A 72,089-nucleotide genomic window follows, 5' to 3' on the forward strand; every position below is an offset into this window, starting at 1 on the left:
AAGTCTTTTTAACCCCTGAAATACCGTGCAAGCTGTTTTGGGAGGGGGAACCAGATCTGATAGCAAATGTCAACTCGCTATCAAAATCCGCTTCCCCTGGATAGAAAGAGTCTGGGGTAAGAAGGAAGAATGGGGATGATTGATACAAAGAGTAGAGCAGTCAGAGAAGCCATATACAAGTGTTTTTAACCCTTGAAATGCTGTGGAAGCTATATTGGGAGGGGGAACCAGATCCGATAGCAAGAGTCAACTCGCTATCAAAATCCGCTTCCCCTGGATAGAAAGAGTCTGGGGTAAGAAGGAAGGCTAAGGATGATTGATACAAAGAGTAGAGCAGTCACAGAAGCCATATACAAGTCTTTTTAACCCCTGAAATACCGTGCAAGCTGTTTTGGGAGGGGGAACCAGATCTGATAGCAAGAGTCAACTCGCTATCAAAATCCGCTTTCCCTGGATAGAAAGAGTCTGGGGTAAGAAAGAAGAGTGAGGATGATTTATACAAAGAGTAGAGCAGTCAGAGAAGCCATATACAAGTGTTTTTAACCCTTGAAATGCTGTGGAAGATATATTGGGAGGGGGAACCAGATCCGATAGCAATAGTCAGCTTGCTATCAAAATCCGCTTCCCCTGGACAGAAAGGGTCTGGGGTAAGAAAGAAGAGTGAGGATGATTTATACAAAGAGTAGAGCAGTCAGAGAAGCCATATACAAGTGTTTTTAACCCCTGAAATACCGTGCAAGCTGTTTTGGGAGGGGGAACCAGATCTGATAGCAAGAGTCAACTCGCTATCAAAATCCGCTTCCCCTGGATAGAAAGAGTCTGGGGTAAGAAGGAAGAGTGAGGATGATTGATACAAAGAGTAGAGCAGTCAGAGAAGCCATATACAAGTGTTTTTAACCCTTGAAATGCTGTGGAAGCTATATTGGGAGGGGGAACCAGATCCGATAGCAAGAGTCAACTCGCTATCAAAATCCGCTTCCCCTGGATAGAAAGAGTCTGAGGTAAGAAAGAAGAGTGAGGATGATTGATACAAAGAGTAGAACAGTCAGAGAAGCCATATACAAGTCTTTTTAACCCCTGAAATACCGTGCAAGCTGTTTTGGGAGGGGGAACCAGATCTGATAGCAAGAGTCAACTCGCTATCAAAATCCGCTTCCCCTGGATAGAAAGAGTCTGGGGTAAGAAAGAAGAGTGAGGATGATTGATACAAAGAGCAGAGCAGTCAGAGAAGCCATATACAAGTGTTTTTAACCCTTGAAATGCTGTGGAAGCTATTTTGGGAGGGGGAACCAGATTCGATAGCAATAGTCAGCTTGCTATCAAAATCCGCTTCCCCTGGACAGAAAGGGTCTGGGGTAAGAAAGAAGAGTGAGGATGATTTATACAAAGAGTAGAGCAGTCAGAGAAGCCATATACAAGTCTTTTTAACCCTTGAAATGCTGTGGAAGCTATATTGGGAGGGGGAACCAGATCCGATAGCAAGAGTCAACTCGCTATCAAAATCTGCTTCCCCTGGACAGAAAGGGTCTGGGGTAAGAAAGAAGAGTGAGGATGATTGATACAAAGAGTAGAGCAGTCAGAGAAGCCATATACAAGTCTTTTTAACCCCTGAAATACCGTGCAAGCTGTTTTGGGAGGGGGAACCAGATCTGATAGCATGAGTCAGCTTGCTATCAAAATCCGCTTCCCTTGGACAGAAAGGGTCTGAGGTAAGAAAGAAGAGTGAGGATGATTTATACAAAGAGTAGAGCAGTCAGAGAAGCCATATACAAGTGTTTTTAACCCTTGAAATGCTGTGGAAGCTATTTTGGGAGGGGGAACCAGATCTGATAGCATGAGTCAGCTTGCTATCAAAATCCGCTTCCCCTGGACAGAAAGGGTCTGGGGTAAAAAGGAAGAATGGGGATGATTGATGCAAAGAGTAGAGCAGTCAGAGAAGCCATATACAAGTGTTTTTAACCCCTGAAATACCGTGCAAGCTGTTTTGGGAGGGGGAACCAGATCTGATAGCAAGAGTCAACTCGCTATCAAAATCCGCTTTCCCTGGATAGAAAGGGTCTGGGGTAAGAAGGAAGAATGGGGATGATTGATACAAAGAGTAGAGCAGTCAGAGAAGCCATATACAAGTGTTTTTAACCCTTGAAATGCTGTGGAAGCTATATTGGGAGGGGGAACCAGATTCGATAGCAATAGTCAGCTTGCTATTAAAATCCGCTTCCCCTGGACAGAAAGGGTCTGGGGTAAGAAAGAAGAGTGAGGATGATTTATACAAAGAGTAGAGCAGTCAGAGAAGCCATATACAAGTGTTTTTAACCCTTGAAATGCTGTGGAAGCTATTTTGGGAGGGGGAACCAGATTCGATAGCAATAGTCAGCTTGCTATCAAAATCTGATTCCCCTGGACAGAAAGGGTCTGGGGTAAGAAGGAAGGCTAAGGATGATTGATACAAAGAGTAGAGCAGTCAGAGAAGCCATATACAAGTGTTTTTAACCCTTGAAATGCTGTGGAAGCTATTTTGGGAGGGGGAACCAGATTCGATAGCAATAGTCAGCTTGCTATCAAAATCCGCTTCCCCTGGACAGAAAGGGTCTGGGGTAAGAAAGAAGAGTGAGGATGATTGATACAAAGAGTAGAGCAGTCAGAGAAGCCATATACAAGTCTTTTTAACCCCTGAAATACCGTGCAAGCTGTTTTGGGAGGGGGAACCAGATCTGATAGCAAATGTCAACTCGCTATCAAAATCCGCTTCCCCTGGATAGAAAGAGTCTGGGGTAAGAAGGAAGAATGGGGATGATTGATACAAAGAGTAGAGCAGTCAGAGAAGCCATATACAAGTGTTTTTAACCCTTGAAATGCTGTGGAAGCTATATTGGGAGGGGGAACCAGATCCGATAGCAAGAGTCAACTCGCTATCAAAATCCGCTTCCCCTGGATAGAAAGAGTCTGGGGTAAGAAGGAAGGCTAAGGATGATTGATACAAAGAGTAGAGCAGTCACAGAAGCCATATACAAGTCTTTTTAACCCCTGAAATACCGTGCAAGCTGTTTTGGGAGGGGGAACCAGATCTGATAGCAAGAGTCAACTCGCTATCAAAATCCGCTTTCCCTGGATAGAAAGAGTCTGGGGTAAGAAAGAAGAGTGAGGATGATTTATACAAAGAGTAGAGCAGTCAGAGAAGCCATATACAAGTGTTTTTAACCCTTGAAATGCTGTGGAAGCTATATTGGGAGGGGGAACCAGATCCGATAGCAATAGTCAGCTTGCTATCAAAATCCGCTTCCCCTGGACAGAAAGGGTCTGGGGTAAGAAAGAAGAGTGAGGATGATTTATACAAAGAGTAGAGCAGTCAGAGAAGCCATATACAAGTGTTTTTAACCCCTGAAATACCGTGCAAGCTGTTTTGGGAGGGGGAACCAGATCTGATAGCAAGAGTCAACTCGCTATCAAAATCCGCTTCCCCTGGATAGAAAGAGTCTGGGGTAAGAAGGAAGAGTGAGGATGATTGATACAAAGAGTAGAGCAGTCAGAGAAGCCATATACAAGTGTTTTTAACCCTTGAAATGCTGTGGAAGCTATATTGGGAGGGGGAACCAGATCCGATAGCAAGAGTCAACTCGCTATCAAAATCCGCTTCCCCTGGATAGAAAGAGTCTGGGGTAAAAAGGAAGAATGGGGATGATTGATACAAAGAGTAGAGCAGTCAGAGAAGCCATATACAAGTCTTTTTAACCCCTGAAATACCGTGCAAGCTGTTTTGGGAGGGGTAACCAGATTCAATAGCAATAGTCAGCTTGCTATCAAAATCCGCTTCCCCTGGACAGAAAGGGTCTGGGGTAAGAAAGAAGAGTGAGGATGATTGATACAAAGAGTAGAGCAGTCAGAGAAGCCATATACAAGTGTTTTTAACCCTTGAAATGCTGTGGAAGCTATATTGGGAGGGGGAACCAGATCCGATAGCAAGAGTCAACTCGCTATCAAAATCCGCTTCCCCTGGACAGAAAGAGTCTGGGGTAAGAAGGAAGAGTGAGGATGATTTATACAAAGAGTAGAGCAGTCAGAGAAGCCATATACAAGTGTTTTTAACCCTTGAAATGCTGTGGAAGCTATATTGGGAGGGGGAACCAGATCCGATAGCAAGAGTCAACTCGCTATCAAAATCCGCTTCCCCTGGACAGAAAGGGTCTGGGGTAAGAAAGAAGAGTGAGGATGATTTATACAAAGAGTAGAGCAGTCAGAGAAGCCATATACAAGTGTTTTTAACCCTTGAAATGCTGTGGAAGCTATATTGGGAGGGGGAACCAGATCCGATAGCAAGAGTCAACTCGCTATCAAAATCCGCTTCCCCTGGACAGAAAGGGTCTGGGGTAAGAAAGAAGAGTGAGGATGATTTATACAAAGAGTAGAGCAGTCAGAGAAGCCATATACAAGTGTTTTTAACCCTTGAAATGATGTGGAAGCTATTTTGGGAGGGGGAACCAGATTCGATAGCAATAGTCAACTTGCTATCAAAATCTGCTTCCCCTGGACAGAAAGGGTCTGGGGTAAGAAAGAAGAGTGAGGATGATTTATACAAAGAGTAGAGCAGTCAGAGAAGCCATATACAAGTGTTTTTAACCCTTGAAATGATGTGGAAGCTATTTTGGGAGGGGGAACCAGATTCGATAGCAATAGTCAACTCGCTATCAAAATCCGCTTTCCCTGGATAGAAAGAGTCTGGGGTAAGAAGGAAGAATGGGGATGATTTATACAAAGAGTAGAGCAGTCAGAGAAGCCATATACAAGTCTTTTTAACCCCTGAAATACCGTGCAAGCTGTTTTGGGAGGGGGAACCAGATCTGATAGCAAATGTCAACTCGCTATCAAAATCCGCTTTCCCTGGATAGAAAGAGTCTGGGGTAAGAAGGAAGAGTGAGGATGATTTATACAAAGAGTAGAGCAGTCAGAGAAGCCATATACAAGTCTTTTTAACCCCTGAAATACCGTGCAAGCTGTTTTGGGAGGGGGAACCAGATCTGATAGCAAATGTCAACTCGTTATCAAAATCCGCTTTCCCTGGATAGAAAGGGTCTGGGGTAAGAAGGAAGAATGGGGATGATTGATACAAAGAGTAGAGCAGTCAGAGAAGCCATATACAAGTCTTTTTAACCCCTGAAATACCGTGCAAGCTGTTTTGGGAGGGGGAACCAGATTCAATAGCAATAGTCAGCTTGCTATCAAAATCCGCTTCCCCTGGACAGAAAGGGTCTGGGGTAAGAAAGAAGAGTGAGGATGATTGATACAAAGAGTAGAGCAGTCAGAGAAGCCATATACAAGTCTTTTTAACCCCTGAAATACCGTGCAAGCTGTTTTGGGAGGGGGAACCAGATCTGATAGCAAGAGTCAACTCGCTATCAAAATCCGCTTCCCCTGGACAGAAAGAGTCTGGGGTAAGAAGGAAGAGTGAGGATGATTTATACAAAGAGTAGAGCAGTCAGAGAAGCCATATACAAGTCTTTTTAACCCCTGAAATACCGTGCAAGCTGTTTTGGGAGGGGGAACCAGATCTGATAGCAAGAGTCAACTCGCTATCAAAATCCGCTTCCCCTGGACAGAAAGGGTCTGGGGTAAGAAAGAAGAGTGAGGATGATTGATACAAAGAGTAGAGCAGTCAGAGAAGCCATATACAAGTGTTTTTAACCCTTGAAATGCTGTGGAAGCTATTTTGGGAGGGGGAACCAGATTCGATAGCAATAGTCAGCTTGCTATCAAAATCCGATTCCCCTGGACAGAAAGGGTCTGGGGTAAGAAGGAAGGCTAAGGATGATTGATACAAAGAGTAGAGCAGTCAGAGAAGCCATATACAAGTGTTTTTAACCCTTGAAATGCTGTGGAAGCTATATTGGGAGGGGGAACCAGATCCGATAGCAAGAGTCAACTCGCTATCAAAATCCGCTTCCCCTGGATAGAAAGAGTCTGGGGTAAGAAGGAAGAATGGGGATGATTGATGCAAAGAGTAGAGCAGTCAGAGAAGCCATATACAAGTGTTTTTAACCCTTGAAATGCTGTGGAAGTTATATTGGGAGGGGGAACCAGATCCGATAGCAAGAGTCAACTCGCTATCAAAATCCGCTTCCCCTGGACAGAAAGGGTCTGGGGTAAGAAAGAAGAGTGAGGATGATTTATACAAAGAGTAGAGCAGTCAGAGAAGCCATATACAAGTGTTTTTAACCCTTGAAATGCTGTGGAAGCTATATTGGGAGGGGGAACCAGATCCGATAGCAAGAGTCAACTCGCTATCAAAATCCGCTTCCCCTGGACAGAAAGAGTCTGGGGTAAGAAGGAAGAGTGAGGATGATTTATACAAAGAGTAGAGCAGTCAGAGAAGCCATATACAAGTCTTTTTAACCCTTGAAATGCTGTGGAAGCTATTTTGGGAGGGGGAACCAGATTCGATAGCAATAGTCAGCTTGCTATTAAAATCCGCTTCCCCTGGACAGAAAGGGTCTGGGGTAAGAAAGAAGAGTGAGGATGATTTATACAAAGAGTAGAGCAGTCAGAGAAGCCATATACAAGTGTTTTTAACCCCTGAAATACCGTGCAAGCTGTTTTGGGAGGGGGAACCAGATCCGATAGCAATAGTCAGCTTGCTATCAAAATCCGCTTCCCCTGGATAGAAAGGGTCTGGGGTAAGAAGGAAGAGTGAGGATGATTGATACAAAGAGTAGAGCAGTCAGAGAAGCCATATACAAGTCTTTTTAACCCCTGAAATACCGTGCAAGCTGTTTTGGGAGGGGGAACCAGATCTGATAGCAAGAGTCAACTCGCTATCAAAATCCGCTTTCCCTGGATAGAAAGAGTCTGGGGTAAGAAGGAAGAATGGGGATGATTGATACAAAGAGTAGAGCAGTCAGAAAAGCCATATACAAGTGTTTTTAACCCTTGAAATGCTATGAAAGCTATATTGGGAGGGGGAACCAGATCCGATAGCAAGAGTCAACTCGCTATCAAAATCCGCTTCCCCTGGATAGAAAAAGTCTGGGGTAAGAAAGAAGAGTGAGGATGATTGATACAAAGAGTAGAGCAGTCACAGAAGCCATATACAAGTGTTTTTAACCCTTGAAATGCTGTGGAAGCTATATTGGGAGGGGGAACCAGATCCGATAGCAAGAGTCAACTCGCTATCAAAATCCGCTTCCCCTGGACAGAAAGGGTCTGGGGTAAGAAAGAAGAGTGAGGATGATTGATACAAAGAGTAGAGCAGTCAGAGAAGCCATATACAAGTCTTTTTAACCCCTGAAATACCGTGCAAGCTGTTTTGGGAGGGGGAACCAGATCTGATAGCAAGAGTCAACTCGCTATCAAAATCCGCTTCCCCTGGATAGAAAGAGTCTGAGGTAAGAAAGAAGAGTGAGGATGATTGATACAAAGAGTAGAGCAGTCAGAGAAGCCATATACAAGTGTTTTTAACCCTTGAAATGCTGTGGAAGCTATATTGGGAGGGGGAACCAGATCCGATAGCAAGAGTCAACTCGCTATCAAAATCCGCTTCCCCTGGATAGAAAGAGTCTGGGGTAAGAAGGAAGAGTGAGGATGATTGATACAAAGAGTAGAGCAGTCAGAGAAGCCATATACAAGTCTTTTTAACCCTTGAAATGCTGTGGAAGCTATTTTGGGAGGGGGAACCAGATTCGATAGCAATAGTCAGCTTGCTATCAAAATCCGATTCCCCTGGACAGAAAGGGTCTGGGGTAAGAAGGAAGGCTAAGGATGATTGATACAAAGAGTAGAGCAGTCAGAGAAGCCATATACAAGTGTTTTTAACCCTTGAAATGCTGTGGAAGCTATATTGGGAGGGGGAACCAGATCCGATAGCAAGAGTCAACTCGCTATCAAAATCCGCTTCCCCTGGACAGAAAGAGTCTGGGGTAAGAAGGAAGAGTGAGGATGATTTATACAAAGAGTAGAGCAGTCAGAGAAGCCATATACAAGTGTTTTTAACCCTTGAAATGCTGTGGAAGCTATATTGGGAGGGGGAACCAGATCCGATAGCAAGAGTCAACTCGCTATCAAAATCCGCTTCCCCTGGATAGAAAGAGTCTGGGGTAAGAAGGAAGAATGGGGATGATTGATACAAAGAGTAGAGCAGTCAGAGAAGCCATATACAAGTCTTTTTAACCCCTGAAATACCGTGCAAGCTGTTTTGGGAGGGGGAACCAGATCTGATAGCAAGAGTCAACTCGCTATCAAAATCCGCTTTCCCTGGATAGAAAGGGTCTGGGGTAAGAAGGAAGAATGGGGATGATTGATACAAAGAGTAGAGCAGTCAGAGAAGCCATATACAAGTGTTTTTAACCCTTGAAATGCTGTGGAAGCTATATTGGGAGGGGGAACCAGATTCGATAGCAATAGTCAGCTTGCTATTAAAATCCGCTTCCCCTGGACAGAAAGGGTCTGGGGTAAGAAAGAAGAGTGAGGATGATTTATACAAAGAGTAGAGCAGTCAGAGAAACCATATACAAGTGTTTTTAACCCTTGAAATGCTGTGGAAGCTATTTTGGGAGGGGGAACCAGATTCGATAGCAATAGTCAGCTTGCTATCAAAATCCACTTCCCCTGGATAGAAAGAGTCTGGGGTAAGAAGGAAGAATGGGGATGATTGATACAAAGAGTAGAGCAGTCAGAGAAGCCATATACAAGTGTTTTTAACCCTTGAAATGCTGTGGAAGCTATTTTGGGAGGGGGAACCAGATTCGATAGCAATAGTCAGCTTGCTATCAAAATCCGCTTCCCCTGGACAGAAAGGGTCTGGGGTAAGAAAGAAGAGTGAGGATGATTTATACAAAGAGTAGAGCAGTCAGAGAAGCCATATACAAGTCTTTTTAACCCCTGAAATACCGTGCAAGCTGTTTTGGGAAGGGGAACCAGATCTGATAGCAAGAGTCAACTCGCTATCAAAATCCGCTTTCCCTGGATAGAAAGGGTCTGGGGTAAGAAGGAAGAATGGGGATGATTGATACAAAGAGTAGAGCAGTCAGAGAAGCCATATACAAGTGTTTTTAACCCTTGAAATGCTGTGGAAGCTATTTTGGGAGGGGGAACCAGATTCGATAGCAATAGTCAGCTTGCTATCAAAATACGCTTCCCCTGGACAGAAAGGGTCTGGGGTAAGAAAGAAGAGTGAGGATGATTGATACAAAGAGTAGAGCAGTCAGAGAAGCCATATACAAGTGTTTTTAACCCTTGAAATGCTGTGGAAGCTATTTTGGGAGGGGGAACCAGATCCGATAGCAATAGTCAGCTTGCTATCAAAATCCGCTTCCCCTGGACAGAAAGGGTCTGGGGTAAGAAAGAAGAGTGAGGATGATTGATACAAAGAGTAGAGCAGTCAGAGAAGCCATATACAAGTGTTTTTAACCCTTGAAATGCTGTGGAAGCTATTTTGGGAGGGGGAACCAGATCCGATAGCAATAGTCAGCTTGCTATCAAAATCCGCTTCCCCTGGACAGAAAGGGTCTGGGGTAAGAAAGAAGAGTGAGGATGATTGATACAAAGAGTAGAACAGTCAGAGAAGCCATATACAAGTCTTTTTAACCCCTGAAATACCGTGCAAACTGTTTTGGGAGGGGGAACCAGATCTGATAGCAAGAGTCAACTCGCTATCAAAATCCGCTTTCCCTGGATAGAAAGAGTCTGGGGTAAGAAGGAAGAATGGGGATGATTGATACAAAGAGTAGAGCAGTCAGAGAAGCCATATACAAGTGTTTTTAACCCTTGAAATGCTGTGGAAGCTATATTGGGAGGGGGAACCAGATCCGATAGCAAGAGTCAACTCGCTATCAAAATCCGCTTTCCCTGGATAGAAAGAGTCTGGGGTAAGAAAGAAGAGTGAGGATGATTGATACAAAGAGTAGAACAGTCAGAGAAGCCATATACAAGTCTTTTTAACCCCTGAAATACCGTGCAAGCTGTTTTGGGAGGGGGAACCAGATCTGATAGCAAGAGTCAACTCGCTATCAAAATCCGCTTTCCCTGGATAGAAAGAGTCTGGGGTAAGAAGGAAGAATGGGGATGATTGATACAAAGAGTAGAGCAGTCAGGGAAGCCATATACAAGTGTTTTTAACCCCTGAAATGCTGTGGAAGCTATATTGGGAGGGGGAACCAGATTCGATAGCAATAGTCAGCTTGCTATCAAAATCCGCTTCCCCTGGACAGAAAGGGTCTGGGGTAAGAAAGAAGAGTGAGGATGATTTATACAAAGAGTAGAGCAGTCAGAGAAGCCATATACAAGTGTTTTTAACCCTTGAAATGATGTGGAAGCTATATTGGGAGGGGGAACCAGATTCGATAGCAATAGTCAACTCGCTATCAAAATCCGCTTCCCCTGGATAGAAAAAGTCTGGGGTAAGAAAGAAGAATGGGGATGATTGATACAAAGAGTAGAGCAGTCAGAGAAGCCATATACAAGTCTTTTTAACCCTTGAAATGCTGTGGAAGCTATATTGGGAGGGGGAACCAGATTCGATAGCAATAGTCAGCTTGCTATCAAAATCCGCTTCCCCTGGACAGAAAGGGTCTGGGGTAAGAAAGAAGAGTGAGGATGATTTATACAAAGAGTAGAGCAGTCAGAGAAGCCATATACAAGTGTTTTTAACCCTTGAAATGATGTGGAAGCTATTTTGGGAGGGGGAACCAGATTCGATAGCAATAGTCAACTTGCTATCAAAATCCGCTTCCCCTGGACAGAAAGGGTCTGGGGTAAAAAGGAAGAATGGGGATGATTTATACAAAGAGTAGAGCAGTCAGAGAAGCCATATACAAGTCTTTTTAACCCCTGAAATACCGTGCAAGCTGTTTTGGGAGGGGGAACCAGATCTGATAGCAAGAGTCAACTCGCTATCAAAATCCGCTTCCCCTGGATAGAAAGAGTCTGGGGTAAGAAGGAAGGCTAAGGATGATTGATACAAAGAGTAGAGCAGTCACAGAAGCCATATACAAGTCTTTTTAACCCCTGAAATACCGTGCAAGCTGTTTTGGGAGGGGGAACCAGATCTGATAGCAAGAGTCAACTCGCTATCAAAATCCGCTTTCCCTGGATAGAAAGAGTCTGGGGTAAGAAAGAAGAGTGAGGATGATTTATACAAAGAGTAGAGCAGTCAGAGAAGCCATATACAAGTGTTTTTAACCCTTGAAATGCTGTGGAAGCTATATTGGGAGGGGGAACCAGATCCGATAGCAATAGTCAGCTTGCTATCAAAATCCGCTTCCCCTGGACAGAAAGGGTCTGGGGTAAGAAAGAAGAGTGAGGATGATTTATACAAAGAGTAGAGCAGTCAGAGAAGCCATATACAAGTGTTTTTAACCCCTGAAATACCGTGCAAGCTGTTTTGGGAGGGGGAACCAGATCTGATAGCAAGAGTCAACTCGCTATCAAAATCCGCTTCCCCTGGATAGAAAGAGTCTGGGGTAAGAAGGAAGAGTGAGGATGATTGATACAAAGAGTAGAGCAGTCAGAGAAGCCATATACAAGTGTTTTAAACCCTTGAAATGCTGTGGAAGCTATATTGGGAGGGGGAACCAGATCCGATAGCAAGAGTCAACTCGCTATCAAAATCCGCTTCCCCTGGATAGAAAGAGTCTGGGGTAAAAAGGAAGAATGGGGATGATTGATACAAAGAGTAGAGCAGTCAGAGAAGCCATATACAAGTCTTTTTAACCCCTGAAATACCGTGCAAGCTGTTTTGGGAGGGGTAACCAGATTCAATAGCAATAGTCAGCTTGCTATCAAAATCCGCTTCCCCTGGACAGAAAGGGTCTGGGGTAAGAAAGAAGAGTGAGGATGATTGATACAAAGAGTAGAGCAGTCAGAGAAGCCATATACAAGTGTTTTTAACCCTTGAAATGCTGTGGAAGCTATATTGGGAGGGGGAACCAGATCCGATAGCAAGAGTCAACTCGCTATCAAAATCCGCTTCCCCTGGACAGAAAGAGTCTGGGGTAAGAAGGAAGAGTGAGGATGATTTATACAAAGAGTAGAGCAGTCAGAGAAGCCATATACAAGTGTTTTTAACCCTTGAAATGCTGTGGAAGCTATATTGGGAGGGGGAACCAGATCCGATAGCAAGAGTCAACTCGCTATCAAAATCCGCTTCCCCTGGACAGAAAGGGTCTGGGGTAAGAAAGAAGAGTGAGGATGATTTATACAAAGAGTAGAGCAGTCAGAGAAGCCATATACAAGTGTTTTTAACCCTTGAAATGCTGTGGAAGCTATATTGGGAGGGGGAACCAGATCCGATAGCAAGAGTCAACTCGCTATCAAAATCCGCTTCCCCTGGACAGAAAGGGTCTGGGGTAAGAAAGAAGAGTGAGGATGATTTATACAAAGAGTAGAGCAGTCAGAGAAGCCATATACAAGTGTTTTTAACCCTTGAAATGATGTGGAAGCTATTTTGGGAGGGGGAACCAGATTCGATAGCAATAGTCAACTTGCTATCAAAATCTGCTTCCCCTGGACAGAAAGGGTCTGGGGTAAGAAAGAAGAGTGAGGATGATTTATACAAAGAGTAGAGCAGTCAGAGAAGCCATATACAAGTGTTTTTAACCCTTGAAATGATGTGGAAGCTATTTTGGGAGGGGGAACCAGATTCGATAGCAATAGTCAACTCGCTATCAAAATCCGCTTTCCCTGGATAGAAAGAGTCTGGGGTAAGAAGGAAGAATGGGGATGATTTATACAAAGAGTAGAGCAGTCAGAGAAGCCATATACAAGTCTTTTTAACCCCTGAAATACCGTGCAAGCTGTTTTGGGAGGGGGAACCAGATCTGATAGCAAATGTCAACTCGCTATCAAAATCCGCTTTCCCTGGATAGAAAGAGTCTGGGGTAAGAAGGAAGAGTGAGGATGATTTATACAAAGAGTAGAGCAGTCAGAGAAGCCATATACAAGTCTTTTTAACCCCTGAAATACCGTGCAAGCTGTTTTGGGAGGGGGAACCAGATCTGATAGCAAATGTCAACTCGTTATCAAAATCCGCTTTCCCTGGATAGAAAGGGTCTGGGGTAAGAAGGAAGAATGGGGATGATTGATACAAAGAGTAGAGCAGTCAGAGAAGCCATATACAAGTCTTTTTAACCCCTGAAATACCGTGCAAGCTGTTTTGGGAGGGGGAACCAGATTCAATAGCAATAGTCAGCTTGCTATCAAAATCCGCTTCCCCTGGACAGAAAGGGTCTGGGGTAAGAAAGAAGAGTGAGGATGATTGATACAAAGAGTAGAGCAGTCAGAGAAGCCATATACAAGTCTTTTTAACCCCTGAAATACCGTGCAAGCTGTTTTGGGAGGGGGAACCAGATCTGATAGCAAGAGTCAACTCGCTATCAAAATCCGCTTCCCCTGGACAGAAAGAGTCTGGGGTAAGAAGGAAGAGTGAGGATGATTTATACAAAGAGTAGAGCAGTCAGAGAAGCCATATACAAGTCTTTTTAACCCCTGAAATACCGTGCAAGCTGTTTTGGGAGGGGGAACCAGATCTGATAGCAAGAGTCAACTCGCTATCAAAATCCGCTTCCCCTGGACAGAAAGGGTCTGGGGTAAGAAAGAAGAGTGAGGATGATTGATACAAAGAGTAGAGCAGTCAGAGAAGCCATATACAAGTGTTTTTAACCCTTGAAATGCTGTGGAAGCTATTTTGGGAGGGGGAACCAGATTCGATAGCAATAGTCAGCTTGCTATCAAAATCCGATTCCCCTGGACAGAAAGGGTCTGGGGTAAGAAGGAAGGCTAAGGATGATTGATACAAAGAGTAGAGCAGTCAGAGAAGCCATATACAAGTGTTTTTAACCCTTGAAATGCTGTGGAAGCTATATTGGGAGGGGGAACCAGATCCGATAGCAAGAGTCAACTCGCTATCAAAATCCGCTTCCCCTGGATAGAAAGAGTCTGGGGTAAGAAGGAAGAATGGGGATGATTGATGCAAAGAGTAGAGCAGTCAGAGAAGCCATATACAAGTGTTTTTAACCCTTGAAATGCTGTGGAAGTTATATTGGGAGGGGGAACCAGATCCGATAGCAAGAGTCAACTCGCTATCAAAATCCGCTTCCCCTGGACAGAAAGGGTCTGGGGTAAGAAAGAAGAGTGAGGATGATTTATACAAAGAGTAGAGCAGTCAGAGAAGCCATATACAAGTGTTTTTAACCCTTGAAATGCTGTGGAAGCTATATTGGGAGGGGGAACCAGATCCGATAGCAAGAGTCAACTCGCTATCAAAATCCGCTTCCCCTGGACAGAAAGAGTCTGGGGTAAGAAGGAAGAGTGAGGATGATTTATACAAAGAGTAGAGCAGTCAGAGAAGCCATATACAAGTGTTTTTAACCCCTGAAATACCGTGCAAGCTGTTTTGGGAGGGGGAACCAGATCCGATAGCAATAGTCAGCTTGCTATCAAAATCCGCTTCCCCTGGATAGAAAGGGTCTGGGGTAAGAAGGAAGAGTGAGGATGATTGATACAAAGAGTAGAGCAGTCAGAGAAGCCATATACAAGTCTTTTTAACCCCTGAAATACCGTGCAAGCTGTTTTGGGAGGGGGAACCAGATCTGATAGCAAGAGTCAACTCGCTATCAAAATCCGCTTTCCCTGGATAGAAAGAGTCTGGGGTAAGAAGGAAGAATGGGGATGATTGATACAAAGAGTAGAGCAGTCAGAAAAGCCATATACAAGTGTTTTTAACCCTTGAAATGCTATGAAAGCTATATTGGGAGGGGGAACCAGATCCGATAGCAAGAGTCAACTCGCTATCAAAATCCGCTTCCCCTGGATAGAAAAAGTCTGGGGTAAGAAAGAAGAGTGAGGATGATTGATACAAAGAGTAGAGCAGTCACAGAAGCCATATACAAGTGTTTTTAACCCTTGAAATGCTGTGGAAGCTATATTGGGAGGGGGAACCAGATCCGATAGCAAGAGTCAACTCGCTATCAAAATCCGCTTCCCCTGGACAGAAAGGGTCTGGGGTAAGAAAGAAGAGTGAGGATGATTGATACAAAGAGTAGAGCAGTCAGAGAAGCCATATACAAGTCTTTTTAACCCCTGAAATACCGTGCAAGCTGTTTTGGGAGGGGGAACCAGATCTGATAGCAAGAGTCAACTCGCTATCAAAATCCGCTTCCCCTGGATAGAAAGAGTCTGAGGTAAGAAAGAAGAGTGAGGATGATTGATACAAAGAGTAGAGCAGTCAGAGAAGCCATATACAAGTGTTTTTAACCCTTGAAATGCTGTGGAAGCTATATTGGGAGGGGGAACCAGATCCGATAGCAAGAGTCAACTCGCTATCAAAATCCGCTTCCCCTGGATAGAAAGAGTCTGGGGTAAGAAGGAAGAGTGAGGATGATTGATACAAAGAGTAGAGCAGTCAGAGAAGCCATATACAAGTCTTTTTAACCCTTGAAATGCTGTGGAAGCTATTTTGGGAGGGGGAACCAGATTCGATAGCAATAGTCAGCTTGCTATCAAAATCCGATTCCCCTGGACAGAAAGGGTCTGGGGTAAGAAGGAAGGCTAAGGATGATTGATACAAAGAGTAGAGCAGTCAGAGAAGCCATATACAAGTGTTTTTAACCCTTGAAATGCTGTGGAAGCTATATTGGGAGGGGGAACCAGATCCGATAGCAAGAGTCAACTCGCTATCAAAATCCGCTTCCCCTGGACAGAAAGAGTCTGGGGTAAGAAGGAAGAGTGAGGATGATTTATACAAAGAGTAGAGCAGTCAGAGAAGCCATATACAAGTGTTTTTAACCCTTGAAATGCTGTGGAAGCTATATTGGGAGGGGGAACCAGATCCGATAGCAAGAGTCAACTCGCTATCAAAATCCGCTTCCCCTGGATAGAAAGAGTCTGGGGTAAGAAGGAAGAATGGGGATGATTGATACAAAGAGTAGAGCAGTCAGAGAAGCCATATACAAGTCTTTTTAACCCCTGAAATACCGTGCAAGCTGTTTTGGGAGGGGGAACCAGATCTGATAGCAAGAGTCAACTCGCTATCAAAATCCGCTTTCCCTGGATAGAAAGGGTCTGGGGTAAGAAGGAAGAATGGGGATGATTGATACAAAGAGTAGAGCAGTCAGAGAAGCCATATACAAGTGTTTTTAACCCTTGAAATGCTGTGGAAGCTATATTGGGAGGGGGAACCAGATTCGATAGCAATAGTCAGCTTGCTATTAAAATCCGCTTCCCCTGGACAGAAAGGGTCTGGGGTAAGAAAGAAGAGTGAGGATGATTTATACAAAGAGTAGAGCAGTCAGAGAAACCATATACAAGTGTTTTTAACCCTTGAAATGCTGTGGAAGCTATTTTGGGAGGGGGAACCAGATTCGATAGCAATAGTCAGCTTGCTATCAAAATCCACTTCCCCTGGATAGAAAGAGTCTGGGGTAAGAAGGAAGAATGGGGATGATTGATACAAAGAGTAGAGCAGTCAGAGAAGCCATATACAAGTGTTTTTAACCCTTGAAATGCTGTGGAAGCTATTTTGGGAGGGGGAACCAGATTCGATAGCAATAGTCAGCTTGCTATCAAAATCCGCTTCCCCTGGACAGAAAGGGTCTGGGGTAAGAAAGAAGAGTGAGGATGATTTATACAAAGAGTAGAGCAGTCAGAGAAGCCATATACAAGTCTTTTTAACCCCTGAAATACCGTGCAAGCTGTTTTGGGAAGGGGAACCAGATCTGATAGCAAGAGTCAACTCGCTATCAAAATCCGCTTTCCCTGGATAGAAAGGGTCTGGGGTAAGAAGGAAGAATGGGGATGATTGATACAAAGAGTAGAGCAGTCAGAGAAGCCATATACAAGTGTTTTTAACCCTTGAAATGCTGTGGAAGCTATTTTGGGAGGGGGAACCAGATTCGATAGCAATAGTCAGCTTGCTATCAAAATACGCTTCCCCTGGACAGAAAGGGTCTGGGGTAAGAAAGAAGAGTGAGGATGATTGATACAAAGAGTAGAGCAGTCAGAGAAGCCATATACAAGTGTTTTTAACCCTTGAAATGCTGTGGAAGCTATTTTGGGAGGGGGAACCAGATCCGATAGCAATAGTCAGCTTGCTATCAAAATCCGCTTCCCCTGGACAGAAAGGGTCTGGGGTAAGAAAGAAGAGTGAGGATGATTGATACAAAGAGTAGAGCAGTCAGAGAAGCCATATACAAGTGTTTTTAACCCTTGAAATGCTGTGGAAGCTATTTTGGGAGGGGGAACCAGATCCGATAGCAATAGTCAGCTTGCTATCAAAATCCGCTTCCCCTGGACAGAAAGGGTCTGGGGTAAGAAAGAAGAGTGAGGATGATTGATACAAAGAGTAGAACAGTCAGAGAAGCCATATACAAGTCTTTTTAACCCCTGAAATACCGTGCAAACTGTTTTGGGAGGGGGAACCAGATCTGATAGCAAGAGTCAACTCGCTATCAAAATCCGCTTTCCCTGGATAGAAAGAGTCTGGGGTAAGAAGGAAGAATGGGGATGATTGATACAAAGAGTAGAGCAGTCAGAGAAGCCATATACAAGTGTTTTTAACCCTTGAAATGCTGTGGAAGCTATATTGGGAGGGGGAACCAGATCCGATAGCAAGAGTCAACTCGCTATCAAAATCCGCTTTCCCTGGATAGAAAGAGTCTGGGGTAAGAAAGAAGAGTGAGGATGATTGATACAAAGAGTAGAACAGTCAGAGAAGCCATATACAAGTCTTTTTAACCCCTGAAATACCGTGCAAGCTGTTTTGGGAGGGGGAACCAGATCTGATAGCAAGAGTCAACTCGCTATCAAAATCCGCTTTCCCTGGATAGAAAGAGTCTGGGGTAAGAAGGAAGAATGGGGATGATTGATACAAAGAGTAGAGCAGTCAGGGAAGCCATATACAAGTGTTTTTAACCCCTGAAATGCTGTGGAAGCTATATTGGGAGGGGGAACCAGATTCGATAGCAATAGTCAGCTTGCTATCAAAATCCGCTTCCCCTGGACAGAAAGGGTCTGGGGTAAGAAAGAAGAGTGAGGATGATTTATACAAAGAGTAGAGCAGTCAGAGAAGCCATATACAAGTGTTTTTAACCCTTGAAATGATGTGGAAGCTATATTGGGAGGGGGAACCAGATTCGATAGCAATAGTCAACTCGCTATCAAAATCCGCTTCCCCTGGATAGAAAAAGTCTGGGGTAAGAAAGAAGAATGGGGATGATTGATACAAAGAGTAGAGCAGTCAGAGAAGCCATATACAAGTCTTTTTAACCCTTGAAATGCTGTGGAAGCTATATTGGGAGGGGGAACCAGATTCGATAGCAATAGTCAGCTTGCTATCAAAATCCGCTTCCCCTGGACAGAAAGGGTCTGGGGTAAGAAAGAAGAGTGAGGATGATTTATACAAAGAGTAGAGCAGTCAGAGAAGCCATATACAAGTGTTTTTAACCCTTGAAATGATGTGGAAGCTATTTTGGGAGGGGGAACCAGATTCGATAGCAATAGTCAACTTGCTATCAAAATCCGCTTCCCCTGGACAGAAAGGGTCTGGGGTAAAAAGGAAGAATGGGGATGATTTATACAAAGAGTAGAGCAGTCAGAGAAGCCATATACAAGTCTTTTTAACCCCTGAAATACCGTGCAAGCTGTTTTGGGAGGGGGAACCAGATCTGATAGCAAGAGTCAACTCGCTATCAAAATCCGCTTCCCCTGGATAGAAAGAGTCTGAGGTAAGAAAGAAGAGTGAGGATGATTGATACAAAGAGTAGAGCAGTCAGAGAAGCCATATACAAGTGTTTTTAACCCTTGAAATGCTGTGGAAGCTATATTGGGAGGGGGAACCAGATCCGATAGCAAGAGTCAACTCGCTATCAAAATCCGCTTCCCCTGGACAGAAAGAGTCTGGGGTAAGAAGGAAGAGTGAGGATGATTTATACAAAGAGTAGAGCAGTCAGAGAAGCCATATACAAGTCTTTTTAACCCCTGAAATACCGTGCAAGCTGTTTTGGGAGGGGGAACCAGATCTGATAGCAAATGTCAACTCGCTATCAAAATCCGCTTTCCCTGGATAGAAAGAGTCTGGGGTAAGAAGGAAGAATGGGGATGATTGATACAAAGAGTAGAGCAGTCAGAGAAGCCATATACAAGTCTTTTTAACCCCTGAAATACCGTGCAAGCTGTTTTGGGAGGGGGAACCAGATTCAATAGCAATAGTCAGCTTGCTATCAAAATCCGCTTCCCCTGGACAGAAAGGGTCTGGGGTAAGAAAGAAGAGTGAGGATGATTGATACAAAGAGTAGAGCAGTCAGAGAAGCCATATACAAGTGTTTTTAACCCTTGAAATGCTGTGGAAGCTATATTGGGAGGGGGAACCAGATTTGATAGCAAAAGTCAGCTTGCTATCAAAATCCGCTTCCCCTGGACAGAAAGGGTCTGGGGTAAAAAGGAAGAATGGGGATGATTTATACAAAGAGTAGAGCAGTCAGAGAAGCCATATACAAGTCTTTTTAACCCCTGAAATACCGTGCAAGCTGTTTTGGGAGGGGGAACCAGATCTGATAGCAAGAGTCAACTCGCTATCAAAATCCGCTTCCCCTGGATAGAAAGAGTCTGGGGTAAGAAGGAAGAATGGGGATGATTTATACAAAGAGTAGAGCAGTCAGAGAAGCCATATACAAGTCTTTTTAACCCCTGAAATACCGTGCAAGCTGTTTTGGGAGGGGGAACCAGATCTGATAGCAAGAGTCAACTCGCTATCAAAATCCGCTTCCCCTGGATAGAAAGAGTCTGGGGTAAGAAGGAAGAATGGGGATGATTGATACAAAGAGTAGAGCAGTCAGAGAAGCCATATACAAGTGTTTTTAACCCTTGAAATGCTGTGGAAGCTATTTTGGGAGGGGGAACCAGATTCGATAGCAATAGTCAGCTTGCTATCAAAATCCGATTCCCCTGGACAGAAAGGGTCTGGGGTAAGAAGGAAGGCTAAGGATGATTGATACAAAGAGTAGAGCAGTCAGAGAAGCCATATACAAGTGTTTTTAACCCTTGAAATGCTGTGGAAGCTATATTGGGAGGGGGAACCAGATCCGATAGCAAGAGTCAACTCGCTATCAAAATCCGCTTCCCCTGGATAGAAAGAGTCTGGGGTAAGAAGGAAGAATGGGGATGATTGATGCAAAGAGTAGAGCAGTCAGAGAAGCCATATACAAGTGTTTTTAACCCTTGAAATGCTGTGGAAGTTATATTGGGAGGGGGAACCAGATCCGATAGCAAGAGTCAACTCGCTATCAAAATCCGCTTCCCCTGGACAGAAAGGGTCTGGGGTAAGAAAGAAGAGTGAGGATGATTTATACAAAGAGTAGAGCAGTCAGAGAAGCCATATACAAGTCTTTTTAACCCCTGAAATACCGTGCAAGCTGTTTTGGGAGGGGGAACCAGATCTGATAGCAAGAGTCAACTCGCTATCAAAATCCGCTTTCCCTGGATAGAAAGGGTCTGGGGTAAGAAAGAAGAGTGAGGATGATTTATACAAAGAGTAGAGCAGTCAGAGAAACCATATACAAGTGTTTTTAACCCTTGAAATGCTGTGGAAGCTATATTGGGAGGGGGAACCAGATTTGATAGCAAAAGTCAGCTTGCTATCAAAATCCGATTCCCCTGGACAGAAAGGGTCTGGGGTAAGAAGGAAGGCTAAGGATGATTGATACAAAGAGTAGAGCAGTCAGAGAAGCCATATACAAGTGTTTTTAACCCTTGAAATGCTGTGGAAGCTATTTTGGGAGGGGGAACCAGATTCGATAGCAATAGTCAGCTTGCTATCAAAATCCGCTTCCCCTGGACAGAAAGGGTCTGGGGTAAGAAGGAAGAATGGGGATGATTGATGCAAAGAGTAGAGCAGTCAGAGAAGCCATATACAAGTGTTTTTAACCCTTGAAATGCTGTGGAAGTTATATTGGGAGGGGGAACCAGATCCGATAGCAAGAGTCAACTCGCTATCAAAATCCGCTTCCCCTGGACAGAAAGGGTCTGGGGTAAGAAAGAAGAGTGAGGATGATTTATACAAAGAGTAGAGCAGTCAGAGAAGCCATATACAAGTGTTTTTAACCCTTGAAATGCTGTGGAAGCTATATTGGGAGGGGGAACCAGATCCGATAGCAAGAGTCAACTCGCTATCAAAATCCGCTTCCCCTGGATAGAAAGAGTCTGGGGTAAGAAGGAAGAATGGGGATGATTGATACAAAGAGTAGAGCAGTCAGAGAAGCCATATACAAGTGTTTTTAACCCTTGAAATGCTGTGGAAGCTATTTTGGGAGGGGGAACCAGATTCGATAGCAATAGTCAGCTTGCTATCAAAATCCGCTTCCCCTGGACAGAAAGGGTCTGGGGTAAGAAAGAAGAATGAGGATGATTTATACAAAGAGTAGAGCAGTCAGAGAAGCCATATACAAGTGTTTTTAACCCTTGAAATGCTGTGGAAGCTATTTTGGGAGGGGGAACCAGATTCGATAGCAATAGTCAGCTTGCTATCAAAATCCGCTTCCCCTGGACAGAAAGAGTCTGGGGTAAGAAGGAAGAATGGGGATGATTGATACAAAGAGTAGAGCAGTCAGAGAAGCCATATACAAGTCTTTTTAACCCCTGAAATACCGTGCAAGCTGTTTTGGGAGGGGGAACCAGATCTGATAGCAAGAGTCAACTCGCTATCAAAATCCGCTTTCCCTGGATAGAAAGGGTCTGGGGTAAGAAAGAAGAGTGAGGATGATTTATACAAAGAGTAGAGCAGTCAGAGAAACCATATACAAGTGTTTTTAACCCTTGAAATGCTGTGGAAGCTATTTTGGGAGGGGGAACCAGATTCGATAGCAATAGTCAGCTTGCTATCAAAATCCGCTTCCCCTGGATAGAAAGAGTCTGGGGTAAGAAGGAAGAATGGGGATGATTGATACAAAGAGTAGAGCAGTCAGAGAAGCCATATACAAGTCTTTTTAACCCCTGAAATACCGTGCAAGCTGTTTTGGGAGGGGGAACCAGATTCAATAGCAATAGTCAGCTTGCTATCAAAATCCGCTTCCCCTGGACAGAAAGGGTCTGGGGTAAGAAAGAAGAGTGAGGATGATTGATACAAAGAGTAGAGCAGTCAGAGAAGCCATATACAAGTGTTTTTAACCCTTGAAATGCTGTGGAAGCCATATTGGGAGGGGGAACCAGATTTGATAGCAAAAGTCAGCTTGCTATCAAAATCCGATTCCCCTGGACAGAAAGGGTCTGGGGTAAGAAGGAAGGCTAAGGATGATTGATACAAAGAGTAGAGCAGTCAGAGAAGCCATATACAAGTGTTTTTAACCCTTGAAATGCTGTGGAAGCTATTTTGGGAGGGGGAACCAGATTCGATAGCAATAGTCAGCTTGCTATCAAAATCTGCTTCCCCTGGACAGAAAGGGTCTGGGGTAAGAAGGAAGAGTGAGGATGATTTATACAAAGAGTAGAGCAGTCAGAGAAGCCATATACAAGTCTTTTTAACCCCTGAAATACCGTGCAAGCTGTTTTGGGAGGGGGAACCAGATCTGATAGCAAGAGTCAACTCGCTATCAAAATCCGCTTTCCCTGGATAGAAAGAGTCTGGGGTAAGAAGGAAGAATGGGGATGATTTATACAAAGAGTAGAGCAGTCAGAGAAGCCATATACAAGTCTTTTTAACCCCTGAAATACCGTGCAAGCTGTTTTGGGAGGGGGAACCAGATCTGATAGCAAGAGTCAACTCGCTATCAAAATCCGCTTTCCCTGGATAGAAAGAGTCTGGGGTAAGAAAGAAGAGTGAGGATGATTGATACAAAGAGTAGAGCAGTCAGAGAAGCCATATACAAGTGTTTTTAACCCTTGAAATGCTGTGGAAGCTATTTTGGGAGGGGGAACCAGATTCGATAGCAATAGTCAGCTTGCTATCAAAATCCGATTCCCCTGGACAGAAAGGGTCTGGGGTAAGAAAGAAGAGTGAGGATGATTGATACAAAGAGTAGAGCAGTCAGAGAAGCCATATACAAGTGTTTTTAACCCTTGAAATGCTGTGGAAGCTATATTGGGAGGGGGAACCAGATCCGATAGCAAGAGTCAACTCGCTATCAAAATCCGCTTCCCCTGGACAGAAAGAGTCTGGGGTAAGAAGGAAGAGTGAGGATGATTTATACAAAGAGTAGAGCAGTCAGAGAAGCCATATACAAGTCTTTTTAACCCTTGAAATGCTGTGGAAGCTATATTGGGAGGGGGAACCAGATTCGATAGCAATAGTCAGCTTGCTATCAAAATCCGCTTCCCCTGGATAGAAAGAGTCTGGGGTAAGAAGGAAGAGTGAGGATGATTTATACAAAGAGTAGAGCAGTCAGAGAAGCCATATACAAGTCTTTTTAACCCCTGAAATACCGTGCAAGCTGTTTTGGGAGGGGGAACCAGATCTGATAGCAAGAGTCAACTCGCTATCAAAATCCGCTTTCCCTGGATAGAAAGAGTCTGGGGTAAGAAAGAAGAGTGAGGATGATTGATACAAAGAGTAGAGCAGTCAGAGAAGCCATATACAAGTCTTTTTAACCCCTGAAATACCGTGCAAGCTGTTTTGGGAGGGGGAACCAGATCTGATAGCAAGAGTCAACTCGCTATCAAAATCCGATTCCCCTGGACAGAAAGGGTCTGGGGTAAGAAAGAAGAGTGAGGATGATTGATACAAAGAGTAGAGCAGTCAGAGAAGCCATATACAAGTCTTTTTAACCCCTGAAATACCGTGCAAACTGTTTTGGGAGGGGGAACCAGATCTGATAGCAAGAGTCAACTCGCTATCAAAATCCGCTTCCCCTGGATAGAAAAAGTCTGGGGTAAGAAAGAAGAGTGAGGATGATTGATACAAAGAGTAGAACAGTCAGAGAAGCCATATACAAGTCTTTTTAACCCCTGAAATACCGTGCAAGCTGTTTTGGGAGGGGGAACCAGATCTGATAGCAAGAGTCAACTCGCTATCAAAATCCGCTTTCCCTGGATAGAAAGGGTCTGGGGTAAGAAGGAAGAATGGGGATGATTGATACAAAGAGTAGAGCAGTCAGAGAAGCCATATACAAGTGTTTTTAACCCTTGAAATGCTGTGGAAGCTATATTGGGAGGGGGAACCAGATTCGATAGCAATAGTCAGCTTGCTATTAAAATCCGCTTCCCCTGGACAGAAAGGGTCTGGGGTAAGAAAGAAGAGTGAGGATGATTTATACAAAGAGTAGAGCAGTCAGAGAAGCCATATACAAGTCTTTTTAACCCCTGAAATACCGTGCAAACTGTTTTGGGAGGGGGAACCAGATCTGATAGCAAGAGTCAACTCGCTATCAAAATCCGCTTTCCCTGGATAGAAAGAGTCTGGGGTAAGAAGGAAGAATGGGGATGATTGATACAAAGAGTAGAGCAGTCAGAGAAGCCATATACAAGTGTTTTTAACCCTTGAAATGCTGTGGAAGCTATATTGGGAGGGGGAACCAGATTCGATAGCAAGAGTCAACTCGCTATCAAAATCTGCTTCCCCTGGACAGAAAGAGTCTGGGGTAAGAAGGAAGAATGGGGATGATTGATACAAAGAGTAGAGCAGTCAGAGAAGCCATATACAAGTGTTTTTAACCCTTGAAATGCTGTGGAAGCTATATTGGGAGGGGGAACCAGATTCGATAGCAATAGTCAGCTTGCTATCAAAATCCGCTTCCCCTGGACAGAAAGGGTCTGGGGTAAGAAGGAAGAGTGAGGATGATTGATACAAAGAGTAGAGCAGTCAGAGAAGCCATATACAAGTGTTTTTAACCCTTGAAATGATGTGGAAGCTATTTTGGGAGGGGGAACCAGATTCGATAGCAATAGTCAACTTGCTATCAAAATCCGCTTCCCCTGGACAGAAAGGGTCTGGGGTAAAAAGGAAGAATGGGGATGATTTATACAAAGAGTAGAGCAGTCAGAGAAGCCATATACAAGTCTTTTTAACCCCTGAAATACCGTGCAAGCTGTTTTGGGAGGGGGAACCAGATCTGATAGCAAGAGTCAACTCGCTATCAAAATCCGCTTCCCCTGGATAGAAAGAGTCTGGGGTAAGAAGGAAGAATGGGGATGATTGATACAAAGAGTAGAGCAGTCAGGGAAGCCATATACAAGTGTTTTTAACCCCTGAAATGCTGTGGAAGCTATATTGGGAGGGGGAACCAGATTCGATAGCAATAGTCAGCTTGCTATCAAAATCCGCTTCCCCTGGACAGAAAGGGTCTGGGGTAAGAAAGAAGAGTGAGGATGATTTATACAAAGAGTAGAGCAGTCAGAGAAGCCATATACAAGTGTTTTTAACCCCTGAAATGCTGTGGAAGCTATATTGGGAGGGGGAACCAGATTCGATAGCAATAGTCAGCTTGCTATCAAAATCCGCTTCCCCTGGATAGAAAGAGTCTGGGGTAAGAAGGAAGAGTGAGGATGATTTATACAAAGAGTAGAGCAGTCAGAGAAGCCATATACAAGTCTTTTTAACCCCTGAAATACCGTGCAAGCTGTTTTGGGAGGGGGAACCAGATCTGATAGCAAGAGTCAACTCGCTATCAAAATCCGCTTTCCCTGGATAGAAAGAGTCTGGGGTAAGAAAGAAGAGTGAGGATGATTGATACAAAGAGTAGAGCAGTCAGAGAAGCCATATACAAGTCTTTTTAACCCCTGAAATACCGTGCAAGCTGTTTTGGGAGGGGGAACCAGATCTGATAGCAAGAGTCAACTCGCTATCAAAATCCGCTTCCCCTGGATAGAAAGAGTCTGGGGTAAGAAAGAAGAGTGAGGATGATTGATACAAAGAGTAGAGCAGTCAGAGAAGCCATATACAAGTGTTTTTAACCCCTGAAATGCTGTGGAAGCTATATTGGGAGGGGGAACCAGATTCGATAGCAATAGTCAGCTTGCTATCAAAATCCGCTTCCCCTGGACAGAAAGGGTCTGGGGTAAGAAAGAAGAGTGAGGATGATTTATACAAAGAGTAGAGCAGTCAGAGAAGCCATATACAAGTGTTTTTAACCCTTGAAATGCTGTGGAAGCTATATTGGGAGGGGGAACCAGATTCGATAGCAATAGTCAGCTTGCTATCAAAATCCGATTCCCCTGGACAGAAAGAGTCTGGGGTAAGAAAGAAGAGTGAGGATGATTTATACAAAGAGTAGAGCAGTCAGAGAAACAGATGTGCACAGTGGCTGTGTTTAAAGATTTTTTTTTTCCGATTTTTTCAGTTTGTTTGCGCCCCCCCCAAAAAATTTTCAGCACCATCTGCCACTGGGAGGGGGTAATAATAAATTAGATAAAATGAATAGAAGGTGTAACAATAATATAAAATAATAGAAGGATTAACAATGAATATAAAATAATAGGAGGTGTAATAATAAATAAAATAATAGGAGGGGCAATAAAAAAATTAGATAAAATAATAGGAAGAGATGATAATGATGACGTGTATACTGATAGATATATAATAGGTGGTAGGAATAATAATAATAATAATAATAATAGGGACTGTGGGGAGAATTTCCAGTGTTCAATAAATAATATTAAATAATAGGCGGGGATACTAATGAAGACGTAGGAGGGGTAAGAATAAATTAGACACATTAATATGAAGGGATAATAATGATGACATGTGTATAGTTTATATATATATATTTATTTATATTTTATTTATTTATATTATATATATATATATATATATATATATATATATATGGAAGGAGTAATAATATTATATTTTATAAAGAGTGATAATATATACATATATAGGAGTGATAATATATACATATATAGGAGTGATAATATATACATATATAGGAGTGATAATATATACATATATAGGAGTGATAATATATACATATATATTTGTGTGGATAGACTAATATTGTACAGGGGACGCGCACGGGGACGCGCACGGGGGCGGGGACGGTAGAAGGATGATTAGCATTCGGGGAAGAGTAGGAGGAGCGGTAGTGCAGAGGGCTGGAGAGGCGGAGTTCCGATCTCCGCCGAGAGACAGGGGGAACAGATTTCGACGGGGAAGCCATTCTCGGCACAACACCCCTCCTGTCTCTCTGTGCCTGCCCTCCTCTTCTCCGCAGACAGGCTCCTTGCATTACCGGAAGTCCTGAGCTCTGCGGGGCCCCGGGCCCCTGGGGAGAAGGAGGAAGCTGGTCCGTTCTCAGCGGCCACTCTCGTATCCTGTAAGCGGAGACTCCTTCGCTTCGGACTGTCAACATTTGCCGCCATTTTCAAAAACCGGAAAGCCCCGCGCCGGAAGTCCCGTTCCAAATCTGCACCCCCGGGAACCGTCCCTAACACATTCGTTCCGTGTAGGTTGAAGGGACGGCTTGCTTTCATATTTTTCTACAGAGTTATTACTCTGTACGTATTAGAATATTATTAAGCATTCTTTACAAACGAACATCACAGCATATTTCGGTATTTTTCCCTGTACAAATGCGCACCGGAAGTCGGACAGTCGCCATCTTGCTCATCCCAATCTTTATTTATTACTATTTCTAACGAACTTGCTTCCATACAGCCTTGTAATTGATATATTTAAAATAATTTAGTAACAAAAAAATAAAATAAAGTGAATAACCAGCTGACAGCTAAAACGGAAAAATCGCCATTTTACTACACCCGACAGTTGCCAGTACTTGAAATAAAACACAAATAACTTTTTGGAGGACATTTTTTGAATACAGTTACCTCGAGTAAAATTAGTTTTACCGGAATAAAAGTTACAATTTTGGAATTTATGTCGCTAGGTCTGTAAGAACGGGTGTACAAAGATGGAGGGCGGTGCTGGTGGCTGGGGAGGCGCATGTGCAGTGAGAGTCCATGCTGAGCTGGAGACTGACAGATGTCTGGAAGTTCTTGCTCGGGGAGCCGGGATGGAGCTGAATGGGGGGATGGTGGACTGTCACTGTCACCTGTCTGCTGCAGAATTTAATCAGGTGAGAGTCCTATTCATTGCTCTCTCCTTCCATGCTTCTGTAATGTGCAGTTATCACAGTAACACAGCTCTTCCCCTGGGGTGTATAGGGCTGACAATTCCAAATTGATTGAATCATTGCTGGCCCGGCCAATCATGTGATCAGCTGACTTTTATTTTCCAATGACAATATTTAAATATTCGGTTTTTCTGGTGCCCACATGGTAGCATACGGAGCGATCTGCCCCATGTATCCTGCCATGGATTGCAACCAGGACAGGAATATTCCAGATATATATGAGAGCATTATTATATTATGCAGGATTTATATAGTGCCAACAGTTTACGCAGCGCTTTACGATGTAGATGGGGGGACAGTACAATTATAATACAGTTCAATAAAGAAGGAATAGGAGGAGGCAAATTTTCCGTTATCTACAACCCGAGAGTAGACGTTCTCCACCTTACAGCAGAGGAACCCCTGAAATAATCTCCAGGTCTCAGGGAACCCCCGATAAACATTATTATATCTACAGCGTAAGGTACATGAGTGTGATCAGATCTTTACAGATAATAATAAAGGAAACAATATGCATTGTGGCACACCTGTTTGAGTATTTGACACCCAGAAAAGATTACCCTTATCTATCCAACCAAATTATTTTTAGTAGTAATCATGGGATGAAAAGAATAATACTAATGGCCAGAAAAGAGACGCCGAAAGTGAAAATTGTAGTGTCCCTTTAAATTGGAGGTCAGTGGGAAGAATGTCCCCTTACATTGGGGGTCAGTGGGAAGAATGTCCCCTTACATTGGGGGTCAGTGGGAAGAATGTCCCCTTACATTGGGGGTCAGTGGGAAGAATGTCCCCTTACATTGGGGGTCAGTGGGAAGAATGTCCCCTTACATTGGTGGTCAGTGGGAAGAATGTCCCCTTACATTGGGGGTCAGTGGGAAGAATGTCCCCCTACATGGGGGGTCAGTGGGAAGAATTTCCCCTTACATTGATGGTCAGTGGGAAGAATGTCCCCATACTTTGGGGGTCAGTAGAAAGAATGACCCCTTACATTGATGGTCAGTGGGAAGAATGTCCCTCTACATTGGGGGGTCAGTGGGAAGAATGTCCCCCCTACAATGGGGGTCAGTGGGAAGAATGTCCCCTTACATTGATGGTCAGTGGGAAGAATGTCCCTTTACATTGGTGGTCAGTGGGAAGAATGTCCCCATACTTTGGGGGTCAGTAGAAAGAATGACCCCTTACATTGATGGTCAGTGGGAAGAATGTCCCTCTACATTGGGGGGTCAGTGGGAAGAATGTCCCCCCTACAATGGGGGTCAGTGGAAAGAAAGTCCCCTTACATTGATGGTCAGTGGGAAGAATGTCCCTTTACATTGGTGGTCAGTGGGAAGAATGTCCCTCTACATTGGGGGGTCAGTGGGAAGAATGTCCCCCCTACAATGGGGGTCAGTGGGAAGAATGTCCCCCTACATTGGTGGTCAGTGGAAAGAATGTCCCCCTACATTGGTGGTCAGTGGGAAGCATGTCCCCTTACATTGGTGGTCAGTGGGAAGAATGTCCCCTTACATTGGTGGTCAGTGGGAAGAATGTCCCCTTACATTGATGGTCAGTGGGAAGAATGTCCCTCTACATTGGGGGGTCAGTGGGAAGAATGTCCCCCCTACAATGGGGGTCAGTGGAAAGAAAGTCCCCTTACATTGATGGTCAGTGGGAAGAATGTCCCTTTACATTGGTGGTCAGTGGGAAGAATGTCCCTCTACATTGGGGGGTCAGTGGGAAGAATGTCCCCCCTACAATGGGGGTCAGTGGGAAGAATGTCCCCCTACATTGGTGGTCAGTGGAAAGAATGTCCCCCTACATTGGTGGTCAGTGGGAAGCATGTCCCCTTACATTGGTGGTCAGTGGGAAGAATGTCCCCTTACATTGGTGGTCAGTGGGAAGAATGTCCCCTTACATTGATGGTCAGTGGGAAGAATGTCCCTCTACATTGGGGGGTCAGTGGGAAGAATGTCCCCCCTACAATGGGGGTCAGTGGAAAGAAAGTCCCCTTACATTGATGGTCAGTGGGAAGAATGTCCCTTTACATTGGTGGTCAGTGGGAAGAATGTCCCTCTTACATTGCTGGTCAGTGGGAAGAATGTCCCCTTACATTGGTGGTCAGTGGGAAGAATGTCCCCTTACATTGGTGGTCAGTGGGAAGAATGTCCCCTTACATTGGTGGTCAGTGGGAAGAATGTCCCTCTACGTTGGGGGTCAGTGGGAAGAATGTCGGACTTCAAAGTGCTCTCTGCTAAAAACGGGTCACAGGAGTGCAAAACGAATTGCACTCTTGTGACCCAGTGGAGAAGCCCAGCCAAACTAGCCCAGGCTGAACTTCTCCTTTAAAGACACTGTGATGTATTGGGACATTTTTGGGAAAAGTAAAGGTGAACTAATCCTTTAGCCCTGGTTCACACTGAATGTGACTTTGAAATCATGCTACTTCACTTAAAGTAGCACGGTTTCAATGCCGCAGGTCAGTGCAATTTCAGTCTTGCCTGACATTTGTGCGACTTCATGCAGAGATGGCTATGCAAGTCAAACCTTAAATCGCAAAAAATAGTGCAGGAATCTTTTTTAAAAAAATCAATGCAGCACCACATAGTCTGAGTCACACCGCTTTGAACAGTCCCATTGTTGACAATAGGGTGCGACTTGTCAAGGGATTTGGAACTGTCAAATTGCATGACAAGTCACATCGGTGTGAATGGGGGCTTAGAGTTTACAATAGAAGCAGTGAAGTCAAAGGAAAACTCCCAGGCATTTTATTTTTACCTGTGCAGTAGGACCGTGCCCGCACTGCACGGGTTAGCCGCTCGTTTTGTATTAGGGGAGAGGACAACGGAGATATAGATATACTGTACTTACCTGACCTGCCAATCCTCCCCGCACAAGACCAGTCTTTGCGGCTCCTAGAATAGTCCACCACTGCACTGTGGGGGAGCACGTTTTTTTTTTGGATGATCGGCGGATCAGGTGAGTATAAACTTTCTGCTCACCCCTAGAAAAAACGAGCAGTGGACCAATGCAGTGCGGGCACAGGCCCACTGCATGGGGAAAAGAAATTTGCCCAAAGTTTAAGCCCTCATTCACACGAGGCGGACTCCACTTCCACGGAGCCCACCTCGGTCCGCCGGCTCAGCGGGAGATCTCTCCGTTGATCTCCGCTGAGCCGGCGGATGACAGGTCCCTCTCTGCTCACTGAGCGGGGAGGGGCTTGTCAGGCGCCGCTGCTGCCTATGGAGGGATCGGATGAAAACGGACAGCATGTCCCTTTTCATCAGATCTCACCCGAACCGATCCGCCAGCGACGGATCCGGACGTAGGGCCATTCGTCTGCTTTTTGCGGATCGGACCGGGTCGGATGTCAGCGGACATGTCTCTGTTGACATCCGTCGCTCCATAGGCTAACATGGAGCGCCCGTTCAGGTCCGCCGTCAAAACTGACAGGTGGACCTGAACGGTCCGATCGTGTGAAAGGGGCCTAAGTCTCAGCACTCTGCTCTCTACCCCTCTTCCTGGGCACCTGCTCTGTGTTTACATTATAGATTAGAAGGCTGTCATGCTGACAAGTCACTGCTGGGAGATACAGAGTGAGCTGAGCTGCCTAAATAAAAGTGAAAGTGTTTTCCTCTGTAAACTTTGAGAAATAATTACTTCTCAGTGCCTGCAGCTACAGGGTTCAGTTCTAAAGTGCTTTTACTGCTTTTTCACGATTCCTAAATCTACGAATATCCATGACGGTGGATTGTGAAATATTGATTATTTTTGTCTCTTTTTCCCCTCTGCAATTCTGACAGGTAAGAACTTTCAGCTTTTTGCTCCTGGTGTCAATTCATAACATACCAATGTCTTTAAAATTTCTACAATTTGTGTGTGTATCTATTCATTTATTGCTCCTTTACATTGCAGGACATCGATAACATTTTGCAAGAAGCAAGAACAGTAAGTATTGTTTTATTTTCTTTACACGTATAACTGCTAAAACGTATTGCTTAGCAACTTTACTTAGATATTGGACCGCTGTTATCCATTTTTAGTAGTGGTGCACCAAAACTTCGGCCCGCCGAAACATATCGGCCAAAAACTTTGTTTTCGGCATGCGGCCAAAAGAAGAAAAGGTGCTAATAATGGCATCAAAAAGGGGGCGGGGTCTGCCTCAGCTGCTGCACATTGTGGGGGTGTCATCCTGGCTGCTCAGTCAGTCTTCTCCTCCCTCCTCCTCTCCTCGCGCAGAGCAGCGATCTCCCTCTATGTCACGGAGCTGAATTGTCCAGGCAGCTCCAGTAACAATGTCCCGTCTCCTGTAATAAACGGCACGCTGATCCAATGCCGGGAGATTGAATCAGTGTGATGTATCACCGGGAAATTCAAATCCAGCTCCATAACACAGAGGGAGATCGCCGCTCTGATTCGGGCACTGGTGAGGCTGCATCTGACGGGCACTGGTGAGGCTGTATCTGACGGGCACTGGTGAGGCTGCATCTGACGGGCACTGGTGAGGCTGCATCTGACGGGCACTGGTGAGGCTGCATCTGACGGGCACTGGTGAGGCTGCATCTGACGGGCACTGGTGAGGCTGCATCTGACGGGCACTGGTGAGGCTGCATCTGACGGGCACTGGTGAGGCTGCATCTGACGGGCACTGGTGAGGCTGCATCTGACGGGCACTGGTGAGGCTGCATCTGACGGGCACTGGTGAGGCTGCATCTGAAGGGCACTGGTGAGGCTGCATCTGACGGGCACTGGTGAGGCTGTATCTGACGGGCACTGGTGAGGCTGCATCTGACGGGCACTGGTGAGGCTGCATCTGACGGGCACTGGTGATGCTGCATCTGACGGGCACTGGTGAGGCTGCATCTGACGGGCACTGGTGAGGCTGCATCTGACGGGCACTGGTGAGGCTGCATCTGACGGGCACTGGTGAGGCTGCATCTGACGGGCACTGGTGAGGCTGTATCTGACGGGCACTGGTGAGGCTGCATCTGACAGGCACAGGTGAGGCTGCATTGATCTTTTGTATCATGTCTGCAGTCTCTGGCCATCTCCTGTATCATGTCTGCTAGAGGTGCACCAAACGGAAGTTTTGCTAATACTATTAGCAGTGTGTTTAAGTAAGTTATTGCAGACGTGATACAAGAGATGGTTAGACTGAGGACACGATACAAGAGATGTTTAGAGACTGCAGACTGCATTTTTCTTGAGCTTTTCTTGCACTAGAGGTGCCAATAATGGCCAACAATAAATTTTTATTAATTTAAATTGATGATAATAATTAAAAAGTCAAATATAATACAATTTATATATAAAAATATAAATATTTTTTTTAAACTGTCATTTTCGGTTTCAGACTTGGCTAAGTGCATCCTGCATTTTCGGTTTCAATTTTAATTGTTAGTTTGGTAAAAATGATCACAGCAGAGAAAGGTCTTATTACACTTGTGGTTCGGGAGGGCAGTAAAAATACATATTATAGCCACATTTTTACAGCCCTCCCAACCATTCCCCCTTAAACAAAAACAAAAGAAGTAGCCAGGGATCTACACATGCTGCAGTTGTGATGGCAAGAATTAAACCCTCTGGCAGGTTCGTTGAGCAGTACCTCCTGTTGCGCATGACCCATTTAATGGGGCCACCCTGCAACCATGTGCAGTGCATAGGATTGTGCTGTGAGCTTTAAAGGGTTAAAACAGATGGCGAGGAGTCAAGATAATGCCTCCGCTGCGGATCATTCCTCTGAGGGCTGCTGCATGTATAGAGAAGCCATAAAGGAAAAAGATGATACAGTGGCTAGTAAAGCTGTGTTGGTGTACTGGAGACATGGGCTAATTTACTTCCAGTTCACTACGGGGTAGAGCATGTTCAATTCCATAGTGCATTTCCATTTATCTTAGTCTTTTAAAAAGTGAATGAGGTGAGAAAAAATAAAAATTCACTTAGCAAAAATACTCAGTCATACGAATGTAAAAGGATTTTTGCTGACACATGATTGGATGATGGAAATCAGCCCAGCTTCACCTTGTTTGCTAAGCTGGGGACATTTTTCTTTTTGCAAAGGGAATTTTCACTTAGCTTAGTGAATGAGGTGAAGCTGTACTGACTTTCATCATCCAATTATGCTAACATAAGAATATATATTTACAGACAGAAAGTATTCAGACCCCCTTACATTTTTCACTCTTTGTTATGTTGCAGCCATTTGCTAAAATCATTTAAGTTTTTTTTAAGTTTTTTCTTTTTTTCCTCATTAATGTACACACAGCACCCCATATTGACAGAAAAACACAGAATTGTTGACATTTTTGCAGATTTATTAAAAAAAAAAAAACTGAAATATCACATGGTCCTAAGTATTCAGACCCTTTGCTATGTCACTCATATATTTAACTCAGGTGCTGTCCGTTTCTTCTGATCATCCTTGAGATGGTTCTACACTTTCATTTGAGTCCAGCTGTGTTTGATTATACTGATTGGACTTGATTAGGAAAGCCACACGCCTGTCTATATAAGACCTTACAGCTCACGGTGCATGTCAGAGCGAATGAGAATCATGAGGTCAAAGGAACTGCCTGAAGAGCTCAGAGACAGAATAATGGCAAGGCACAGATCTGGCCAAGGTTACAAAAATTTCTGCTGCACTTAAGGTTCCTAAGAGCACAGTGGCCTCCATAATCCTTAAATGGAAGACATTTGGGACGACCAGAACCCTTCCTAGAGCTGGCTGTCCGGCCAAACTGAGCTATTGGGGGAGAAGAGCCTTGGTGAGAGAGGTAAAGAAGAACCCAAAGATCACTGTGGCTGAGCTCCAGAGATGCAGTCGGGAGATGGGAGAAAGTTGTAGAAAGTCAACGATCACTGCAGCCCTCCACCAGTCGGGGCTTTATGGCAGAGTGGCCTGACGGAAGCCTCTCCTCAGTGCAAGACACATGAAAGCCCGCATGGAGTTTGCTAAAAAACACCTGAAGGACTCCAAGATGGTGAGAAATAAGATTCTTTGGTCTGATGAGACCAAGATGGAACTTTTTGGCCTTAATTCTAAGTGGTATGTGTGGAGAAAACCAGACACTGCTCATCCCCTGTCCAATACAGTCCCAACAGTGAAGCATGGTGGTGGCAGCATCATGCTGTGGGGGTTTTTTCAGCTGCAGGGACAGGACGACTGGTTGCAATCGAGGGAAAGATGAATGCGGCCAAGTACAGGGATATCCTGGACGAAAACCTTCTCTAGAGTGCTCAGGACCTCAGACTGGGCCGAAGGTTTACCTTCCAACAAGACAATGACCCTAAGCACACAGCTAAAATAATGAAGGAGTGGCTTCACAACAACTCTGTGACTGTTCTTGAATGGCCCAGCCAGAGCCCTGACTTAAACCCAATTGAGCATCTCTGGAGAGACCTAAAAATGGCTGTCCACCAACGTTTACCATCCAACCTGACAGAACTGGAGAGGATCTGCAAGGAGGAATGGCAGAGGATCCCCAAATCCAGGTGTGCAAAACTTGTTGCATCTTTCCCAAAAAGACTCATGGCTACATTAGATCAAAAGGGTGCTTCTACTAAATACTGAGCAAAGGGTCTGAATACTTAGGACCATGTGATATTTCAGTTTTTCTTTTTAAATAAATCTGCAGAAATGTCAACAATTCTGTGTTTTTCTGTCTATATGGGGTGCTGTGTGTACATTAATGAGGGGAAAAAAAGAACCCAAATGATTTTTAGCAAATGGCTGCAATATAACAAAGAGTGAAAAATTTAAGGGGGTCTGAATACTTTCTGTCCCCACTGTATATATTGGGCATTCTTCGCAAAGTTAATAGTTAAATTTAATGGTTAAAATGGTCTACTCGTTTAGTAAATTGGGGTCAATGTGAATAGAGCTGGTATGTTCTCCCGGGCACACAGTGACCCTGTATCATGGTCTTCTCTGACAGCACTATGCCCTGTTTAAAAATGACTACCATGTTTCATATTTTTGGGCCTTTTTCTGGCTTTCAGGCTGGGGTCCGGGCTCTAGTGGCGGTGGCAGAGCATGCTGCAGAATTCGAAAAATTAATTCAGCTTTCTAGAAGGTAAGACTAAAGTATCTGTACATCATATGTATCTATTAAAGGCCAACTCCACCCAAAGTCAGTATTTATAGTAAACCTGCCTTGTAGTCATGCAGGGCAAAGCGACAGGATTAAAGCGGAGCTTCACCCAAAAGGGGAATTATGCTTTAAGGCCTCCTCCCCCCAACTCTTTACGAATTGGCACTTTTTTTTGGGGGGGGGCTGGTTTTGACAGGTTCCCATTTCCGCTCGGATAGCATAGGTGACCAGAACTTTGACCCAATCCCCCCCAATCTTCTGGGACACATTACAGGTCCCAGAAGGCTGCAGGGCCATTCAGAATGCGCATGCGCTGTGGGCACCCGGCTGTGAAGCCGCAAGCTGTCACAGCCAGGTGCGCACAGTTGAGATGCAGCTGCCAGGGACAGAACACAGAGCACAGCTCAGGTGAGCACATCGATGGATTCTGGGACAGGTGAGTGTATGTTTATTAGGTTGGCAGCTACAGTTTTTGTAGCTGCTGACTTTTAATAAACACAGATATGACTGGAGCTCCTCTTTAATGTCGTGCTCCTCCCCCTAAATTCATAGAAGCCGTATTCTATCCTCCAGTAATAAAAAGCGATTTGTTAATGGAGGACAGGCAGATGAATAAAGGGTCCACCTCCTCATTTCATACAGCGCTTTTTTGGATGGAGAGCAGCTACCAGTATAAAGGACACTTCTCATGCAATGTAAGTACTGTCCCTTGTGCTTATTTTTAATTTATTTAAAGTGGTTGTAAAGGCATAAGGTTTTTTATCTTCATGCATTATAGGCATTAAGATAAAAAGCCTTCTGTGTGCAGCAGTCGCCTTCAGACCCCCTAATACTTACTAGATCCAGCGATGTTGCAGGAGTGTCTCGGCTGCCTGGGACTCCAATCCTCATTGGCTGAGACAGCAGTGTGTCGCCATTGGCTCTTGCTGCTGTTAGCCAAAAAGGAGAGAAAGGGGGTGGGGCCACGCCATGGCTCCATGTCTGAATGGACACACGGAGCTTCAGTTTAGCTTGGGTGCCCCCATAGCAAGCTGCTTGCGGTAGGAGCACTGAACAGGAGGGAGGGGCCATGAGCACCGAAGAGGGACCTGAGAAGAGGAGGATCTGGGCTGCTCTGTGCAAAACCACTCTAACAGAGGAGGTAAGTATAACATGTTTGTTATTTTTAACTAAAAAAAAAAAATGAGACTTTACAATCAGTTTAACTGAAAGCACCAAAAGATGAATATATGATGTACCTTTATGGTCTGTTCACACCAGCTGCTGCATTGTAACCACACTGTACTGCTGTGTCCCTTTTTTTTTTTTTTTTAAACAAACTTTATTGAAATGTCGCACAAAGTTCAATTGGCAGCTGCTGTGCAGTGCCTCTGGCTGTGCTGAAAAAGAGTAGTGCATGCATGGGCAGCGCTGCCGAAGTGCCTGCAAAGCAATTTGGCAGCAGCGATTTACGGGCGCTTTTAACCCTATATTCGGCTGCTAGCGGGGTTAAAAGCGCCCCGCTAGCGCCCGAAAAGCACCGCTATAACAGCGGTAAAGCGCCGCTAAAACTAGCTCGGCTTTTACCGCTAATGCCACCCCGCCCCAGTGTGAAAGTAGCCTTAGGCAGTGGCTTTGTTTAGTAGCACAGATGTAAAGTTATAAGGCGGTCATGTTGTTTATCCAGTGCCTGACTGCACACAGGAATGCGGGACTGGTATTTCCATGTTTAGGAGTGCACCCAGTGCAAACGGAAACCTCAGAGCAACAACGCAGTGCCACCCTTCAGGTAAGATGCTTTACAATTTATTATTAACCAGATATTACCAACTTCTACTGTGTAGGAACATTAAAAAAACAATAAACCCCGCGCTATGATGTGTATTTCCTTATAGCTGCCTGCACTATGATTACACCATGAAGGGTTAATCTGAATATCAATGCCACCAAATATGTGCGGCGCTATTTTCACATGTGTGATAAAGTGCTCAGAATGCTCAGATAAACTCATTATAAAACTCAATAATAAATTTCTAAACTATAAATCACATAATAAAGTGCTACATGCTTCAAATGAATTCATATACATTCAATAAGATTATTAATGTTCATGTGTTTCAAAAAGTGCTCAGTGCTTCAAAATTCATAGGTTCTGTGCTTTAAATTGCAACACTGCGTGCTCCCCCTCCTTTGTGTTACCCACTCGCCAGAAAGGTACGTTTTGTGCAAAATCAAACAGCTTCTCCTCTGACTGCCCCTATGTATCCTTTTATATTGAATTGGGCACCTCATTTACAAGCAATACTCCATCATTTGCATACATGCAGAGGGAAAGAGAAGCGTGATTCTGTTTATTAAAAGTACGGTATTTAAAAACATACAATTTGCTACTCACATAGTCAAAATGCTCACATTACACAAGCTACATGCTCATGTAATCCAAGAAACTTTTGCATTCCACAGTCCGGAACCAGACAGACGGAAGTGACACCAGCAAGTCCAGCCCAATGCGTTTCGTCACTGTGACTTTATCAGGAGATGCGCCATGATGGTGCACTCCGTCCGTAATATACCCTGGGCTTCGTTAACACTTGCATAGGTTTCAGCGAGCTGGCGTTCAACACAATATACATAAACTCTCTTGCTTATAAATGTCTTATAATAGTACAGTCATATAAAAGACAAATAAAATATATAAAGCGAATAAAAATATATAAACCATGGGGCTAATTCCTATTTAGCTGTCAAGAGTAAACTCCAGCATTCAAGGGGTTAGAGGTATATTTATATGGGAGGGTTCTGATGGCCAGAAGATATAGATTAGCTTATATGCAGGGGTCCACTTTCTCACTTAAGGGGGGATTCAACTTCTTAATCTGTATTCCATATTAGAGCATTTATATTGGAATTGATATTGTAATTCTAATTGCTTAAGGGGGAGGATTTACTATACCAAATTAGGGGGGACAGTATCAATTCCTGGTGCCCTAAAGCATGTTCTCCGATCCCGGCCGATGACTTCCGATTCCTGGTGACTTCTGGTGATGCGCATCCTTGCCGCTTCTAGCGACCATCCTGGAGCGGGGATGCTAGTGTGTTTTCCCACCTTCTGCATCGAGTATTGACACATTAGATGTTTTGGCATATTGCTATCCCTTTTGTCATCATTGGAACATTGCCATATCCCCGTGCTTCATTGTTGGATACCAAGCACACTATAAGATACTATTATTATGGAATGTTTTTCTTGGTGTTATTTCATTTAATAAACTTGTTTTACCCTGGAAGCTACTGCCTTGTGTGTATAGCAGAGACACCCCCTGAACTATCCTCACACATAGAATATTTAGAGCCCATTACTTATCGTTACTTTTTGAGGCCCCTTTCACACGGGCTGTCCGAACAGGTTTGTCTGTCAGTTTTTCAGGCGGACCTGATCGGACCCTGCATTCACTTCTATGGAGTGGCGGATATCAGCAGTGACATGTCCGCTGACATCCGCCGCTATCCTATATGATCTGATCCTGTCTGCCAAATCCAGACATATGGTGGTCCTATTTTTCATCTGTCTGGCGAATCGGATGAAAACAGACAGGCGGTCCATTTTCACCTGATCTCCCCATAGAGGAGAGCGGGACTTTGTCCATCTCCGCTCACTGTGCAGAAAATAGGGCCAACATCCCTCTGGATTTAGCGGACAGGATCGCATAGCGGCGGATGTTAGCGGACATGTCACCGATGAGCAAGCGGAGTCCGTCCAATGGAAGCGCCTGTGTGAAAGGGGCCTTAGGGAGTTCATTTGAGCGCTTTACTTGTATTTAATGACTGGGACTTAAGTCCTTAAATTCTTACACCTCTTGGGACTCCATGGAAAAGATCTCTGTGCTTGACTTCCCAGGTCTGCTCACCTTCTAATAAGATGTCCAACTCTTCCCATTGACTGATTTTTTTATTTCTTATGATGGAGAAGCAACAGATGCAAAAGGAACATCTGGGAACAATGGCAGGGACCTCCAACCACTGGAATTCACAATAAGTTTAGGAGTTAACCGGGCAACTCAGTCCAGACCCCACCTAGAACCCAAATACCAGTTTAGTGAATGGGGTGATCCTTTAAGCAGCTTTAGTCAGCCATTGTTTTCTTACATAAAAATACTTAAATACTTGGAAAATAAAGATTTATAAGATGTGGTAGTGAACATTATTTTATCCTCTAGGACTTAGAAGATGCTTTGCCTTTAATTGAACTCTACAAGGATGAATTGGTGGCTATTGGTGAGGTACAGAATATCTAATATACCATTTTAGGTTTTGTGTATTGTAAGAGAATTTGCTGTGTGAGAATTCTTTTTGATGGGATCCTCTGAATGACCCCCAGATTAGACACTGTCATGTTCCATCAGAATATTGAACTACAACTATTTGCTGCAGGTATGGAAATTAAAGCTGAACTCCAGGCACAAAAATTTCCATTCAAATCTATTTCTCACTAGCCACAAATTATACATAAATATATACTTTTTATGCACCAAACTGCCTGTGCAAACCCATACATTATCTTGTAAGTGTAGCAGTTACATTATCACCGTGTTGCAGAGAGCAACTTTTATACCTTTTTAATAGGGGTTAAATTTTAAATTATAATAGTGATTAAATCAATTGAAGTTTATTTGTAATAAAAAGTTTAATAAAGTTATATTTCTGGTGACCAATTGTGTTGCAAATTTATCTATTACCTGTAGAATACAGGGGAGGATCTGTGACCATTATATGTAGAGGCCTGTGAGAGTTAACACCCCCGTCCCTAATATACTGCAACATTACATTTACAGTATTGTGTTGCTGTGTGGGTGGAGCATATTTTCCTAAATCCCTCCCCTGGTCTGTGTAGTGGGTGGAGCATTTTCTCCTGAATCCCTCCCCCGGTCCATGTAGTGGGTGGAGCATTTTCTCCCCAATGCCTCCCCCGGTCTGTGGTCTGTGTAGTGGGTGGAGCATTTTCTCTTGAATCCCTCCCCCGGTCAATGTAGTGGATGGAGCATATTTTCCTAAATCCCTTCCATGGTCTGTGTAGTGAGTGGAGCATTTTCTCCTGAATCCCTCCCCCGGTCAATGTAGTGGGTGGAGCATTTTCTCCTGAATCCCTCCCCCGGTCAATGTAGTGGGTGGAGCATTTTCTCCTGAATCCCTCCCCCGGTCAATGTAGTGGGTGGAGCATTTTCTCCCCAATGCCTCCCCCGGTCAATGTAGTGGGTGGAGCATTCTCTCCTGAATCCCTCCCCTGGTCCATGTAGTGGGTGGAGATTTTTCTCCTGAACCCCTCCCCATGTAGTGGGTAGAGCATCTTCTCCTGAATCCCTCCCCTGGTCCATATAGTGGGTGAAGTATATTTTCCAGAATCCCTCCCTCAGTCCAGTGCCTATATTACAACTCTACAGCCAGACCGATTGGCAGGGGCCAGTTCTTGAATACAAATTGAAAACAGTTAAAGGGAATTAACATGGGGATGACATTTTTACATAAACATCACAGCATTTCTAGATTTATTTATTAAAAGGCATTTATATAGCACTGACAATTTACACAGCATGTCATATATTATAAATTTACATCAGTCTCTGCTCTCAAGGTTTCCAATCTAAGGTCCCTAACTTGCATTCATACATACACATACTAGGACCAATTTAAATAGTTAGATTAACCTAACAGCATTTCTTTGGAATGTGGGAGGAAACCAGAGTACATGAAAAATCCCATGCAAGCACAGGTAGGACATGCAAGGTACATGCAGGAATCTACTGGCCGGAATTTAAATTAAGGACCCTGGTGCTACAAGGCAGAAGTACTGCCCTTTAAATCAATGTGCTGCCCTCTAGATTGGTTACAGTTTGTTTTCAAATAAATTAGCTCTGTTGTGTCTGTTCTCAGGTTGGCCTGGATTTCACTCCCCGGATCGCCAGCACAGATGATCAGAAGGAAGAGCAGCGTCAGGTGTTCATCAGACAGATTGAACTGGCCAAACACCTAGGACTACCACTGTAAGACCTTTACTGAGTATTCTCATCCATTCAAACATGGTCTATATGTCGGGAATATTCCTTATTTGGCTTTTTTTTTTTAAATCCCCTTTACAAATAATACACAGCTCCTTATGTATGTGCTACCTTTTGCCATTGATATATTTCCTTTCATCACTACATTAGTCAAAATGAGGCCCTGATACTGTAATGTTGTATCACTGCAATTTAATAGGCAGTTTAAAACACTGAATGCAACTGCTTAAATTGTCCACGGAAGCAGACAAAATTTGAGCTGCGAGTGGCCCTGTTAACACCTTCCCTCCTGACGTCCTTCGATCAGGAAATTGAAGGAAAAAACTGTTGGCTGAACATCGGCTGCATCCAATCAGAGGCTACCCCTGTTTGGGTGTTCTCACAGCCTTTACCCCATTGACACTGTGTAGCGTGCATGGAGTATTCAATAGATTTTTCTTCTTCAGCCAGCAGGGCTGAAAGACAAAACCTATAGCCAGCTTTACACTGCATGACTGCTAAATCTGGAAACATACAGCAGTTAATGCAAAATTTCATTCAAAGGAAATGTTTCTGTACAAAGAACTTTTTTACTTACTTGGCACAGCCCCCCCACCCCTCCCCCCGTCCAAGTGGATCTCCAATTGTGGAACTACCTGTCCAGATAGCCTACATTTCTAGGAACAGATATATGAAAAGTGTGCTGCCAGGATAAGTTTCATGTTGCCCATATTACCCAATCAGCATCCACATGCCATTTCTACATTTCACAATTTGATACAAATCAAAGATTTTAATTGGTTGCTATTGGCAAAATGAGCACTTAATATTGGCATTCTGTTTCAGTCTCATTGCATGGCTGCCACTAATGTATACAGTGCAATATGGGTGCATAAAAGAACATCTTTGGTTGTTCTGGGCAATAAGAACTGTTTGTTCTTTCATTTGGTGTACAGAAGATTTTTGTTCATTATATATGCAAACTGATCAAAAACATACATACGTATAGATATGAGACAGTATTGTGTCATTAGAAGACGAGGATATGTTGGCTTGTGCCATAATCTGCTCTGATCTTTTCACACTTTGTTTTCTCACTCCCAGAAATGTTCACTCCCGATCAGCAGGAAGGCCGACTATAAATCTTTTGAAGGAACAAGGTACAGTGTCTTGTTTAATTATTTCAACACGTGGAGATTTACTAAAAAATAACATGGCTCCTGTGTGCATATCAGTATCACAGAGCCCTGTGATAACTAAAAATGCAATAACAGTATTCCCTTGGATTACGAGCAAAATTGGTTCCAGAAGAATGCTTGTAATCCAAAGCACTCGTATATCAAAGTGAGTTTCCCCATAGGAATCAATGGAAACTCGGATAATCCGTTCCACAGCCACTGCTTCTCTATGCAGTACCGCATGTGACTAGAGGTGTGGGGGTGCCGGAGACACTCGGGAACGGGGTGTCTCCGAGCGTCACCGGCGCCCCGGCACCTCTGGCCAAATGCGGTAGTGCACACCCCAGCGGCTTGAATCCTGCTCATCTTGCGAGACAACACTCACAAAGCGAGTCAGGATTTAAGAAAAAAAAAATTAGCTCGTATTGCGAAGCGCTCGTAAACCGCGTTACTTGCAATCCGAGGTATTACTGTATATCGCAGCTTTGCAGCCCTTAGATGTGGTGGCTGCATTAATTTTTTTCTTTTAGACTAAGAACATTTTCAGAAGGTACAAAATAATACCTGTTAATCTTGTTATTATGAATTAATATTCACTGATCTCTCCAACGATGTTATCAGCTTTCCCAGTTATCTTCAATGAACTACAAAGTAACACCCCTTTATGTAATAGTCGGGAGAACAGCCAAGGTTACCACAATGCTCCTTCAGAGATACAGTGCAGTGAGTGAGTGTTGTCACTCTTTTACTGAGATTTTTTTTAAGTTTTCCAGTATAATGAGAAATAAACCAATACAAAAACTAAATGTACACTGAAAATAGCAGCATACATTATAGAAATGTTGTTCCCCGAGTGCAAAATAAAAGCAACAACAGTCTAATGCCCCGTACACACGGTCGGACTTTGTTCGGACATTCCGACAACAAAATCCTAGGATTTTTTCCGACGGATGTTGGCTCAAACTTGTCTTGCATACACGCGGTCACACAAAGTTGTCGGAAAATCCGATCGTTCTAAACGCGGTGACGTAAAACACGTACATCGGGACTATAAACGGGGCAATGGCCAATAGCTTTCATCTCTTTATTTATTCTGAGCATGCGTGGCACTTTGTCCGTCGGATTTGTGTACACACGATCGGAATTTCCGACAACGGATTTTGTTGTCGGAAAATTTTATATCCTGCTCTCAAACTTTGTGTGTCGGAAAATCCGATGGAAAATGTGTGATGGGGCCTACACACGGTCGGAATTTCTGACAACAAGGTCCTATCACACATTTTCCGTCAGAAAATCCGACCGTGTGTACAGGGCATTATACTGTAATGGGATATAGGTAATAAAAACCCTACAGAACATCAGTAAGAGTGGGATGATCATCTGAGGCTTTAGGGGCAAAAAAATGCCAAAGAAGAAACAGCGTCCAGACTATTGAGGCAATATCAAAACCAACAATGTCTCCACCATTCCATAGCACATATGAAAGTTATGAATAAGGGGCCTGGCCCCTAACAAAAAAAAAAATGTAGGCTGTCCTACCCTGTTCATCTGGAGCCTACTACATGAGCTCAGCAATGAGAGAGGGAAGCACATAAAGGCAATCTGCAAAGATAATAGAGAAAGCAGCAGGGGGGAGGGGGAAAAAAAAGGGGGGAAGGGTACCCCAGGTTTTTTTTAGGCTGGATGACATTGAAGCTTTACAGGTCTATAAATCGATAAGGTCATTTGAGAGGGAGGGAAGTGGTCCATCCAGGGCTGACAAATCCGTTGGAAATTGTCGCACTTGTCCTTAAGGATCGCCGTCAATCTTTCATTGATGAGTGTACCACGGGAGTGTTGTCACTCTAGAGCAGGAAGTGTGTTACTCTCAGGATCACCGAGTGAAAATAAAGAGAAGACTGAAAGAAAAAAAAAAAAAGAATGCAGCCGCCACATTTAAGGTATTGATAAGCTGCTGTATATTACATTTTTGGCCTTGGGTTGTGTGTTTTTTTTTTTTTTTTTTTTTAATTAGATGGGCCCCCAGGTGGTTTATACCATAATGTACCAGTATCCACCACATTATGAAATGACAGACTTACCTTTCATAATGTGCCCTCCAGCCCTGCACTGTCACCGATCCAATGGGTCTTGGGCGCTGGTTTCCATCTGTACCCGGGCCTCCTTCTGGGTTTTGTCTGTTCAGCCGCTTGATAGGCCATGATGACGACACTCCCGCACATGCGCAGGGGAGTCGCATCATAACAGCCCAGATCAGGTGCCGTAAATGTACACTGAGCTGCTCATGTGTGGTACGGTGTTAATGACAGGTGAGAGAAAGGAGGAAGCATTTATGACAGAAGAGACTGATAGTCACTTCTGCCCAAAAAAACGTGCCTGTCGGCAATTTTTTTGAAAAAAGTGACTTAAATACCACCAAAAGTTTCTGCCCCTGAGACGATTGTCATCCGAATAGGATGTCTCTACTATTAATGCCCTCTTTGGGACGAAGTTGCTGATAGAGCCAGATATTTGCCATCTAAATATGATAGAAGAATCTAGGATCCCAGATCTTACCTGTACACCAATAGTAAGGAGTCTGTTTCAGGCTCGTAAGCTAAGAGCACAAAAGTGGATGTCACTGTACCCCCCAACAATAAGAGTGGAGAACACGAATAAAGGAAATTATAATTCAAGAAAAATATATTTTCTTTACATAGAGGTTGAGAATATATGGAAGAGATGGTTGGATATTTTGGATTGTACGCTGAGATGGGATAGATGAATTTCAGGAGATAATATAGAGAAGGAGGGTTGGGTTTGGTGTTCTTATAAAAAATTATATTAAAAATTATTTTTTTTATTTTTTTTTTTTATTATAATTGTTTACTAAATTGTTTGTATCATGATTTTCAATATGTACTTGGGATGTATGTGTGTTTTGCTTTGTTTGATTATAAAATGAATAAACAACTATTTGATTTAAAAAAAAATAGGATGTAAGGGGACTTCCCTTCAACAAGGACACTGAAAAATAAAAGCCTTTCCATATTTTATCATTGTAAAGCAGTGAAGCCCTGATTATTTCAGAGGTCTGTTCCTCCCTTCCCCAGTCTTGGTCCTGGTGTTCAGGATGGTAGATTATATCAGGATGTGTTCAGGTTTTAATATTTCATGCTATTTTAGTCAACTAAAATACGACTAACACTAAAACAATTCAGATGACTAAAATACGACTAAAACTAAAATGGCATTTTAGTCAAAACGAAATCAAAATTTGACATTAAAATTAACACTGGTTATATATCACAACAGCTAAATCTGTATCTGTAGTGCATGTTCAAACCAAAATACCATAAATAATAACATGTTATTCGATTTTTACTCCAGGAGTAAATAATGAGTTTGGAAATTCTAAAAAAATGCTTAAATAATGCATTATAATTTGCTAAACCCATTCGATTTATAGTCAATTAAAATGAACTGGAGATTTTAGTCTACTAAAATACGACTAAAATGATTCAGATGACTAAAATGCAACTAAAACGGCATTGCCTATGACTAAAATTAAATCAAAATTTGATGTCAAAATTAACACTGTTAGATAGCACAGACTTTATCAACCTTTTTATCCGAAAGGAACCATGAAAATAAATTTCAAGTCACGGGGAACCCCCTACTAAAAGCAATTAATTGAGGTCAGCGAGAGATATGCCCCTTGCATTGGTGCTCAGAATGCCACCCTTACAGATAAATAAAAGGATCATTAGTGGCATGTCACTAGCTTTGCTTAGTGATGTTGGCCTTAACACTATGAAAACACTATCGGATTCAAAGCAGAGTTCCAGCCTTTTTAAAAACAAAAAAAAAAAAACACCCCTGCGATGGTCGCATCTTGCACAATAAATTCTGGCATTTGTAGTAAATTAACTCTTTTTTTTGTAGAATGTTGTGCAAAGTACTCACTATCACCACCTTAGTAAGTGCGCTCCCATCTTTAGTGTGGGCATCTGAAGCCCACTCGTAGCTCCTTCTGGGTTTCCCGATCTCGCGCCTGTGCATTGCATGGTGCACTCCTTTTGCAGAGGCTGCCTATTGACTCCTGGGATTGATGACATTTATATACCAGGAGCAAATGGGCAGCCAGATGTGACATACCTCGCCGTGGCAAGGTACTAAGGAAGTGTACCTGTTTATTGGCCAAAATAGGTAAGACGCTCTACAAAAAAAAAAAAAAAATCTGTTATTTATTGCAATTTTATCAGCAACGCGGGGGGTGGGGGTGAACTTTAAAAATCAGGTGGAACTCCGCTTTAGGCCTAGTACACATGGGCCAAATGTTGGGTGGCATTGGCCGATTCAATAGAAACCGGCCGACATTCAGCCCGGAGGTCCGATAGAAGCCAGCCGTTCGTCCAGCTTCTGTTGAAGGAGCATGACCAAAAAAGGTCTGCCGATCGGCTCCCGATCAGTGCTCTCAGCCAATGACTGGTGTGTTCTGACAGGATGGCCTTCCCCTTGTCAGAACACAATAGCGCAGCAGGGGAGAACGCTGTACTAACAGCTGTCAATCAGCCCGCTGGGTTGAATGAAAAAAAAAAAAACGACATGTGTACTAGGCTTATAGTGGTAATGCATTAAGATAAAAAAAACTTTTGTGTGTAGCAGCCCCCCCCCCCCCCAGCACCCGCTTATTACCTACCTGAGCCTCATTTCTCTCCAGCGATGTCCGTGAATGTCTAAGCCGTCCGGGACAATCCTCTTGATTGGCTGAGACACAGCAGAGGCGCCATTGGCTCCCGCAGCTGTCAATCAAAGTCAGTTAGCCAATTAGGGGAGAGAGGGGGCAGGGCCAGGTCTGGGCTCCCTGTCTGAATGAACGCACAGAGCTGTAACTTGGTTCCAGTGCCCCCTGTAGGAAGCTGCTGGCTATGGGTGCACTCGACAGGAGGGAGGGGCCAGGAGCAGCAAAGAGGGACCCGAGAAGAGGAGGATCTGAGCTGCTCTGTGCAAAACGAACTGCATAGTGGAGGTAAGTATAACATGTTTATTATTATTTATTTTTTTTTTAAATGGGCCTTTACAATCACTTTAGGTGTCAATCGGCTACAGTTAACCCCTAGTAACCTCTGGAGGAATCCTGGTTGGGAATGGCTGAGAAAGTATATGAATTCTTGCCTTCAAATCACCTCTAATCTTACAGTGCAGCAACACACATCTAGTAAAGGATTTTCTTTTTTTTTTTTTTTGTAGGAGCTGAAAAGGTTTTGCTTCATGCATTCGATGGAAAGCCCTCAGTGGCAATGGAAGGCGTGAAAGCTGGGTATTTTTTTTCCATCCCTCCATCCATCATCAGAAGTGAACAGGTAAAACAAGTTTATCACATGGAGTCTGAGCAAAAAATCTGTTAGTGATTCAGGGACTGTACAGAGTAACTAAACCTTTACAAAGGTCTGTGCAGGGATAAAAGCCGGGTACACACTACAGTTTTTTTTTTTTTTTTTCCATGCAACCGTGAGCTCCATCAGCTCCGGTTGAGAGCCGCTGTACTAACCATAGGAAGTTAGTTCAGTGATCTCCTCCGCTGAGCTATTGTGTTCTGACAGGGGGAAGCCCCCCCCCCCCCCAGAACACTCCGATCAACGCTTTCTGCCATTGGCTGAGAGCGCTGATCGGGAGTCAGTTAGCTGCTGGTTTTCCAGCATTCATGTCCGACATACACACGGCAGAATGTCGGCCCCTTTTTTTTGAACCGGCAAATGCCTGGCGGTGTGTACGGGGCTTAAGACAGGTCAGATAGTAGGAATAATAAAGTCAAACTGCAAACATGCATTTAAATACAAAGGTGAAATAAAAATGTGTGCAATTTCTCACTTACCAAAAGATTTTGAATTCCATTAGGCTAGTCATGTGATTTAGGAACCCCTAAGAGATAGCATGCACTTTAAAGCGGAGTTCCAGTCATATTTTTTTTTTTTTACATTTTTCTGCTGCATTAAATATAAATAACAACCTTTGGAAAAAAATATTTTTTTTTACTCACCTTTTCAGGTCTGTTGCTAGGGGGTCCCTCGCAATCAGCTTCCAGTTTTTTATTTGTCAAATCTTAATTGAACAAGCTGAAGTTATAAGCTGGTCTCTACGCACAGCTGCACTCGATTTTGCATTCTCCAGTTTTAGTGAATTCAACCCCCATAAAATTAAATTAGATGTGCCATCCCCTTAAATTACTGTACTTCAACTATGAAATACTCCAAACACATGCAAATCAATATGAATAAATAGAAGTTAAATAATATACCACGTTCATGCATAAATTATATACATACATACAGTGGGGCAAAAAAGTATTTAGTCAGCCACCAATTGTGCAAGTTCTCCCACTTAAAAAGATGAGAGAGGCCACCAAACTCCACTATGAGCTGTCGAAGGACACCAGAAACAAAATTGTAGACCTGCACCAGGCTGGGAAGACTGAATCTGCAATAGGCAAGCCGCTTGGTGTGAAGAAATCAACTGTGGGAGCAATAATTAGAAAATAGAAGACATACAAGACCACTGATAATCTCCCTCAATCTGGGGCTCCACGCAAGATGTCACCCCGTGGGGTCAAAATGATCACAAGAACAGTGAGCAAAAATCCCAGAACCACACGGGGGACCTAGTCAATGACCTGCAGAGAGCTGGAACCAACGTAACAAAGGCTACCATCAGTAACACACTACGCCGCCAGGGACTCAAATCCTGCAGTGCCAGATGTGTCCCCCTGCTTAAGCCAGTACATGTCCGGGCCCGTCTGAGGTTTTCTTGAGAGCATTTGGATGATCCAGAAGAGGATTGGAAGAATGTCATACGGTCAGATGAAACCAAAGTAGAACTGTTTCGTAGAAACACAACTTGTCGTGTTTGGAGGAGAGAGAATGCTGAGTTGCAACCAAAGAACACCATACCTACTGTGAAGCATGGGGGTGGCAACATTATGCTTTGGGGCTGTTTCTCTGCAAAGGGAACAGGACGACTGATCCGTGTACATGAAAGAATGAATGGGGCCATGTATCGTGAGATTTTGAGTGCAAACCTCCTCTCATCAGCAAGGGCATTGAAGATGAAACGTGGCTGGGTCTTTCAGCATGACAATGATCCCAAACACACCGCCCAGGCAACAAAGGAGTGGCTTCGTAAGAAGCATTTCAAGGTCCTGGAGTGGCCTAGCCAGTCTCCAGTTCTCAACCCCATAGAATACCTTTGGAGGGAGTTGAAAGTCCGTGTTGCCCAGCGACAGCCCCAAAACATCACTGCTCTAGAGGAGATCTGCATGGAGGAATGGGCCAACATACCAGAAACAGTGTGTGACAACCTTGTGAGGACTTACAGAAAACGTTTGACCTCTGTCATTGCCAACAAAGGATATATAACAAAGTATTGAGATGAACTTTTGATATTGACCAAATACTTATTTTCCACCATAATTTGCAATTAAATTCTTTCAATAATCAGACAATGTGATTGTCTGGATTTGTTTCCACATTTTGTCTCTCATAGTTGAGGTATACCTATGATGACAATTACAGGCCTCTCTCATCTTTTTAAGTGGGAGAACTTTCACAATTGGTGGCTGACTAAATACTTTTATGCCCCACTGTATATGTTCTCAAATATGCTTACTGCAATATTACTTTCAGAACTGTAAAGTATCCGTAAATAATGATCAAATTCACTCAAATTTCATGATAAAACGTCCATCTAGGTGTCATTCATGACTTTGTGAATCCACCGCTGACTCTTTACACTAACTTCAGTGCACCTTCACCCGCCTAGTGAGCACACAAATTGCTTACCAGAGCCAAAGGCCTCACAAAGACAGCCCATGCATGCTTCCCGAGATCAGATTGAATTTCAGGGTTTAATGATCTCTGTTCCGGCCAATGAACGACTCTGTGTTGGCTGCTCGCCCCTTGATCAGTTGCAGCAACAATTACCAATGTTCGGATATGCATGAAATACAATTCTCTATAGTGCATTACCCGATATACAGATAAATTCTTAAAAGATATTACACTTACAATGATGTAGAACGAAAAAACTATGAGAATAAAAAAGACCTGCGCGCCACACGAGTCCGTGACCGCACGTGATGATGTCACTGCCAAAGGCTCTGCCTGACGTGTTTCATCCAATAACGTCTTCAGGGGATAGCAGATACACATGAGTGTATTAGTTGGTGCTTTTGTATGCCTGCCTGGAATTCAACTCATAATACATGCATATGTGATAACTACAATCTGGAATGTATAGTAATAGAAAAGACAGCTTTATGTGTGATATTGTATGTAATTCAGTCCTTCTTTGTTTAAGAAGCAGAAACTAGTGAAACAATTACCTCTGGAAAACATGTGTCTAGAAACTGACTCCCCAGCTCTCGGACCAGAAAAGCAGGTACATTTTTATATTAACCTCTTATTTTTTTTATCTTTGTTAGTCCTCTTGGTTGATCCCTGTGTACCCCTCCAGGGGAATCCCTGCCATTATATGGAAATAACTATCACATTACTCCGGCTTGCCTGTCCTCAAAATAGAAGAGTGCTTTTCACATGACTTGTTTTAAGGCCCAGTTCACACTGATGCGGTTTGGGAACCGTCGCAATTCTTGAGTGGTTCCTGCACCACATCACAATCTCAGGCAGTTCACACTGTGCTCTGCGAACCGCTGCGGGTGTCAATATAAAGTTAATGACACCCCCAAATCGGTTCGCAGAACGCAGTGCGAACTGTAGAATCAGATTGCATGGGTCTGAACACCCATGCGATCTGATTCCATTGTGGACAAAAGAAAAGGGTCCTGCACTGTGTAAATTGAGCCATACATAATGTATGGCTCAATTTGCACCGCACTGAATTTGCGTGTCATTTGTACAGGAATCCGGTGCGATTCCTGTACAAATGACATGCGATGCGGCAGACCGCATCAGTGTGAACCCAGCCTGAGGCCTACTACTCCTCCGCCTGTCACATGACCTGTTTTAAGCGTTACTACTCCTCTGCCTGACACTTTTCTTATATGAGAATGAATAGGACTTTGTTGGCTTCAGAGAGTAAGTAAAGCAGAAAGGAAAATCTGGTCAGTGGAATGACATAGAACATTTCCAACAGGTTTTTATTTGTAACCCTTTCCTACTCTCTCCAAACAAAATAAAATTATGTGGATCAGAATTCATTTTTTGAAGTTGAAAGCTGTGCACATAAAGTTTTATGTAATAAATGAATTAGTAGCCACAGAGGATATAAATCCACTCTGTGCGCATCAAATGCCTTTACAAACCCAGATATTAACATATAACAGTGACATCATCATTGTGCTGTACATAGCCTGTGCAGAGAGCAGAGCTGTGGAAGGGACCCAGCAGGCCCCGCCCTGTACATGCCCCTGGTAGAAAATTTCCGGTGGAGGCCGAGACCAGACTAGTCACCCTGCACAAGGAGAGCAACGGTGAGCGGTCTTTATTATAGGAAGCTCCTGCACAGAGCTAAAGCTTCACATTGGATTCCTGCACAGATTAGAAAAAAATACAAAAAGTACACAAAGATTCAAGGAGGAAGACACATGACTCTTGTAGTTAGACAATATTTGCTGATCAGAGTGCAGCTTTAAAGAGGTTGTAAACCTCAAAAAAAAAATTGCATACTAGCTCATTATGAAATACCTTAGAACGATGCCCTGAATCGGCGCCGGCACACCGCTGACAGGGCCAACATCTTTCCCGGAGTTACTTCCAAGTTTGCGGGCTCCGGCGCTGTATTTGGCCGGAGCCGCCATGACATCACTCCCACGCATGCACGGGAGCTGCCGGTCACGGCACAGGCCCCGAAAAAACATCACGAACGGGCCGTCCCTTCAGTGCGCATGCACCGATGACGTCGGCGGCAGCGTATATAGTAAATATCTCCTAAATGGTGAAAGTTTAGGAGATATTTAGGCTACTTTCACAATGAAAGCGCCGACCGCAAAATGGGACTTTTTAATCCTTTTTTTGGGGTAAAAAGCACCCCACTAGCAGCCAAAAAGAGGTGCAAAGGCGCCGCTTTAACAGCACTAAAACGACACTAAAACGAGTGACCATTTAGCGCTGTTAAAGTGGTGCTTTTGCACCTCTTTTCGGCGGCTAGTGGGGCACTTTTTACCCCCCAAAAAAGTATAAAAAGTCCCATTTTGCAGTGCTCTCAATTCGCTTTTAGCGCTAGTTTGCACTTGCTTCAAAACATGGCTTCAGACACGCTTTGTTTAAGCTCTCTGAATGCCAGTCAAAGCTCCTGTCACTAAATAAAATGGTTAGCTTACAGTCGTGTTTACAACTTGCTTTTGCTTGGTGCTTCGACAAGGCTTTGGTGGAGCTTCGGTGAGGCTTCAGGGGCTTTGATGAGACTTCGGTGGGGCTTTAAGGGAGCTTTGCCACAGACTTCTATGGAGGCTTTGAAGATGCTTTGAAGCACCACTAAAGCTACATGGGGTATCATTTTTGAAGCGAAGCCAAAGCAAAGCAAATGAGCTTTAACAAAGCCCGTCCGAAGCCTTGTTTTGGAGCAAGTGTAAACTAGCCATTAATGTGTGTTGAAGCCGAAGCAAGTGTAGATGACCCCTTAAGGCGCTTTGAAAGAGCTGCCTATGCTAAATACAGCATTCCCAACCCGCCCCGAAGATGCTGCTACTTTTCGTAACGTCCTGCAAGCGCACCGCCCTATTGTGAAAAGACACACTGGAATGAATGGGAGGCAGTTTTCAGGCGTTTTGCAGAGGCTGTTTCTAGAGCTAAAGCGCCTGAAAACCGCCTCAGTGTGAAAGGGGCCTTACAGTATCTACAGGTAAGCCTTATAATAGGCTTACCTGTAGGTACAATTAAAGAGGAAGACTACTTCCTCTACTACTTCCTTCCCTTAAGAACCTACCAGTCAGAAACACCTTAGTAGCATACTGTGACTTAGCCTTGCTTTCAGATAAAGGGGGTCTTTTGAAATGGAACCCCTTGTGTGCAGTGCTGTGAACTGTTATCAGAAGGAATAAGCCTGTGAATTGTTATGTTATGTTATGTCATCATGCCCAGCCTCTGCATTCAAAAAAATAGCGCCGCCACAGCTGGGAAGCCGTGATCTTTTTTTGTTTTTTTTTAATTTCAGGGTTCCCAGCTTAGAGGTGAGATGTGGGGTCTTATTGACCCCATATCTCACTGTAAAAAGAACAGATCGTGCCATATTCCTATTACAAGGGATGTTTACATTTCTTGTAATAGGAATAAAAGTGATCAAAATTATTTATTTTTTTTAAAGTGTCAAACTAAAAAAAAAAAAAAAAAAGTCAAATTAACAATAAAAAAAAAAATTAAAAAAATTTAATGTGCCCCTGTCCCCGTGAGCTCGCACGCAGAAGCGAACGCTTACGTAAGTCCCACCCACATATGAAAACAGTGTTCAAACCACACATGTGAGGTATTGCCACGAACGTTAGAGCGAGAGAAATAATTCTAGCCATAGACCTCCTCTGTAACTCAAAACATGTAACCAGTAAAAAATTAAAAAATCGTCGCCTATGGGGATTTTTAAGTTTGGCGCCATTCCACGAGTGTGTGCAATTTTGAAGGGTGACATGTTCGGTATCTATTTACTCGGAGTCTCTATCTTTCACATTATGCAAAAAAATTGTGCTAACTTTAATGTTTTGTTTTTTGTTTTTTTAAAGCATGAAACTGTTTTTTTCCCAAAAAAAAGTGTTTGAAAAATTGCCGCACAAATACCGTGCGAGATAAAAAGTTGCAACGACCGCCATTGTACTCTCTAGGGTTTTTGCTAAAAAAACATATATAATGTTTGGGGGTTCTATGTCATTTTCTAGCAAAAAATGATGAATTTTACATGTAGGAGAGAAATGTCAGAATTGGCCTGGGTGCGAAGTGGTTAAATAACAAACAGGTTTATAATTGCCTGCTCTGTGCCCTGAACCTCCTCTTCTCGGGTCCTCCACCAGTGATTCTTTGTGCTCCCCTCTGACAAGTTCCCCATTAGGAAGTACCTTCCTATGGGGGCAACTTGTGCTGCCTCGCTTCCGAGTCTCCCTGTCTGCATCTATTGACACAGACAGTAGGGCTTGGCCCCACCCCTCGCTCCTGCATCACTGGCTCTGATTGACAGCAGCAGGAGCCAATGGCTCCCCCTGCTTCTGCAAAGCCCAAGAGACCAGGAAGTGAGGAGAGAGAAGAGCTGCAGACATGCACAGCCCTGGATCGAATGAGGGCTCAGGTAAGTAAAAGGGGGGCTGATGCCTAAACATTTTTTACCCTAATGCAAGGAATGCATCAAGGTACAAAATGTTTAGGCTTTATAACTACTTTAACGTATTCACAAAGAAAAATTCAACATTGAAAACATCTAAAAATAGATTTAAGGTTTACTAACAATTGTTTTTTTTTTTTACAGGTCAGAAATGAGCCCAAAAATATCATATTTTCTGCTGAATACATTGCTAAAATCAAAGGGATATCTCTGGAAGAAGTGATTGAAGTAACTACAAAGAACGCCATCAAACTATTCCCCAAACTGAAACAAGCTGTTCACAAATAAAAAAAATGTTTTATAGATGTTGGACAATGTTTTGTGTTCATGGTTTCTGATTAGAGGCTGCAGACAAGGAAAAGATGTGTGTGACATCGAGGAGTCATTTTATAAAGGAAGCAGCCACAGCTTACTTATACAGAAGATATATAAAAGGAAATTGATGGATATTCGGTGATAAATCTCTGAGCTCTGTCCCAGCTCTTGTAGCTGTTCCTCCAGTAGGATAAGGATGTAGTAATCCACTTTTATAAATGTATTGGGGGAGATTTAATAAAACTGGAGCACTCAGAATCTGGTGCAGCTTTTCATGATAGCCAATCAGCTTCTAACTTCAGCTTGTTCAATTAAAGTGGTCGTAAAGGCAGAAAGTTGTTTATCTTAATGCATTCTATGCATTAAGATAAAAAACCTTCTGTGTGCAGCGGCTCCCTAATACTTACCTGAGCCTTATCTCGATCCAGCAATGTTGCACAAGAGACTAGGCTGTGCGACACTCTCTTCTGATTGGCTGAGACACAGTGGGTGCCATTGTCTCCCGCTGCTGTCAATCAAAGTCAGTGAGCTAATGAGGAGAGAGAGGGGGCGGGTCGAGACACAGCTCGGGTGCCCCCATAGCAAGCTTCTTGTTGTGGGGGCAGGAGGGAGGGGCCAGCAGCGCCGGCGAGGGACCCGAGAAGAGGAGGATCTGGGCTGCTCTGTGCAAAGTCACTGTGACAGGGCAGGTAAGTATAACATGTTTGGAATAAAAAAAAAATAAAAACAAGGCTTTAATATCACTTTTAAGCTTTGACAATAAAACCTGGAAGCTGATTGGTTTCTATGCAGAGCTGAGCCAGATTTTGCACCCTCCAGTTTTAGTAAATAACCCCTATTGTGTCACCTGCCCATATTCCATATTTTTTTTCATCCCTGTTATGTTCTTGCCAATTGTGTCAATCCCTAGGAAGTGTAGATCTTTGTCACATTTACTTGAGTGTATACCCCAATGTATATGGTCACACAAGGCCTGGGTGGCAGGATAAGGTCTTCTTGCACCCAAGGTGAAGATGCCAAAGTGTGACACCCCCCCCCAAACACTGAGCTCTTTGTGGCACAACTTTGTCCAGCCTTATTCAGGGTTCAGAGCCTTCAGCCATCTTGATTGGGCGAGCCAGTGCTCATTTGCTCATTTATCTCTGCACCGTTGCAAAAATGAAAACAATAAAATGGTAAGGGGAAACAAGGAGCTAATAAATTTAAAAGATCACAAGGGGCAAAAATGTTTTAAAAAAATAAAAAAAGTTTTTATTTTCACATAACCGTAATTTATGAATGAAAGCTACAATGAAAATTTTCATTCATAAATGCAGAGCAGGACCCGAGCTGTCAAACTGATAGCTCAGTTCTACAGATTACACAGGAGAAATATGGATCTCCCTGTGTAATCATCACAGCTCTGTGACAGCAAGGCTCTGTGCTCTGCTTACTGGGAGCATGCAGGGATACTGATATAGAGCAGGAGGCTGTCACACCGACAGCAGAGTGCTGCTGGTTACACAGAGACTAGTGATCTCCCATGTAATCTGCACAACTAAGCTATCCATTTGATAGGTTATGCACTAACAGTAGTGCAAAATGTGTTTAACTTTCAGCTTTTAACTTTCAGATCAATTGATGATTTTAAAGAAAATTTAAAGATGCATTCCAGCCTGGGAAAAAAATAATAAAAGTCAGCAGCTACTGTAGCTGCTGACTTTTATTATATGGAGACTTACAGTATCTCACAAAAGTGAGTACACCCCTCACATTTTTGTAAATATTTTATTATATCTTTTCATGTGACAACACTGAAGATATGGCATTTTGGTACAATGTAAAGTAGTGAGTGCACAGCTTGTATAACAGTGTAAATTTGCTGTCCTCTCAAAATAACTCAACACACAGCCATTAATGTCTAAACCGCTGGCAACAAAAGTGAGTACACCCCTAAGTGAAAATGTCCAAGTTGGGCCCAAAGTGTCAATATTTTGTGTGGCCACAATTATTTTCCAGCACTGCCTTAACCCTCTTGGGCATGGAGTTCACCAGAGCTTCACAGGTTGCCACTGGAGTCTTCTTCCACTCCTCCATGATGACATCATGGAGCTGGTGGATGTTAGAGACCTTGAGCTCCTCCACCTTCCATTTGAGGATGCCCCACAGATGCTCAATAGGGTTTAGGTCTGAACACATGCTTGGCCAGTCCATCACCAGCTTCTTTAGCAAGGCAGTTGTCGTATTGGAGGTGTGTTGGGGGTCGTTATCATGTTGGAATACTGCCCTGTGGCCCAGTCTCTGAAGGGAGGGGATCATGCTCTGCTTCAGTATGTCACAGTACATGTTGGCATTCATAGATCCCTCAATGAACTGTAGCTCCCCAGTGCCGGCAGCACTCATGCAGCCTCAGACCATGGCACTTCCACAATGCTTGACTGTAGGCAAGACACACTTGTCTTTGTACTCCTCACCTGGTTGCCGCCACACACGCTTGACACCATCTGAACCAAATAAATTTATCTTGGTCTCATCAGACCACAGAACATGGTTGCAGTAATCCATGTCCTTAGTCTGCTTGTCTTCAGCAAACTGTTTGCGGGCTTTCTTGTGCATCATCTTTAGAAGAGGCTTCCTTCTGGGATGACAGCCATGCAGACCAATTTGATGCAGTGTGTGGCGTATGGTCTGGGCACTGACAGGCTGACCCCTGACCCCTTCAACCTCTGCAGCAATGCTGGCAGCACTCATACGTCTATTTCCCAAAGACAACCTCTAGATATGACGCTGAGCATGTGCACTCAACTTCTTTGGTCGACCATGGCGAGGCCTGTTCTGAGTGGAACTTGTCCTGTTAAACTGCTGTATGGTCTTGGCCACCGTGCTGCAGCTCAGTTTTAGGGTCTTGGCAATCTTCTTGTAGCCTAGGCCATCTTATGTAGAGCAACATTTTTTTACCTGGCGGTAATCCCTAGTGTAGGTCGGGGTTAAATTTCAGTACCATTAGCGGTAACCCCGAGCCACACTCGGGATTACATTGCAGAACCCTGGTCCAGGTTACTTACCTTGTCCCCAGGATCCTACCATGTCCCCCCGCTGTGTCTGCGGGCTCTGTCTTCCACCCAATGCTCTGTGTGCCGGGCTCCGTTCCCTGCGAGCGTCACGATGCTTGGGGGCGGAGCCCGGCGGACAATTCAAAAAGTACACAAAACATAACACAGTACACTGTAATCTTACAGATTACATTACTGTATCAAATCATTTCACATCCCTTTTGTTCCTAGTGGTTTGTCCAATGCCCTGCATGCAGTTTTATATGATATATACAGTTCTTTCTGCCTGGAAACTGGAGATTGTCCATGGCAATCAAAAAGTGTCCCTCTACGTCAAAAGTGGTTTTAGACCAGCTAGAAAACAGCGATAGTAAATTAGAACACTTGCAGAATTGAGCGATAGTAAATTGTGGGGAAATTAATTTTATTATATTATATTATTTTTTATAATTATTTATAGTTATTTATTATATTATAATTTATGATTTCGTGTTTCAAACTTTATCATACCCGGGATGTCTACTAGACTCTTGTTTGGACAGATTTAAGTGAGTTATTACTAAGAATTACAGACCTACAATATAAAACGCCAAATTTCTATGCAAAACAATGTACCGCTTTGAGACGCAAAAATCTGACATAATCATACCACCAGTGTGGCTACTAGGTGGACTGCTTATTACCCACCTGGAGCAGCTTTGCTTGTATTCAAAACACCAAGATCTGTGTTTTTTAATGCTTTTGACTTTTTTTAAATGGCACAGATGACATCTGGTTAACCCGGGTCATCGCTTCCAGGTTACCATAGTACCATAGAGAGCCGATCAAAGCCAATCTTGGCTTCGGGTGTCTGACCAGCTGGCACTCAGGTTTCCCGGTGGGATGGGAGAGCCTGAGCAAGCTGCAGAATTCGGCAGGAGGAGGGGGGGATGTTCCTTCCCGCTGCCTGTAATAGCAATTGAGCGACTAGTTTGCTGTTCCGATTGCTATTACAGGAGATCCGACTGCCAACTCCAAAAACGGTACCGGTACAACCACTTGAAGACCAATGACATACCAGGTACATGAGGGGTTGGCAAGTGGTTACAAGCCCCTCTCCCACTCACAGAATGTTGAATTAAAATATGAATTTTACCTAGCACAGCATTGTCAGTACATGGGACCCCCCCATCATTGGAGGTAATTTATTCAAAACAATTGTTTTTGTCTGGAGTTGGGCTTGGACCAGAAAAAAAAAATTCCCTTGCAGTGCCTTCCACCTCCCCCATCCCACTGCATGGGTTAAATACCTGTTATGTTTGGGGATATAGAAATAAGATGTAATACTTGCTTTATACCTTGCCCTGGGTGGCTTCCCGGACCCTGTATCTGGTCCCCTGAAGACTGTTCTATAATTTTGTAACAAAGAATGTCAGAGAAGACGGAGATGGTGATCAGGGGAGCAGACAAAAGGTATTACAGACTTTCCCTCTCCCCCCTAGACATCACCAGCATTTAAAGTGACACCAAACTCTGGCAAGTATGTATTTTTAACCCAAAAATGTCCCTTCTTTTGCTCCTAGCCTCCTCCAAATCTTCACATTCCCTTTTTTTTTTTTTTTTTTTTATGCTACTGTGATCTGACTTCCTGTTAGAGGGTGGCTACGCTCATTCTCCATGGTCCACTGTATATAGGAGTGTAGTCACCCTTTCTTGCGCACTCCTGGGATGAACTATGGAGTATGGGATGTGTAGTGTGCATAGAGCAGAGCACATGATCTCAACTATTGTACACTGCTCATTCCAAACAAATGGAGGTGAGTGGAAAAAGGAGAGGCTCAGGAGCTCACTGTGAATGTTACAAGGAAGCAGAAAAACACAGTAAGGACTCTTTCACATGGGACGGGTCCATGATGATCCGCCCCGTGAACATCCGTTTGCTCAGCGGGGATCGCTACGCCGATCCCCGCTGAGCAGGAAGATGACAGGTCTGTCTCTGCACACTGTGCAACGACGGACCTGTCAGAGCGCCGCTCTCCCCTATGGGGGATCGGATGACGACGCACCGTAGAGTCCGTCGTCACCCGATCCAATCCAAAAACAGATGGAAAAGTAGGTTTTTCCTCCGCTACACTTTTTCGGATCGGAGCGGGTCGGATGTCAGTGGACATGTCACCGCTGACATCCGACGCTCCATAGAGATCTATGGAGGGTCCGTTCAGGTCCGCCTAAAAAACTGACAGGCGGACCTGAACGGATCGGCCGTGTGAAAGAGGCCTAAGGCTTAATGTACACGGGACATTTTACAACCTCTCCTGAACGATTTAACGTGACAGATAGTAACTGGCATTTAAAAACGTCTGTTTTGCCGCATTTACATGCCGTGTTTAGCTGCTTTTGCGTTTTTAGAAGCTTTTTTTTTTTTTTTTTTTCAAATAGTCAAAAAATCGATAAACACCTGTAAACGAAACACGGCTAAATGCGAGTTACCTCGTTTAGCCGCATTTACAAGCTGTTACAGGGGTTTGGCGTTTCAAATGCCTCTGAACATCTGTCCTGAACGCATTTTTTTTGCTTTCCAAAAAATGCTTCTAAACTCAACTGCCTAGAATCGACTATAAACAACCCTGTGTACATGTAAGATAAGATATATATATATATATATATATATATATATATACATATAAGATAACAGAGGAGAGTTCAGGGGCAGTGTACATGAAGCTTTAAAGTGGTTGTAAACCCTTACAATCCACTTTTTGCTACAGGTAAGCCTATAATTAGGCTTACCTGTAGCTACCCTGGATATCTCCTAAACCTGCACTGTTTAGGAGATATCCCTTGTACCTGCATGTGCCGACGTCATCGGCACGTGCACTGAAGCAATGGCACGTACGTGCTGTTTGCTTCAGTAAGTGTGCCGTTACCGGCGGCTCCCGCGCACATGCGCGGGAGTGACATCATCCGGTGCTGTGTATGGGCAACGCTGCGGGGGCTTCAATCTCAGGTGAGTATTACATAATGAGCTAGTATGCATACTAGCTCATTATGTCTTTGTCTTGCAGGTTTTTTTTTTTTTTATGTGAGTTTACAACCACTTCAAGAAACAATTTCATGAAAAACAGATTAGATGGCCATTAAAGCAGAGTTCCACCCAAAAGTGGAACTTCTGCTTTAAGTACTTCCTACCCGTGACATGCCACATTTGGCATGTCATTTTTATGGAGGGGGTGGGCGGTTACCTGGTTTTGACAGGTACCCAGGTCCCACTTCTGCTCCGGGCCTAGGCGACTCCCCCCCCCCCCCAGATGGCCCCTCCCTCCCTGCAATCTTCTGGGACATGTCACAGGTCCCAGAAGATTGCATGGCAATTCACGACGTGCAGTGCGACTCGTGCAGTGAGAACCCAGCTGTGAAGCTGCAAGCTGTCACAGTCGGGTACCCCCGGTAGTAATGCTGGCACCTCGGACAGGCGGAGGGAGAGGAACGAGGCTTCGGACGCCCGCATCGATGGACCGCTGGACAGGTGAGTGTGTGTATATTAAAGGTCAGCAGCTACATACACTTTTTGTAGCTGCTGACTTTTAATAAACACAGAACCGGGTGGAACTCCGCTTTAAGTAGTGAAATGTGCATGGATTCTTTTTGGAGAATAGAGCTAGGTATACACTAGTAAAAAAGAAGGAGCAGGAAGGGAATCTTTTATCAAACAAAACAGTGTTTGAGGTTTTTGTTTGGGTCTTTCATTGCAAAATTATATGTTAGGGCTGCTTTCACACTGGTCCGTTGCAAAATATGTGGTTAAAATGCATATGCGTTTTTGCCATGTTTCTTGTGCACTTTGCACCTTGAAAAAAGGACATGTAACTCAAAAATTGCACCGAAAGTTTTTGATGCATTTTGCCACGATTTTGGTGAGTTTTCCATTCATTTCAAAGGGGGGGGGTGCGTTTTTCATGCATTTCTTTTACCACTCCAAATATCCACCAAAAATGCAGCATGCAAAACACAAGGCAAACATTTTTTGAAGTGCTTTCAGACGACATATTTGTCATCGAATGTTCTGATGACAGTTTTTGTACGAAAGTTCATTCAAAGATCTACTAGCGTTGGGCCAGCTTAAAGTGATTTTAAAGGTTCATTTTGTTTTTTGTTTTTAAATAACAAACATGTTATACTTACCTCCTCCTCTTCTCGAGTGCCCCCTTGGACAGCTGCTTTCCATGGGGGGCACCCGTGCGGGTGCGCTCCCGAGTCCTGCTGCTGCGTCCATTGACACAGACAGCAGGACTTGGCTCCGCCCCCGGCTCCCGTGTCACTGGATTTGATTTACAGCAGTGGGAGCCAATGGCTCTTGCTGCTATCAATCTGTCCAATGGGGACCTGAGGCACTGGCGTTGCTGGAATGATCGAGTTCAGGTAAGAAAAAAGGGGACTCTGGGGGGGCACTGCTGCAGAACAGAAGGTTCTTCACCTTAATGCATAGAATGCATTAGGTGAAAAACCTTGTGAATTTACAACTCCTTTAAAGTGGAGATTCACCCAAAAGGGAAAGTTCTGCTCCCAACCCAACCCCATCCCCCTAATATTTGGAAAGGCTTTTTTATGGGGGGGGGGGGGTGTAGCGTGTACCCGATTTTAACTTCTTCCCCCCCCCCGCAGACTTTTTGGACACGTCACAGATCTCAAGAGACTGCGGGACCACTCATGGGACGCAGCGCGGCTCACGCATGCGCGGTGGGCAGCCAGATGTGAAGCCACAAGGCGTCACAGTCAGTTGCCCACAGTTAAAGTGTAAATTCACCTTTACAGAAAATCTGTAGCTGCTGAGGTTTTAAAGAACACACAGAATCCAGTGATGTGGTCACCCGACCCGGCTCTTTACCGGTGTTTGGGTTTCCGGCATCTTAAAGTGTAGGTTCACCTTTACAGAAAATCTGTAAGGTGACATTACACTGGATCCCCCTCCCCATGTCACCCGGTCCTGCTGTACCAGATTGCTACAATCCCCTGCTGTCATACACCAACAAGCCGCTTCACCGGTCCGGGGATTTGAAATTCCGGCGGCTTTCTCTCCTCACTTTGGTGACAGTACGGGCTAAAGGGCTTCTGATTGGTCAGCGCCGTCCATGTGACGGTGCTGACCAATTAGAATCCCTGTAATCCATACTGGCTAATACAGACACGAGATTAGGCCGTAGGGTTTTCCAATCCCCAGACCGGTGAACTGGCTTGTCTGTGTATGACAGCAGGGGATTGTGGCAATCTGGTACAGCAGGACCGGGTGGGATGGGGAAGGGGGTCCAGTATAAGGTCACCTTACAGATTTTCTGCACTTTAAATTGCTGGAAACCCAAACACCGGTAAAGAGCCGGGTCGGGTGACCACATCACTGGATCCTGTGTGTTCTTTCAAACTTAGCAGCTACAGTATTTGTAGCTGCTGACTAGAGATGGGCTCGGGTGTGTTCGGGATCCCACCTGCCCGATCCCGCCAGGAAGCCGAAACTGCACACCGCTAATCACAGGCAGTGAAACAGTTCTCAATCTATGCAGCTGCGGACCGGGAAATGTCTCCCTGCCTGTGATTAGCGGTGTGCAGTGTCGGCTTCCTGGCGGGATTGGGCAGGTGGGATCCCGAACACACCCACACCTAATTCTGACTTTTACATTTTTGTTTTCACGGTGAAGAATCTATTTAAGGATATTCTTTAGTGTCACCGTTGAGTGTTAGTTCACCTTTTCAGAAAAAAATCACACCGTACACCTTATGCCCCCGATTATGTGTACAACATTTATTTGATTTTCCATGTAACATATTTCGTGCATTTTTGTCTCATGTGGATTTTATATGTTTTTTACGCTACTTTATTAACCACTTGCTTACAGGGCACTTAAACCCCCCTCCTATCCAGACCAATTTTCAGCTTTCAGCGCTGACGCACTTTGTATGACAATTGCGCGATCATACAACACTGTACTCAAATGAAATTTTTATCATTTTTTTCCCCACAAATAGAGCTTTCTTTTGGTGGTATTTGATCACCTCTGCAGTTTTTATTTTTTGTTAAAAAAAATGTAAAAAGACCGAATTTAAAAAAAATTTTTTTTTTTTTTTTTTATATTTTGTTATAAAATTTTAAAAAGGGTAATTTATCTCCTTCATTGATGTACGCTGATGAGGCGGCACTGATGGGTGGCAGTGATGGGCACTGATCTGGTACATTGATAGGCAACACTGCTAGGCAGTGCCGGTACAAGGGGTGGGCGGGAGGATCGGCTGCCCTGGGCAGGGTGTGGGAGGAGTGTGGGAGGGGGCTCTAGGTCGCCGACAGCAGCATGAGCATGCAGAGAATATTTAGGTTATGGCTCCACTCAATTGTACAGTCTGCCCAAAAAGTGGGCTGAGGATGCACCCATACATATTGCTTGCCTCCTCTCTACAGCGGCAACCACATTCTGGCACAGAGGGAGAAGAATTCATTCTACTGGCCTTGATTTCTCATCAGTCTGGCTGGCTGGATCGGGCTGTGACACTGAGAGCTCCTCTACAGGTGGGCGGAGCAAGATGATACAACAGTGCAGTTCCGATCATTGCTTTCCGCCCCCTGCATACATCATACAGCTCTCCCAACATGAAGATCTCACAGGATGGATGTTAGTTTTCTTCCATGTGAGTCCCCACTGCTCTGCCTTCCAAACTCTACATGGCTGTGCTGTAAACTCGCCCTGTACTTTGCAGAGCAGGTTTACAAAAAGTGAAGAACAATTCTTATATATGTTGGGAATATACTGGGACTTTTCATTTGTTAATGTTCTCTGCTGATCCATCTAGTACTTGTGTATAGGGAGGGGATCCAGTGCTTAACTAACTCCCCCCAGCTGTCTCCCATCCTAAACACAGGATATGTCTCACTAACAGCAGTGTACTTACTATATTATTTGCCTGATATAAGCTGGGTGCAATGAAAAAATAAATACCTGTCCCTATTAGCTCAGTCTCCTGTCAGTCTATTGAGCCCTCCCCTGCTCTGTCAGCCCCACATTCCCAGAAAAGAGCTGAGGTGTTAGCATAGAGCTCTGTACATGTGCAGACTGGGGATAAAGGCTGGGGAAACATTATTTCAGCAAGCTGCAAATGCCATCGATGTTGTTGGGAATCAGAGCCCCCCTGTGTGTCAGAGCCCCCTGTGTGTCAGAGCCCCCCTGTGTGTCAGAGCCCCCCTGTGTGTCAGAGCCCCCTGTGTGTCAGAGCCCCCCTGTGTGTCAGAGCCCCCCTGTGTGTCAGAGCCCCCCTGTGTGTCAGAGCCCCCCTGTGTGTCAGAGCCCCCTGTGTGTCAGAGCCCCCCTGTGTGTCAGAGCCCCCCTGTGTGTCAGAGCCCCCTGTGTGTCAGAGCCCCCCTGTGTGTCAGAGCCCCCTGTGTGTCAGAGCCCCCTGTGTGTCAGAGCCCCCCTGTGTGTCAGAGCCCCCCTGTGTGTCAGAGCGTGTCCTCCTCATTCTCTTTCCCATGTTGACTTTAGACAGCAGAGCAGAAAGTAGAGGAGTCCAGTGTGCTGAAGTGTGGAGAATGTGTGATCCTGTTTTTCATAGGCTATTGAGTTTGGCTAAATCTGCTAGTACATCTAACACTACCCTCCTTCCCAGACTGACTATGCTGCTATCAGCTGTGCCTTCTGTGCTCCTTTATCCAGATTGGGGGCACTCTAATACAGGACATATGCCACTGGCCAGATCGCCAGGTGAAAACAGAGGGGAAAAGCCTAAAATAAAACTAATGCAGCCACCACATCTAATGATTGTTAAACTGCAATATATAACATATTGGGTTTTATACCAGTCTTCTGAACCCTATTTCCACAATCCTTAATATGTTTTTTTTTCCATTCCTGAGCTCTGCATCACTTGCTACTGAACCCTTGCACTGTAAATGGGGGGGGGGGGGCAATCTGGTATGTTCGCCCTGGGCACTGGGTGACCTTGTCCCGGCACTGATAGCCAGCATTGGAAATCACACCCGCACGCTGCTGGGCTTGAAGGGGCGCTCTCTGCTCTACCACATTTGCGCACAAGCTGTAGCTATCTAAATCGGCTGGTACAGAGCAGCAGCAACTGAGCCGCTAATAGGGGTCAAGTAGGCGCAATCCGGGCACCCATTCATGTAGAGTAGGCATAATTCAGGCGCAAATAGTGGACAACCCAGGCGCTAGTAAATGTAGGTAACAAAATATTAAATGAATGTAGCGCTCAATCAAATTAAAATATAAATGGTGTAAAAAACTGATGATTAAGTGACGCTCAAAAAAGTATAATAAATATTGCTCAAAAAAATGAATATAATAGAAATGTAAAACAACCACGTGAATGGAGGTTCTATAGGGAAAATCCTATGCGGTGTTAGGACGAGAGATCCCTAGGAGAGTCATTTTGAGGAGGATCGTGGAGCTGTTTTATCAATTTTGATTGTATCGTCTATGGGACCTTTTTACCAAGGGCACGTTTCTTCACTGATCTAAGCACCTTTTTGATACCATTGGACTTAATTATTATTTATTGCACTTGTGTGGATTTTTATCTGTCATTATTTATATATATTTATTCTATATTATTATTGCACAGATCACATAGTTGCACTACCATTACTTATTTTAGAGTGCCGTATTTATTGCTTTTTTATATTCTATTTGCACAGTGGTTCTATGGATTCATTAGTTACACTTAATATGGAGTTTCGTTTGTTTTTTTTTGTCACTTTTTGGATTATTATTATTGGAAGAAAAGCTCTGGGAATCGTAAGGGGGGCTCCACTGGGGACACCTGATGCGAGGGGGGCTCCGCCGGGGACTCCTGATGCGAGGGGGGGCTCCGCCGGAGACTTCTGATGCGAGGGGGGCTCCGCCGGGGACTCCTGATGCGAGGGGGGCTCCGCCGGGGACTCCTGATGCGAGGGGGGGCTCCGCCGGGGACTCCTGATGCGAGGGGGGCCTCCGCCGGGGACTCCTGATGCGAGGGGGAGCTCCGCCGGGGACTCCTGATGCGAGGGGGGCTTCCCTGGGGACTCCTGATGCGAGGGGGAGCTCCGCCGGAGACTCCTGATGCGAGGGGGGGCTCCGCCGGGGACTCCTGATGCGAGGGGGGGCTTCGCCGGGGACTCCTGGTGTGAGGGGGGCTCCGCCGGGGACTCCTGATGCGAGGGGGGGCTCCGCCGGAGACTTCTGATGCGAGGGGGGCTCCGCCGGGGACTCCTGATGCGAGGGGGGCTCCGCCGGGGACTCCTGATGCGAGGGGGGCTCCGCCGGGGACTCCTGATGCGAGGGGGGCCTCCGCCGGGGACTCCTGATGCGAGGGGGAGCTCCGCCGGGGACTCCTGATGCGAGGGGGGCTTCCCTGGGGACTCCTGATGCGAGGGGGAGCTCCGCCGGAGACTCCTGATGCGAGGGGGGGCTCCGCCGGGGACTCCTGATGCGAGGGGGGGCTCCGCCGGAGACTTCTGATGCGAGGGGGGGCTCCGCCGGGGACTCCTGATGCAAGGGGGGCTCCGCCGGGGACTCCTGATGCGAGGGGGGGCTCCGCCGGGGACTCCTGATGCGAGGGGGGGCTTCCCTGGGGACTCCTGATGCGAGGGGGAGCTCCGCCGGGGACTCCTGATGCGAGGGGGAGCTCCGCCGGGGACTCCTGATGCGAGGGGGGGCTCCGCCGAGGACTCCTGATGCGAGGGGGAGCTCCACCGTGGACTCCTGGTGTGAGGGGGGGCTCCGCCGGGGACTTCTGGTGTGAGGGGGGGCTCCACCGGGGACTCCTGGTGTGAGGGGGGGCTCCGCCGGGGACTCCTGGTGTGAGGGGGGGCTCCGCCGGGGACTTCTGGTGTGAGGGGGGGCTCCGCCGGGGACTCCTGGTGTGAGGGGGGGCTCTTTAATCATCCTGACACCATAACAACCATGGTGCCGGGATGATTGAAGTGCTAACACCAGGTGTTTGGAGTAACTTTATTTATTTATTTATTTATTTTATTTCAGGTACTTATATAGCGCCGTCAATTTACGCAGCGCTTTACATATACATTGTACATTCACATCAGTCCCTACCCTCAAGGAGCTTACAATCTAAGGTCCCTAACTCACATTCATACATACTGGGGACAATTTTAGACAGGATCCAATTAACCTACCAGCATGTCTTTGGAGTGACTTTATCTGCTGATTGTTAAACTTTCTAGAATACACATATTTTTATTGTGTAGGATCTGGGGCTGCTGTCGCGTCATTTCCCTCTTCCCCTTTCCCCCTCTCCCCCTAATTATTGTATGGCTCCGCCTACAGCCACAAAAGTGTTCCACTTTTCTTTTTTTTTTTACAATCTTGGCAACTATGATAACCCCTGTCAGATTTTTTTTTTTTTCACCATTTGTGTCCCAATGCAGGGAGACTTCCCTTCACTTCCTGTCCCATAGCCAAAAAAGGAAGTGAGAGGAAATACCAGAAAATGAGGGGAATCCCTTGGGGACCCCCAGGTCACCAGAACTCATGCCCCATTGGAAGATTTCCCCCTCTATTACTTTTCAGGGGACAATCCAAAAATGTGGGATCTCCTTTTTTTTTTCCTTTTCAATGATAATGGTAAACAGGACAAACAGAGGGAGAATCTCCATAATGGGGGCAGAGACAGCAATCAAAATTGACAGGTGTTCTAATCTCTCTGCCCTCTATCTAAAAAAAAAAAAACAAAAAACAAAAGTTTTGCCTTTAGTTATACTTTAACCACTTGAGGTCCGTGCTGTAGCCGAATGATGGCCCCAGCGTTGACCTGAATTTCTGGGAGGCCATCATAGGACGTCCTCCCCTTTGCGCGCTCCCAGCGCTCCCCCTGCAGGGCACGCGCGGCGTGATTAACCGAGACTCGGGTGATCACCGATCCGAGTAAGGGGCCGATCGCGGCCCCTTACCACGTAATCAGCTGTCAGCCAATGACATCTGATCACGTGTGTAAACAAAAGCTCGGTAATTGTTTTTTTTATCTCCTCACGCTGACAGTGTGAGGAGAAAAAAAAGCTGATCACCGGCTTATGTTCAAGGGACATCGGTCCCGAAGAGGAAGGAGGCACATCTGCCTCCTCCTCTGTGCTTGCCAGTGCCACCTGCCAGTGCCACCTGTCAATTCCCACAAGTGCCACCTATCAATGCCCACCAGTGGTGCCAATCAGTGCCACCTAGCAGTGCTGCCTTTCAGTGTAACTTATCAGTGCCCATCACTGCCAGTTATCAGTGCCACCTATCAGTGCCACTTCTCAGTGCCCACCAATGCCACCTATCAATGCCCTTCAGTGCCACCTCTCAGTGTCACCTCTCAGTGCCCACCAGTGCCGCCCTATCGGTGCCCATCAGTGCAGCCCATCGGTGCCTATCAGTGCAGCCTATTGGTGACCATCAGTGCAGCCTCATCAGCGTACATCAATGAAGGAGAAAAATTACCTGTTTGCAACATTTTATAACAAAATATAAAAAAAATATATATTTTTTTTTAAATTCAGTCTTTTTAAATTTTTTTAACAAAAAATAAAAACCGCAGAGGTGATCGAATGCCATCAAAAGAAACCTCTATTTGTGGGAAAAAATGATAAAAATTTAATTTGGGTACAGTGTTGTATGACCGCGCAATGGTCATTCAAAGTGCGACAGCGCTGAAAGCTGAAAATTGGTCTGGAGGGGGGTTTAAGTGCCCAGTAAACAAGTGGTTAACCACTTCAGCCCTGGAAGATTTGGCTGCTGAATGACCAGGCCATTTTTTGCGATTCGGCACTGCGTCATTTTAATTGACAATTGCGCGGTCGTGCGACGTTGCACCCAAACAAAATTGACGTCCTTTTTTCCCCACAAATAGAGCTTTCTTTTGGTGGTATTTGATCACCTCTGCGGTTTTTATTTTTTGCGCTATAAACAAAAAAAGAGCGACAATTTTGAAAAAAAAACAATATTTTGTACTTTTTGCTGTAATAAATATCCCCATTTTTGGGGATGAGACCAAAATAAACTTACTTGGTTCAGATGGTGTCAAGCCTGTGTGGTGGTACCAGGTGAGGAGTACAAAGACAAGTGTTTTTTGCCTACAGTCAAGCATGGTGGTGGGAGTGTCATGGTCTGGGGCTGCATGAGTGCTGCCAGCACTGGGGAGCTACAGTTCATTGAGGGAACCATGAATGCCAAAATGTACTGTCACATACTGAAGTCGAGCATGATCCCCTCCCTTCAGAGACTGAGCCGCAGGGCAGTATTCCAACATGATAACGACCCCAAACACACCTCCATGACGACCACTGCCTTGCTAAAGAAGCTGAGGGTAAAGGTGATGGACTGGCCAAGCATGTCTCCAGACCTAAACCCTATTGAGCATCTGTGGGGCATCCTCAAACGGAAGGTGGAGGAGTGCAAGGTCTCCAACATCCACCAGCTCTGTGATGTCGTCATGGAGGAGGGGAAGAGAACTCCAGTGGCAACCTGTGAAGCTCTGGTGAACTCCATGCCCAAGAGGGTTAAGGCAGTGCTGGAAAATAATGGTGGCCACACAAAATATTGACACTTTGGGACCAATTTGGACATTTTCACTTTTTCACAATTTTCAGGGGTGTACTCACTTTTGTTGCCAGCGGTTTAGACATTAATGGCTGTGTGTTGAGTTATTTTGAGGGGACAGCAAATTTACACTGTTATACAAGCTGTACACTCACTACTTTACATTGTAGCAATGTGTCATTTCTTCAGTGTTGTCACATGAAAAGATAATAAAATATTTACAAAATGTGAGGGGTGTACTCGCTTATTTTTTATGAATGGCATCAATTCATGTGTCATTATGTATTATTGCAATAGCTGTGATTGGCTATCACATGGTACAGGTGTGCTGTGATTAGCCCTGTCTGTACCATGTGATCACAGGGACCAATCACAGAGATCACAACAGTACACAATGATTGGCTATGACTATAAGCCATTGTGTACATTTGACATGTGATCACTGTGCAGTGCTGCCAACCTACCAGATTGAAATTTACTGACACAACATCCAAAATTTACTGGCACAGCCAAGTTTTTACTGGAATTTTCCAAAAGTAGATATTAACTTCAAAAAAATATATTTCTATCTTATTTTTGATATAGTAAGTAGCTCACGGGGCAAGAAATAAGAATGG

At 44.4% G+C, this 72,089-nt stretch overlaps 1 protein-coding gene across 7 annotated transcripts; it reads left to right on the forward strand.

The window, feature by feature from the left end:
* The first annotated feature begins 26,962 nt into the window (after positions 1-26,962).
* Positions 26,963-55,888, forward strand: LOC141139130 (putative deoxyribonuclease tatdn3-B). 7 transcript variants are annotated; one of them, XM_073624957.1, is made up of 11 exons: positions 26,974-27,396; positions 27,786-27,974; positions 31,923-31,955; positions 36,006-36,079; positions 37,781-37,865; positions 40,294-40,356; positions 42,005-42,114; positions 43,213-43,268; positions 48,519-48,631; positions 51,621-51,701; positions 55,728-55,888. In XM_073624957.1, exons 2-11 carry the CDS (start codon positions 27,810-27,812, stop codon positions 55,869-55,871), a joined length of 924 nt encoding a protein of 307 aa, XP_073481058.1. In that variant the 5' UTR covers positions 26,974-27,396; positions 27,786-27,809; the 3' UTR covers positions 55,872-55,888. The 7 variants fall into 7 exon arrangements, with proteins under 7 accessions (XP_073481064.1, XP_073481063.1, XP_073481058.1 ...); XM_073624956.1 differs by having other exon boundaries at positions 26,974-27,344; XM_073624958.1 differs by having other exon boundaries at positions 26,974-27,215.
* Positions 55,889-72,089: the final 16,201 nt, after the last annotated feature.

Source organism: Aquarana catesbeiana, linkage group LG04 (genome assembly GCF_042186555.1).
Source record: "Aquarana catesbeiana isolate 2022-GZ linkage group LG04, ASM4218655v1, whole genome shotgun sequence".
NCBI lineage: Eukaryota > Metazoa > Chordata > Amphibia > Anura > Ranidae > Aquarana > Aquarana catesbeiana.

Excerpts from the sequence above, each read along its gene's own strand:
- LOC141139130 (XM_073624957.1), top strand. The coding sequence starts at position 27,810 with ATGGAGGGCGGTGCTGGTGGCTGGGGAGGCGCATGTGCAGTGAGAGTC. Across the intron at positions 27,975-31,922 it reads CTGCTGCAGAATTTAATCAG|GACATCGATAACATTTTGCA; the intron begins GTGAGAGTCCTA and ends TTTACATTGCAG. Across the intron at positions 42,115-43,212 it reads AAACACCTAGGACTACCACT|AAATGTTCACTCCCGATCAG; the intron begins GTAAGACCTTTA and ends TCTCACTCCCAG.